The sequence below is a fragment of the Pelobates fuscus genome, chromosome 3, assembly GCF_036172605.1.
Source record: "Pelobates fuscus isolate aPelFus1 chromosome 3, aPelFus1.pri, whole genome shotgun sequence".
Lineage (NCBI taxonomy): Eukaryota > Metazoa > Chordata > Amphibia > Anura > Pelobatidae > Pelobates > Pelobates fuscus.
In genome coordinates, this window is record NC_086319.1 from 179800035 (window position 1) to 179864229 (window position 64195).

Below are 64195 nucleotides of genomic sequence, written 5' to 3' on the forward strand. Positions count from 1 at the left end.
GAGGCAGGCCGTAAATGACTCGCCAAAATGGATCCGGGTATGCCACGAGGAACAATGTCGCCTCATGGTGGCCAGGACACGCTTGTCCACTAAGGCCGTAATTACGCCCATTTTGGACACGCCCCCTGAGTCTGAGATCCCTATGCCGCCCCCTTACTCCTCCTCCACCGGAAGAGGAAGAGGAGGTGCTGCTGGAAACGCCCCTCCCCTTGCCCCGTTGTCCCCACCTACTTCCTCCTCTAGCTCAGAGCCCAGCCCCTTTGTTTCAAACCCTCCCCTTCCGATACCTGCTTCCGTTAACTCCACATACCCAGATTTGGCGCCATATCTAGCTTCCGGTCAGGCTCCCCCTAGCCCGGCCCGGAATATTCTACTCACCAACCTTCCCCATAGTAAAAAGAGAGAGGGCGTATACCGCGCCTATTAATTCAAATGTAAAATATACAAAAAATACATACATATGTTCTTGGATATTCCAATTAATCGTGACCTCAAAAAGAAATTAAGATAAAAAGATAATAGCGCAATACAGCAAATTTTATCTTAGAAATAGATAGTTAGTAACTATGTACAGTCCACTCACATGGAAATGAGCTATGACAGAGCTCTACTGTGAAGCGCTTGGACGGTACAATCCCCGTCTTATCCTTGTTCTGTATACTGCTGCCTGATCACTATAGTGAGCGCCTATTACCTTTCCTTTTTTAACTTCCCCATAGTAAAGCTTCCCCATCCCCTTACTACCTTACTATCTTACTACCCCTCGACCGGAACCCCTAACTGACGCATCCCTACGAAGCCCCATATTAACCCGACAACTGACCGGTACTCTCCAACCCCGACATTATCAAATGCCACTTCGATTGACTCCTGGCCCGACACACATTAACGATGACGGCCAGATACAATATGCTGATCCAGTCTACGTCTATGTCCCTTTCACGACCACCGATCTCTTTAATTGGAAGACCCATAACTCCTCTTACACCGAAAAGCCTCAAGCCATGACGGATCTGTTTACTTCAATAGTCCAGACACATAATCCCACTTGGGCTGATTGCCAGCAATTATTAATGACATTGTTTAATAACGAGGAAAGGACTAGGATAAATCAAGCGGCAATTAAATCGCTGGAAGAAGAGGCCCGTACACAAAATCAGGCCAACCCAGCAGCATGGGCCACAGCACATTATCCAAATGCCGATCCAAATTGGAATGTCAATGGCGCAGACTTGGTTCATCTAAAAGCTTATAGGGACGCTATTATTGCTGGCATGAAAGCTGGAGGAAAGAAGGCGATTAATATGTCTAAGACGGCTGAGGTATTGCAGAAATGTGATGAATCGCCCAGTGTCTTTTATGACCGATTATTGGAGGCATACCGCTTGTATACCCCCTTTAATCCGGAGGCCCCTGAGAATTCCCGGATGGTTAACTCTGCCTTTGTCAGCCAAGCCTACGGGGATATAAAGCGCAAGCTACAAAAGTTAGAAGGGTTCGTAGGGATGTCCATAACCCAACTAATGGAGGTAGCGAATAAGGTGTATATTAACAGGGAAACAGAGACGAAGAAAGAGGAAGAGCGCAAGATGCGTAGAAAGGCAGATATGCTAGCGGTAGCGATCGCAGGCGTAGATAGAAGGGAAAAAGAGGTGTATAGGGGAGCAGATAAAGGCGATAGTAAGTGGAATAGGGAACCCCTGAGTAGGAATCAGTGCGCGTACTGTAGGGAAGAAGGGCATTGGAGAAGTGAGTGTCCACAAAGGGAACAGTATGAGAGAGACAGACCTAGGGCAGGATATGGTAATTATAGAGGCAGAGCGAGAGGTAGAGGAGGTCCTGGAGGGAGTAATGGTAGCAATAGAGGAAGTGTTAGAGAAGACAGGTATTATCCAGAAGCGCAGAGATCCCGCGATAGAGAAGATCGGGACTTTGTAGGATTGGCTGACACGGTCATGGAGGACTATTGATACCGACCGGGCTCTATCCCCCTTGGCCGAGCGGAGCCTATGGTCGATGTATCAATAGGGGGAAAAAGGAGTGCGTTCATGATCGATACTGGTGCTGAACATTCGGTGGTGACTGACCTAGTTGCTCCTCCATCTGGAAGAACTATCACCGTAATAGGAGCAACTGGAAGGAGTGCTGCTAAACCGGTTCTTAAAAGTCGACTCTGTACATTGGGAGGCCACGTAGTAAAACATCAATTCCTTTATATGCCTGAATGTCCAGTCCAACTGCTAGGACGTGATTTGTTGTCAAAACTACAAGCACAGATAATGTTTCTACCAAATGGAACAACATCTTTAAAGTTCAAAGGACCTTCAGGTATAATGACAATATCTGTACCAAAGGAAGAAGAGTGGCGACTTTATACAGCGTTGACTAGCCAAAACCCTAAGAGTGATGAATCCTTGTTTAATATACCAGGAGTGTGGGCAGAGAACAACCCACCAGGACTTGCTCGCAATATCCCACCAATTCGAACTGAAACTTGTGGTCTATCCAGTGAGCTTAAGGCAATATCATATCCCACAAAAGGCCAAGAAGAATATACAATCATACTTGGATAAGTTCATAAGGTATGGTATCCTAAAATTATGTACTTCCCCCTGGAACACCCCATTGCTGCCTGTTCAAAAGCCCGGTACAGATGAGTATCGCCCTGTGCAGGACTTGAGAGCAGTCAATGATGCGGTCGTAAGTATACACCCAGTTCTGCCCAATCCATATAACCTGCTTGCTTTAATTCCGGGCGGGGCTACCTATTTCACTGTCTTAGATCTCAAAGATGCCTTCTTTTGCCTTCGAATTGCTGCGGAAAGCCAGTGTATCTTCGCATTCCAATGGGAAAATGCTGTAATCAGGGCCGTCTTTAATATGGATTGGACCCTGGGCAAACATTTGCTTGGGCCCCCTGAACCCTGTCGTCCCCTCCCTGGCATGCAATCATGCCCCCCACCCCAACGCAGAGGCGGACGTAAAGTAGAGAGGGCTCTGGTGCATGAATTATTTTGGGCAAGAGGGGGCAAAAGGTAGATCCCCATCTGTCATGCAACTCCAACAATGCTTTGACAGCTGGGGCGCTACCATTTTCCCATGCATGCAGGGTTGTATTTAGCACTGAGCAGTATTTGTGTGTTTGAGTGTAAGCATGTTTTTGTATGGAGTATGTTTGTGTGAATGTAGGGGTGTGTTTGTATGTGGAGATGGCATTTAAATGCAAGTATGCATTTATGTGTAGTGTTGGTTTATGAATACACTGGTGTGTTTATATATAATTTTGTTGTTTAAAAAAGGAGGTGTGTTTATATGTAGTGTTGAAATTTGAATGCAGGTGTGTATTTGCGTGTAGTGTTGAATGCTGAGATGTATGCACAAATACACATGCACTGTCACAAACACACACACACTGTGATACACATACACACACAGAAACACTTGCAGATACACAGATATACACAATCATACAGATGCAGCTATACAGACACATTTACACACACTGACACACACACATACAGACACACAACCTGGCACACATGCACACAGATGCACACACTGACACATACGCAGATACACTGACAACATACAGATACACAGACACACACAATGACAACATACAGACACACAGATACATAACATGACAAATGCAGATACAAACACTGACACACCTGCAGATACACACATTGGCTACATACAGATACATGCACAGGTATACACACTGGCACACACACAGATACATGCATACTGACAACATACAGATACACACACACACAGACACTGTGACAGACATACTGACACTGTGACAGACATACATACAGACACACACAGACATTCTGACATACACACAGACATACATACTGACACACACAGAGACATACAAACTGACACACAGACATATACTGACTGACACATACATACTGACACACTCACAGACATACTGACACACACACAGACATATACTGACTGACACATACATAGTGACACACACACAGACATACATACATACTGACACACACACAGACATACATACATACTGACACACACACATACATACTGACACACACAAAGACATACTGACACACACACATACATACTGACACACACAAAGACATACTGACACACACAAAGACATACTGACACACACAAAGACATACATACTGACACACTCAATTATGTAACTGAGATATAGAATTTTTACGCGGTCTGGGTATTTCAGCCTAAACTTTGCAATTTATTCTCAGTTTACCCCGTTTCCTGGCTTGGTAATTCCGTGTTTCTCATCTGATTGTCAGAAAAACAAACCATTTATAACACAGCAAAGAATGCATTAACATGGAAAGCCTCCAACTCCCCTTATATTTTACTTTATGTGAAACTGTGGCAGTGTGGGGTGACAGTGGCGGTGTGGGGTGACAGTGACATTGTGGGGTGACAGTGGCGGTGAGTTGTGACAGTGGCAGTGTGGGGTAGCGGTGTTGCATTCAACACACACAGACATACTGACACACACACATACATACATACTGACACACAGACAGACATACTGAAAGACACACATAAATACTGATACACACAGACAGACATACTGACACACACAGACAGACATACTGACACACACAGACATACATACTGACACACACAGACATACATACTGACACACACAGACATACATACTGACACACACAGACATACATACTGACACACACACACACAGACATACTGACACACAGACACACACAGACAGACACTCTTCAGTTTCCTACCTTTGAAAGAGGCTTCCTTCCCTGGGGTCCAGTGTGCTGGCTGGGGTAGTTGGGAGTTGGGGGTCTGCTCCCCCTCCTCACTGGATGCTGGCTCAGCAGCCTCCTGCGCGGCCCCGATGTCTGTGAGGTGGGAGGAAGTGATTTGCGGACGTCACTTCCTCCCATGCAGCCGTTAAGCAAGGGCCCGGTCGCGCTGTTAAAGGGCCACAGCGCCAACCGGACCCCTGCTGGAACATGCTCACTGGGTGGCCCTAAGGGTATGGGCCACCCGGTGGGCCCCCTTAGTGTGCGGGCCCCGGTGCAGCCGCAATACTAGCACCGCGGGCCCATTAGGTAGGGATATATTTAAAAAAAACAACAAATTTTATTGCAGGCAGCGGGGCCCACGGGGCAGCTGCTTTGGACCCCCCATGAGTAACTGGGCCCAGGGCAGCTGCCCCGTTTGCCCCTCCTTAAAGACGGCCCTGGCTGTAATGGGCGCGAAACGCCAGATGACTTGGACAAGACTGCCCCAAGGGTTTAAAAATTCACCTACCCTATTTGGATCAGCTCTAAGTCAAGACTTACTGGATTTCAAGTCCATCCCAGGAGAGTGTGTACTATTGCAATATGTAGATGATTTGTTGATAGCAGCAGTTACTAGAGAAATATGTCAGCAAGCAACACATGATCTACTACACATTCTCTGGAAGGCAGGATACAAGGTGTCCAGGAAGAAAGCTCAGTTGTGTCAGCCAACTGTCAAGTATCTGGGATTCCATATCTCTGAAGGTCAAAGAATAATGGGGCCAGAGAGAAAAGAAGCTGTATGCCAAATACCAATACCCAAGAATAGAAGACAAGTGCGGGAATTCTTGGGGGCAGCAGGCTTCTGTAGGATATGGATTCCCAGTTATGCGATATTGGCGAAACCTCTTTATGCAGCTATAAAAGGTACAGAACACGATCCCTTCCTGTGGACACCTGAACAGCAAAAGGCATTTGAAGATGTGAAGAAGGCTTTGATGAGTGCCCCAGCATTAGGTCTACCTGATCATACACGTCCATTCTACTTATATGTACACGAGCAAAGAAGAATGGCTGTGGGAGTATTGACACAGTACTTGGGATCATGGCAAAGACCTGTTGCATATATGTCAAAACAACTGGATGCAGTGGCCAGTGGTCTTCCACCTTGTCTAAGAGCCGTAGCTGCCGCTGCCCTGCTGGTAGCTGAAGCCGATAAACTAACTCTGGGTCAAGAACTCTATGTGCGAGTCCCGCACGCAGTACAGACGTTGCTAGACTATAAAGGCAATCATTGGTTTAGTAACAGCCGCATGACTAAGTATCAAGCTATGTTGTGTGAAAACCCAAGAGTGCATTTAGAGACTGTTAACACCTTAAATCCAGCTACCCTTTTGCCACAACCTACTGAAAGTCAACATGATTGCCTGGAGGTGATGGATGAAGTATTTTCAAGTAGACCAGATCTTCGTGACTTTCCCATCCAGAACCCTGATGTCCAGTACTATACGGACGGCAGTAGTTATGTGAAAGAAGGGATTCGCTATGCAGGATATGCAGTAACAACCATAGACAAGGTGATAGAAGCACGGCCATTGTCAAAAGGAACATCGGCACAGAAGGCAGAACTAATTGCACTAACACGAGCGTTACAATTGGCTGAAGGTTTAAGAGTGAACATCTACACGGACTCCAAGTATGCATTTTTAACCACTCATGCCCACGGAGCTTTGTATAAAGAAAGAGGACTATTGAATTCAGATGGTAAAGAAATTAAGTACGCAGCTGAAATATTACAACTACTGGAAGCCGTGTGGGAACCAAAAGAAGTTGGTATTATACATTGTTGGGCGCATCTGAAAGGAGATGGTGATGTAACCAAAGGAAATCGGATGGCAGATAATGCAGCTAAGCGTGCCGCTGAATCAGGAAGGCAGGAATATGTGGAACATATAGCTGCACTTATACCAACTCCACTGTCTCAATGGACTCCAGTTTATACAGCTCAAGAAGAAGAGTGGTTAAAGACTGAAGCTGGGAAGTACCTGGAGAACAAATGATATCAGTTAGAAGATGGAAGAATAGTCATTCCAGCATCACTAGCTGTAGAAATTGTCCAGAACTATCACAACAGGACACATTCTGGAAGAGATAGTATGGAAGAATCTCTCAGAAAACATTTCTACATACCAAGATTGTCCAACTTGACTCAAGCCATTGTACGAAGATGTGTAATATGTGCTAAGAACAACGCAAGGCAAGGACCAGTGAAACCACCGGGAGTCCAGTATATGGGGGGACTCCCTATGTCCGATCTTCAAATAGACTATACAGTAATGCCTAAATCCGGTGGACATCGCTACCTACTAGTAGTTGTGTGTACCTATTCAGGCTGGGTAGAAGCATGTCCTACTCGTACAGAGAAAGCAGGAGAAGTTGTATGATTCCTGTTACGAGAAATAATACCCCGATATGGACTACCATGCTCTATAGGATCGGATAATGGTCCAGCCGTTGCTCATCAGTGCCTACACCAACTGACTCATATGCTTGGTATTAAGTGGAAGCTTCATACGGCATATAGACCTCAGAGCTCTGGTAAAGTAGAAAGAATGAATAGAACTATTAAGAACCAGTTGGCAAAGATGTGTCAAGAGACTCAGCTTAAGTGGAATGTTCTTTTGCCTATAGCTCTGTTACGTATTCGTAGTACACCTACCAGAAGGATGGGTCTCTCACCTTTTGAAATCATGTATGGGCGTCCACCTCCCGTACTTGGTAACTTAAGGGGGGATTTGAGTCAGTTGGGAGAAGGAATTACCCGGCAGCAGGTTGTGGAGTTGGGTAAAACTATGGAGGAGGTACAGAAATGGGTACAAGATAGATTACCTGTGAATATTTATCCCCCTGTTCATAGCTATCATCCAGGAGATCAAGTGTGGATTAAAGAGTGGAACAGTATACCGTTAGGGCCTAAGTGGAGGGGTCCTTATGTTGTTCTTTTGTCTACCCCTACAGCAATAAAGGTGGCTGAAGTGACTACGTGGATTCATCACTCCAGGGTTAAACCAGCAGCAGTAAATTCTTGGCAAGCTACACCAGATCCAGAGAATCCCTGCAAGATCCGGTTAAAGCGCACGACTCAGTCGGAGTGACGAGGAGATATTGGGATTACAATTGTATTTAAAGAGATCAGTAAGTGAGTGTTTTGACGGCCATAATAAAGCCTGACCACTTACCCACGTGTCATAGCCAGGGTGTCTCGAAGGGACCTCTGTGAAGGGTAGAGCAGAACTCCATTCCTTGCAGCCCTTACATCCTGGAAGCTGAGGTGCCATCGCACGGACGAAGACTGAGGATGAAGACGTCGAAAGAAGTGTTTTTGATAATGTGTATTTTTGTGTTTTTAAATATTCAGGAAGGTAGAGGTACCGACACACCTAGCTGTGAGGTTTGCATTAAGACTACTATAACAGGTAATCATATTTCCCAGACCCTAATTTGGCATTCACAATATGAGTGTAAAGGATATGTGTCTAGGTGTAGATACTTAGGTATAGAATATAGTGTATGCCATTTAGAAGTAGGAGACCCTAAGTGCTTCAATCCAGAGTATCAACCCCGTACGATTTGGTTGACCCTCCGGAATGGAGATCCACAGGGGACCCTAATAAATAAAACAGTATTAGAAACCGTACATTCTTCGGGTGTTCTGCTATTTGATGCATGTAAAGCGATATCAAGTGGTAGAAAGCCGTGGAATGTATGTGGGGATCTTAAATGGGAGAGAACGTATGGGTCTAACGATAAGTATATTTGTCCCAGTAGTAAAAATAAGTACGTAAGTCCAAAATGCCCAGATAGGGATTATAATTATTGCCCATATTGGTCTTGTGTGGGGTGGGCAACTTGGGGACAGACAGTAGATAAGGATATGATTGTTACTAAGTTGCCTACCAAACCGTATTGTAAGTCTATGGAGTGTAACCCAGTCCATATACTTATTAATAATCCTGAACAATTTTTAGATAGGGTTGGTAACTTATTTGGGTTCCAGATATATGGGACGGGCTTAGATCCTGGGACAATAATATTTATAGGGATAGAGACCGATACCGTAGCATCCCAAACTCATCAGGTTTTCCATTCTTTTTATGAAGAGATGAGTGTAGAAAATAAGATCCCCCATAATGCTAAAAACCTGTTTATAGATTTAGCTGAAAGTATTGCTGGTAGTCTTAATGTGACCAACTGCTATGTATGTGGAGGTACTAACATGGGAGACCAATGGCCCTGGGAAGCAAAGGAGGTAATGTCCGGTTCTGAGACAGTTGAACAAATAATATCTTCACAAGCCGATTATCAAATGAGTGTTAGAGGTAAATCTGAGTGGCGATTAAAGACCTCCATCATAGGTTATGTTTGCATAGCAAGAAAAGGAATAATGTTTAACACATCTGTAGGAGAAATAACTTGTCTAGGGCAAAAAGCTTATGATGATAATACAAAGAATACAACCTGGTGGTCGGCTTCAAATGTCTCAGAACCACCTAACCCGTTTGCAAATTATGCCAATTTAAAGGACGTGTGGTTTGATCTATCTATCACATCTAGTTGGAAAGCCCCAGCAAATTTGTACTGGATCTGTGGTAAGAAGGCCTATTCGGAGTTACCACAGGACTGGGAAGGGGCATGTGTGTTAGGTATGCTCAAACCATCCTTCTTCTTGTTGCCTATTGAAACAGGAGAGACTTTGGGAGTTAAAGTATATGATGTGAATCATAGGAAGAAAAGGGGACCCCTAGAGATAGGTACCTAGGAAGATAATGAATGGCCTCCCCAGCGTATTATAGATTATTATGGGCCAGCCACTTGGGCAGAAGATGGTACTTTTGGATATAGAACCCCAATATATATGCTCAACCGCATTATAAGGTTACAGGCAGTGGTTGAGATAATTACCAATGAGACATCACAAGCGCTCAATCTCCTAGCGAAGCATAATACTAGGATGAGGACAGCCGTTTACCAAAATAGATTAGCCTTGGATTATCTATTGGCAGTAGAGGGAGGTGTATGTGGGAAGTTTAACCTAAGCAATTGCTGTCTTCAAATAGATGATGAAGGGCAAGCAATAGCTGAGCTTACTAGCCATATGGTTAAACTAGCGCATGTGCCTACCCAGGTATGGAAAGGGTATAATCCAAGTAGTTGGTTTGGTAATTGGTATGAGCAGTTTGGAGGACTTAAGGCATTGGTAGGTGGAGTCATGCTAATCTTAATGCTGTGTCTTCTCCTACCATGTCTTGTTCCTTTGGTAGTTAGGTCTGTGCAGGGCATTATAGAAAATATAGCAGACAGAAAGGCTGCTGCACAGATAATGGCCATATAAAGATATGAGGCTCTAAATCACGGGGGAACTTGTGCAGGAAGAAGAATGTTGAGGGATTCACGTCATTAGTCGCAAAGTCTGGTCTGGTTCATGGCAACCTGAGGTATATGCAAACTAAGGTTAAGTGATGCCTCCGTAATTGTGAAAATATCAAAGGCATCAAAGGGGGGAATGTGGTGGAATCTCGGTAAAAATAAATTTAGTAGGCCGAGATTACCACGTGGCATGTGTACGTGCATATACTGGTGTATCGGTCGGTTGGTTGCACGTGGCAAAGATACGATCAGTAGTGTACGGAGCATGTGCGAGAATACCGGATGTAGTATTCCCCTCCTCCATTGTGCTGGGCAAGCCATGCGGTCAAACAGGAAGTTAGTTCTTGTTCGTTTGATTGGGTAAGAGAATGTGTGGGTGGAGCTACTTATGGGAGGAGTTACATGCTTATATAAGGAGCCTACACTATTGTCCGGGGCTCAGAACTTGTTGTATTTTGGTGACATTAGTCCCTCTGAGTCCCGATCGGTGAACCGAATAAAAAATCTCTTCCTTCCTGAAGAAACCTGTGTCCATCTCTCTGTGCTTGGCTGCCGTCAGTTTCTCCGGTATCAAAACCAGATATGAGTGGTGGCACTGGGCAAATAAGCACAGTATCCACTGAGCCTGACACAGAAGCTGGCAGGCAGGCATGCAATTACATTACACAGAAAAAAAAAAAAGCAGACTGATGTTCTAGCCCTAAAAAGGGCTTTTTGGGGTGCTGTTCTAACAGCAGAGATCAGATGAGTCCTTCAGGACTGTAGTGGACACTGAATACCCTAGCCTAGCTATCAATTTCCCTATCTAATGAGCAGCAGCTACACTTTCCCTCCTCTCACTAACAATGCAGCTTCAGAATGAATCTAAAATGGATGCTGGGAGGGAGGTGGGAGGGTCTGGAAGGGAGGGTCTGCTGCTAATTTGCTGGAATGTGTCTGCTGACCGTAATGCACAGGGTCAAAGTTTGCTCAATGATGACGAATAGGGGGCGGATCGAACCGCGCATGTGTTCGCCCGCGGTGGCGAACGCGAACACGCTATGTTCGCCAGGAACTATTCGCCAGCGAACAGTTCGGTACATCACTACAGAAGAGTAAACACTCGCAACATAAGTGTGAAAACCGCAAGGGAAGTAATTAATGAATGCTACCCTGGGTGGCCGCCATTTCGTATAGGCGAACGGGCCTTGTCTGGTTCCCACACAGGGACCCTGCGAACGGAGGCAGTTTGTGACATGGGTCATTGTGAGAGTCCCTGAGGTTGGTGTGGACACTTCTGGGGCACCTGCGAGTTTTGCGGGCTTTGTGGTGCCCGCTGGGATGAAGAGACCAGCTCTTTTCCCGTGGGCAGGCTCTCTGTGCCTGGGAGACAAAGCAACGGTCCTTTTTTCTTGCGCTTGGTCCCCCAGGTATAGAGGCTCATGGGTTGAAGATCCTCCTGAACCTGGATGTGGGAAACCCTGTGTTTGGAGACAAAGGTACAAAGCCATTTTCTGCATTAGGTTCCCAGAGAGGGGGGGACTCTGGGAGGGGGCATTGTATGCTGTGTGTTACCCTCCTTGCATGGGCTTATGCTTAAAAGCTGTGTGTGGCCAATAAAGTTTGTTGTACCTCCAGAACTGTGTGTTGGGTCTCTTTATATCCCAAATGGTTCCTGTTCAGCTGAAGGAAGAGAAAGTGGGGAGGTAACCAGTCGGGTTTTCAGGTGTTCCGCTACAATTCTAAACAAATTTATCGTAGTTTAAAGACACACTACTGTGACTATTCTCGCTGTGGAGCTCTGTTATAAACTCAGACACACCAACAAAACGGAGCTCCTAAAATAAAGTGACACTCAGATAGCAAACAGGAAGAGAGGAATGGACACTTTGGAGGTATGCACATGGGCCATAAATTCTCCATCACTGGTCTAAAATATTGTGGTAGCTGTGAATTATGAATTGTAGAAGGGAAGCAATGGCAAAATCTATACCATACATCTCAAAGTCTAACTTTACTCTAACCATAAACACTTGCCTACCCTCAAATCTCAACCCAGAATTTCTCACACTGTCTATCAAAGTGACCACACTGCCCCACCCTGACACTGCACCTGCTGTAACTCCTAACATCCCCAGCCACTCACAGAAATCAGAAAGAACTGCAAACCTCCAGCCAGAGTTTACTACCAGCTCTGACACCGAGCCCCATTCCTGCCACCCATTGGGCACCATCATTCTCACACTGGCTGGGTGTGATGGGATTGTCAGTCCAGGTAACTGATTACTAATGGCTGCCTATCTATCACCTAAGGACCATGACCCCACTCTATGCTGCCAGCTGTGCTGACTGTTGAGCAGGATGGGGGTGACGGTGCCCAGCCTGGCCCGTGGTGGCAGAGGTTACACCCAGCCCTGTGCCATCAGTCAGGCAGGGAGCACCACAAGCCACAGACCTAACGGTGCTTCCAGAACATCTGGGCACCTCCACGTCACAGGCGAAGCTGGGATCTCATTGGCTGTCCGCTCGCAGGCTCCCCATTGGCTGTGCTGGAGGATGCGTCAGGCGCCACGTCTGCAGCGGCCGGACAGTGCTAGAGAGCCTACAGCCAGGGAGCCAGCCAGCGAGGGAGCTCTGTGACCAGCCTAGTGCAGCGACTGGCAGCGTGAGGGAGCTCTGTGCGGATTGCAGTGCAGCGACTGGAGCCTGGGGATACCTGCAGCCGGTGGGTGTCAGCATGGAGGAATGGCGGCGGGGGAGGGTGTCTGGGTAACCTGGCTGTGTGTATGGGCACTGTGTGCTGGGGGTCATTACAGCCAGATAGGGGCTATAGTGTGTGTGTGTATATAGTGTATTCTAATCTAGAACATTTAGATATCATAGATTGCATCAACTGTGTATATATATTATTTTGTTTTATTATATTTAGTATATCTTGTAATTAAAGGTGTAAGAGGTGAAAAATGCACCTCTGGTAGTTGAACTGGCTATTGGCATAAATCAGGATATATAGTTAAGAAGTATCATCAGTTCCCTTTAACTCTCTGCATTAGTTGGTTAGTAAGGTTCTCTTTATTGATGGGGTGTTGTTTTTCAGAATGAGTAATACTTCAGTTTGTACAAGGTGGTTTTGTTGTGGGGAGCCAATTGAGTGTTTTTTTTTTTTTTTTTTTGGTTTTTTTTATCACTGGAGATGGATTTTAAAGCTCCTAGGAAAGTTAGGACATGGGCCCCTTTTTGGCTTCATTCCCAGCGTCATTTTACTTCTCTGTGGCATAAGTAAACTGTACACATGGGATATTGTGTGACTGCTATAGCAACTAACTAGTTAACCCTGGGGTTATGTACTCCCCATCTTCACCTGTGTGCGCTGTTTTCAGTATTAAAAACTCCATGCATTGTTAAAACATGCTCTCTTTTTCTATCTGTTTAATCGACTTGGACGAGGCTTGCAATCTACTTGATTGTGCAGGGATTTATATTTGGATTACGTTGCAACATTGTATTCATCCTTCTTCCCAGGGATGATGTTTTTAAGGTTGAAGTAAAGCGTGGCAGAATTTTGAGAAGAGGATCAGGTTAAGCCTTTGCCACGTCACTGGATTGAAGAAAGCCTCCCCTATGCTTGAGAACAACCAGGTCTCCTCCCTCCTTGTTACAGACCTTTTGTTCAGCCCATATTTTTATTCTCTCTCTCATCAGACACAAAAACCATATCTTATGAAAGTACACACTATTAAACTTCTTGGAAACGCGTATGCAGTCATCCGTTGATTAAAGATTATAAATACATCTGCACAGCACTTTTTTGAGAGAGTTAAAATCTGTTGATTTAAAAAAAAAAAAAAAGATACTGCCAGATTACAAGCAAATATATATGTTCTGCAGAGGGGTTATGCAAATCTCCGTAAATTAGCAGTTTAAACAAATGCTCTCCTATGGATTGAGCAAAGGTTCCAAACTTTCGCTGTAATATATGCACAACTCGGTGGATGTACACCAACACTAGCTTATAAATAGCTCGCCCTTGATATCCTTATGTGTAGTCCTGCTATTATTTTTCTTGTTTGGTTTGTTTTTAATTTATATGATGTTTAACATCTGCTGGCCTTTTTTTTTTTTTTATCAGAAAGCTGATATTGTCTGAACTGAAAAATACAGGTGGCAATTTCGATTGCTCTTTGTACCTGTTTTGCACATTTTACCATATCTAAATCTGGTTTCCTCTTGTGACTTTTTAGATGGATATTTTTTTTTTTTACCCTTGGATGAGCAAGAGTTCAAACATGACAATATCTTTCAGTACATCTTTCATACTTGCAAACGTTGCCAGGGGGAGGGAAAAGTGCTGATAACTGACTCCATTAACCATCTACATACCAATATTTACTATGTTGAAAGTATTTGCTGGGGACAGCAGCCATCTTGGTTATCTTGAAGCTTCTGTGACATACAACTTCTGTGAGAGAACATTATATATATATATATATATATATATATATATATATATATATATATATAAAATCTCTATATCCTGGCTCTATTTAGTTTAAGGCACATATACATTTGGATGTCAGTTTTTGTGTGATCTGTTTATTTTTTTCCATTTCACATGAGACTGGTAGTTTTATGCATTTAGCCATATTCCCTTTAATTATATTTTTATCATAAATGCTTTCTTATTACCGTTGCAAAATGGACAATGCAGTATTTATGCTTAGCTGTGTAAATTCACATTACGGTTTTAAACTAAACCGTGAGGAACTGCAAATTTTAGGCTGTCTTGGCTACTTGGGCTTAACATTTGCAGTTTCTATCTTTTGGTGAATAACCCTCCTCAATAATAATCTTGTTTTACTTTTACATTTATATACTGACCTTTAAAATGAGCTGTGCGGAAGACACTGTGAGAGAGTTTTCTTTAATAATGTTTATTTAAAGATTACTTGTCATGTGAGTTATATTGGCTAAAATGTAGTAGGCAAAATCCATTTACACATTATAGGTAATTGTATGAAATAATTTTATTTGCCATGAAGTCCCAATTTTTGTTTTAAATATGTGGTGGTGACTTCATTTATAGCTTACCTACTGTTGTAGGTAAGCTTCTCCTACCATTACCTTGCTATGAAGGACACCAGTGACAATCCTCAGATAATGCAGGGTGTATCGGCCCATGAAAGCAATTCTGTATTGTATTCTTAAAACATTCCACCCCTCCACTGTCCTAGTTTTGGCAGGTATGTGTATGTGTGCCAACATATACCCAGCACCCCAGTGATGTCTGCAAGGAAAGTGCTAATTTGCTCAAGATTTATATACTGATCTTGTCCCCATCGTGTGTTTTACGTGGCTCTATAAATAATTTGTACAATGGAAAATGTGAACATTTTAAATACTATTTGCAGCTGTTATTTACTTGGCGAAGTCTTCTTTAAATGGTCTATGACGGTGTTGCTTTTTTTACAGGCCATACAGCAGTTGATGATAGGATCTGTTCTTTGTCTCCTGAGGGATTATACCTTCTGTATTGCTGTGTAATTACATGTTTTGCTGCTTGCAGTTGTCAGCTTTCATGTTTTCCCCTTCTTTAATTTACCCAGCATTCATAATTTTAATATTATATTGAAAATATATATTTTTTTTTTTTAGGAATAATGAATCAGACCGAAAAAACTGAAGAAGAGGTCCCATCTTATCTGCGAGATGAGGCACCAGAAGGTAATAATTTTTAGCATTCACACTTTTTTTTTTCCTACAAAGTTTTATTTGACTTTTATAAAATAAAATATGAATCCTAACAGACTATTTATTGTTTTATTATGTATTCATTTGATTGTTAGAGTTGAGGGCTTTAAAGGTTAGATGTGCTTGCCTTCCAGCACTTTGTCCTGTTGGCCTTCCACCTTAGCGGAGATTATCAAGATTGATGGTGTCAGCCAATCCAATGTATTCACATCTGAAAACATTGGGAGGCTAGTGCAAATGCACATCAAAACACTGTGTTGCGCCTAACCGATGATCTCTATGAAGCCATCTGATTGAAATAGCAACGTTTTACTCTATTTCAGCACTGGAGGCATTTAAACCAGTTGCCATTTCTGCAATGTTTTCACATCAGGGTTAAAACAACAGGGACATAGCACCCAGATAACTTAATTGACATTTTTGCTGTGTGTGTTTAAAGGGACACTATAGTCACCTAAATTACTTTAGCTAAATAAAGCAGTTTTAGTGTATATAGATCAGGCATAGGCAACCTTCGGCACCATTCCCCTTCAATTTCACTGCTCAATTCACTGCCATTTATGAGTTAAATCACTTGGTTTCTGCTTATGCAGCCATAGCCACACCTCCCCTGGTTATGATTGACAGAGCCTGCATGAAAAAAACAACTGGTTTCACTTTCAAACAGATGTAATTTACCTTAAATAATTGGATCTCAATCTCTAAATTGAACTTTTAATCACATACAGGAGGCTCTTGCAGGGTCTAGCAAGCTATTAACATAGCAGGGGATAAGAAAATCTTAATTAAACAGAACGTGCAATAAAGAAAGCCTAAATAGGGCTCTCTTTACAGGAAGTGTTTATAGAAGGCTGTGCAAGTCATATGCAGGGAGGTGCAAAGTCAGCTTTATTTTACAATACAATGCAATATATACCAAAAAAAAAAGCCAAACAACCAAGTGATAAGGCTAAAGAATAAACCAAACATTATACGCAATTCAGAGAAATAGTCTACCAGATTGAGACGTGAGTCATAAAACCAACCCCCAACTTTTGGCACACTCGGGTGTCTTTGGGCACTTGTCAGTGCATTGCTGATAGGTCTGTGTTTTTGTAGTGTGAGTGCTTGTGCAGAGCAGATTATTTTACTGTGTGTTTTTGCTAGTGATATAGTGTGTGTGTTGTGGATGTAGTATGAGATAAGTAAGGGGTCAGACACTTGTGCCATGCACAGCACTCAAGACTGCCATAGTCAAAATTTGTGATTGAAAACCTATTCCATCTTAATGTCTGTGAATAGTTAATACAATGTTAAACAAAAATCTGCACACCAGTCAAGCCATAAGACTTTTCCCACAGTAATCACAAATTTACAGTGATGTTACTACCGCAAAGGATTCTGGGTGGACATATGCAAATTAGTTCAACAAAGAATAGCATTTTTGCCTCATTCGATTTTAAACATGGATTCCTTTGAGTCTGTGTTTGCTGTATACAACAGCTTTGAAACACCACTTCGGAAAAGATGCAAAGCCAGTGAACCACTCATGGACAGCTGTTTCATTGTTAATGCAAATCATCAGCATGAGGTTGGTTGCTGGCTGGCTAGTGAGGCTTGGCTGTACTTGCGAAGCAAAAAACAAAAAAGGTATGGTGGGGAAAAACACCTTCCAACTGAAGTCTGTGGATAGTTAACACAATGTAAAAAAAAAAAAAAAAAAATATCTTTTTTTTTTTTTTTTTTATAAACCTTTGCTGTGTTTACAGTTTGTTGTATTTATTTTTAAACAAAAGGTTAAACGGTAAAGACATTTTTCCTGGCATATAGTGGCAACCAGCTGGTTTGTATCCTCTTGATGGACAAGCCGACTGTCAATAAATAAATTAAAATAGCCCTTCCTCCTTCCCCATTAAAACCCTGGATTTACCCCAGGACCGTCCGTATTCTTTCTTGTCCCATTCGGGATGGACACGCTGACTGTTATTGGAAGTCTGGTGAGGCGCACAGGCTGCTGTCTGGGGGGGATCGGGCCGATAGCTCCCTGGAAGGTGAGCGGAGTGCCACGCTCTGCGTCCTAGTTACAGAGCAAGCAGGAGAATCTGCCTTCTTATGCCGCGTGGAGACTGGCAATGGGTAAGAGGCGGTCCCGGGTGGTCTGCCAACGGAATTGCAAGTTCGGAGCTGGTGCACGGCGGTGGAAAGCACGCCCGGGTGGCCTTGCGTTCTACCAGAGTTCCAAATGCGCTACATGCGCAATTCAGAACTTGAAATTTTTGCGCCAAATTCAAAAAATGGTGACTATTAAAGCTGTGCAAACCTTCAGGGCAAACCCATGCTTGTTGTCTGGAGAAGGAATTACTGTGTCACCAGCCCACCCACACGGTTCAGAGGTCTTTAAGGTATGATGTTTTATCTTTTCCTTAAAGCCATCTGTCAGTTTTCTGCGCTACTCCACTCTCTGATGGATGCTGGATGCAAAAAGAAAATGTGCAATAGCTGCACTTCTGAAGATTTGGAGAAATCTAAGCCACAAGATATGCAGAAATTCCTTAACTGGTCCAGGGTAAACTTCCTTTTTTTTTGACCACTAACAAAAGACTACAAGTTTCAAGACAGAAACTCTAGCAAACTAGACAAAAATAAGCGGTTCTGACACCAAAGTAGGTGGACGGATACAACTTTTTTACAAGGCATGGGAAGAATCAACCTCAAACCCATGGATTCTGGGGGTCATAAGAAAGGGCTACAAAATCAAATTCTCATAAACTCTGAAACCTTGTTTTCTTCTGTCCTCTTACCCATCTCAAAAGAAAAAGGAAGCCATTTGGTCAGAAGCTATGGCACTGTTAAAAAAGGGTGGGACAGAGAGTGGCAAGACGTCAGGAAGAAAAAGGGGTATATTCCAGATTCTTCCTGGTACCAAAGGCAGATCAGTCTGTCAGGACCTAAAGAATATCAACAAGTATATTCCATACCAGAAAATCCAGATGGACACAATTCACTCTGTCACTTATTGAACAAACAGAATTTTATTGCAACTTTAGACCTAAAGGATGCCTATCTTCACGTTCCCATTGCGATTACAATAAGGACGTGTCTAAGGTTTGCAGTTCACTCCGGTTCCAGAATCCATCACTTCCAATTCAAGGTCCCTCCCTTAGGGCTCGCATCAGCCCCAATAATGTTTACCAAAATCTTACGCCGTTAACTGCAAGATTTAGGGAAATGGGTGTTTCTTTACTCCCATATCTGGACGACTGGAATCCGGAAGAAAGAAAACACTTTTTTTTTTTTTTTTTTTTTTCCCCCTAATTTACAAAGAACACAAAGCAGTTTGGTATGCCCTAGTAAACTTTAAACAATGGATTCTGAACAAGGCCGTAAAGATACAGTTGGACAATAGCACGACGGTAGCATATATCAACTATCAGAGGCTTGCACGTTCCTTGTGGGGAGATTATGATGTAGTCACAAAGGCACCTATTCAGCGGGTTCACATAAAAGGTGAACAAAATGTGGTAGCAGACTACCTCAGCGGGAACAAATGGTCACAAACAAAGTCTTCTCAGAAATAGTGAAAAGATTCGGCCTGCCGGTAATAGATCTAATGACATGGAGATGGAACAAAAAAGTGCAGGAGTTTGCTTCACTATTCAGACAGGACAACCCTCAGGTTCTGGACAGCATGTTGATCCCCTGGCGTTTCAGTCTGGCATGCCTTTTTCCTACTATTCCAATGATCCTGAAAACTTTGCAGAAGATCAATGCAGAACAACCTTGAGTGATTGCTGTCCTCCCATATTAGCCAAACCGGAGCTATTTCTCGGCATTGCGACTTATGGCACTGGACTACTGGGAGCTTCCATTCTCCGATCAACTCCTGGAAAAAATCTATTTGCTTGTTCAGATTGATGGCCTGGCTGTTGCCCTGGTTCTTTAGGATTACCATTGCATTACAGATAACCGGTTTCACACTATTCTAAACTCCACCAGAGCTTCCACGTCTACTATCTATTTGAGGATTTGGAACAAATTTCTCCATTGGTGTGTTCAGCATAATTGCTTTCATTGCTGTCCCTCTGTCAAGACAATTCTTCAGTTTCTGCAAAAAGGCTTTGAAAACGGTCTGTGTCTCTACTTTAAAGGTTTAAAGCCATTTTTTTTTCTGCAAAAGTTTGCGACATTGAGGAGATCCAAGCCCTTTACACTTCATCGGAATTCACGATTTTCCATCAGGACAAGGTTGTGCTGCATACTAAGCCTTCTTTTTTACAGAAAATTATTTCAAGAAAATCTCTTAATGAATCTCTGGTGCTTCCATTATTCTGTAGTTCGGATCAAGAACGGAAGTGGCATAACCTAGATGTTCGCAGAGCTCTTCTGATTTACTTATCCCGTTCAGCAGAATTTAGATCCTCAGATCAACTGTTTATTAATTTTCAGGGGAAAAAAGAAGGGTAAGGGAGCATCTAAACCCACTCTGGCGAGGTGGTTAATGGACACCATCAAGTTGTCTTCTGAATTGCACGATGTTCAATTACCTTCCTTCATTAGGACACACTCAACCAGAGTCATGTCCACTTCATGGGGTGGAAAATCCAACGCCTCTCCTGAAGACATCTTGTTGCAGTTGCCGGCTCGCCGCGTGGCAAAGCTGTGCACGACCGGCACAGTCTAGCCGACGGCACAAGCTTACCTGCTCATCGACGATCCGACAGCTGCTTCTCCACATCCTCCGACCGTAGCGCCCGGATCCAAAATGGCGCTGACCGCGTGGTCGCACTTAACTCCGCCCCGAAGTTTATACTGGCGTGCGCGTGACGTCACAACGTCAACGCGCACGCATGTTTTGGGGTCAGAGGTTTCCCTCTGACCAATCAGACCTTTGAGAGGGATATTTAAATCCCTAGCTCACTCCAGTACCTTGCCCTGTCGTGGTTTCCTGTTCCTTGTTTCCTGAGAGTGCTTTATATTTGTGAATCTGATTTCCTGGTATCCTGATCTTGGCTTTTCCCTGGTTATTCTGAATTCTGGTTTCCCTGACTTGGCTTGTGTAAACGGTATTGTGTATTTTCTGGCTTCCTTGACCTCGGCTTTCCCTTTGACCATTCTCTGTCTCTAGCGTATTAGTCCGGCCATTCTAAGGTCCGGTTTACGCTCTGTCCTTTTATTTTCCTTTTCTTGTCTATGTATATGTTTACATAGTTTCTGCGTGCTGGACCACACTAGCAGTCGTGACACATCTGCAAAGCAACAACATGGTCCTCTTTTCATACATTCATCAATCACTGTTGGCTAGACATCTTCTTGTCCCACCATTTTAATGTTCCAGGGATCTTCTTAAATCCCACTGGTACTGCCACTGTATACCAGGAAAAAACGATTTTTCCCCCCCCCCCCTTAATATAGTGGCAGTATGATTCCCTCCCCCTTTTGATAATACATTTTATATTGAGCATGATGTGGCCTATTAGTCTTTTTTTTTTTTTTCCCTCATTTACTGACTATCCTGAGGCAAGTCTGGGGTTTTAAAGGTGGACTATTTAATTTTTTATTTAATTTTTATTTATGGACAGTTGGCTTGTCCATCAAGAGGATACAAACCCACTGGTACTGCCACCATATTAAGTGTAAAACAAATTTCCACAGCATTCTTTTCTCATATTGTCAAGGTTGCCAGTACTACAGGAGGGCACTGTACAATATAATAGTCCACATGCACACAAATGTAACGCTACAAAGCAACTGCAGCACTCCTCAATAACACAAAGCAAAAAAAGGCAACATATACACCCCAATTTATGGTTGCCTACCCCTGAGATAGGGAATGCAGTGTGTGTGTGTGTGTGTGTGTGTGTGTGTGTGTTGCAGTATGCGATGGCTCCACTCCTCCGGCTGCCAACTCCTACATCAGGGGCTCTGTGTGCTTGATGCCTGTTTAGCCCTTCGGGTGGCCAGCTACAGCATGCAGATAATGAGATACAGAGGGGGATTCTGCCACACTGATCTAGGAGACAGCTCAGCCAGCTCACAGCGCTGCCACAAAGTAATGTAAGTAAACAAAGTTTCTACATGGACGGCAAGCAATATTGGCGTGCCGGAACTTCAGTGAAAAACTAAGTGTATATAGCCCTGATTCCCAGGGCTAATAATTCTAACTTCTGCTTTGGAGACCCAGGGCTTTTCAGGTACCCACTTGGGGCTCTAGGCTAGGTCAGTCCCCCTCACACCCTCTGATGCCCTTGAACCTGACTAATTATGTTTTTACAGTTTAGATGGATTTGTTGGACCTATGTCTAATCTTGAAACCTCTGAACAGTTGGAACACTAATTCTCACTAACACTCAAACCCCAGAATAAAATTAGAGGGATTCATTTACAGTGCAGAGCTCTCTCTGATTATTGTGTTATGGATCCTTAAAGAAAACCATAGTGTTCAGAATATAAACGTGTATTATAATAGTTCTATAGTGCTGGAGTAAACGGTTAGGTATCTGGGCCTCCCTCTCTGTGGATTTAAAATGTATTTTACATACCTTTTCTCCCTAAGTGCCCTGCATTCATTGCTGAGGTCATCAATTTTTATGATCTCAGCCAATCCAGTGCTTTCCCAGAAAGCATTGTGAGGCTATTGCATATGCCGCGGTAAAATGCAGCACTGCACCAATCAGGATCACCTCCTAGAGATGCATTGAATCAATACATCTCTATGGAGAATGGTCAGTATCTCCATGAAAAGGCAGATTTTACATTAAAATATCTGCAGGGACAAGCTATAGACACCAGAACCACTGCATTAAGCTAAAGTGTCCCTTTAAGTCAGGAATGCCCAACCTGCAGGAACCGTTGTCATGGGGGCCCAGTTGCTGTCTGAACTGATTGGTGGCGAGGAAGGTCAGGGAGCAGATTACTTACTGTGATCTTTCTGCACAGCTACCTCGCTCGGCCTGCAGTGAGCTGGCAGCTGAGCTATGTAATCCTGCCATCAGCATCATTACTGGGCACGCGAGGGACCTGTGCAGGAAGAGCAGTGATCCCATCACAGCAGTAACCAGTGGCCACCAAGGAGACGATCCACTCCAGTCCTCCCAGAGCAAGCTAGGGAGGCTGGGTGGACCTCCTATTTACTGAATGTGATTTTTGTGTTTGTGATTGTGTATGTGTGTGATTATTTGTATGTCTGTGTGTGTGTGTGTGTGTGTGTGTGTGTGTTTTTATATGATTGTGTGTATGGGTCTGTGTTTGTGATTTTGTGTGTGTGTTTACTAGATAGCTCCCCACACAAGGGAGTTATCTACTAAATAAATTAAATATCCAAATTAAGAAAGGGGCTTTTAAAGTTTTATTAAATGTTTTATAAATTTTATGTGTGGTTCAAGACAAATTACTCTTCGCTCAATGTGGCTTGAGGAAGCGAAAAGGTTGGACAACCCATGTTTTAAGGGTAACAATATGCAAAAAGTGTTTTTTTATTTTATTATTTATTTGTTTATGCATTCTTTGTTTTGTTTTTTGCACTTTTTAGACATACAAAACATATATATATTACATTAATTACTATATTTTAGATCCTAAGATCAGCTCCTTCTTGTATTTATGAAGCTGAACTTCATCTTTCCAGCCTTGTGTTTTTTCTAAATAAATGTTATTCCATTTACATATATACATGGATACATACATACAATTTTCTTCGCACAGCCATGGTTGTATCTATATTTTAAGAGATGTTGTTCGGACCTCTCATTCTTAAGTAACTTATTCTGATATTTATTTAATAAGAAACGTTAACCATTTTTTTAAGCAAAAAGCTTTTTAAGTAGTTCCGTCCACTACATCTGATGAGTGAATCTGGAGTTTGAGGCCAAATTATATATGCCTAGGTGATAAGGAAACATGATCCATGGATGAGAATGAGGAGCTCCTAGTAGTAGAGTCAGCACCTGAACTGGGAGGGTTTACCTGAAATATTATACTAGACTGGGGAAAAAAAAAAAACTATTTCCAAGGTCTATTAAGCCAAACTTTCACAAGTATGCAAAGTGCCCTCTTAACCTATGCAAACCAAACGTTTGTGTGTATGTATTTATTTTCAAGTTTTTAGTAAAATTGTGTTTATTCATGATTCTACACATGTTTAATGCAATGCTATATTTCTGTTCCAGTAATTAGTTTGAAATCCTATTAAATATCATTGCAGTCTGTGAAATATGATGGGGCCTTTCAGCAATTAAAACTATGCTGACCGATTTACTTCTTTTTATTGAAGGTCTGACATTTTTGTTTTACAATTCAGTGAAGTGTGCACCCCAAACTTTTGTTCTTGATGTGGCAGATGCAGGTATAGATTGAAGGTTTTTATCTTTTAATTTTTTCCCTACTGTACATGAGAAATTACATATGAAAAGACGCTTGAGGCAAACTATCAACTGAAATATTGTCAGAGAAAAGGAGTTTGGAACAGAATAGCAGGTGCACACTTGAGACAGTCTTTGATGTTCTTAGCATTAGTGTTTTGCTTGCATTCCAAAAGTTTAGAAAACCGAATAATTTGTAGCCTGTTCAGTGACATTGCTAAGTTAATTAAGATGCATTACAATTCCATTTTCCTATGGTCCTTTATCCCAGTAACTGCTGTGTTGTTTATTGGTATCCTTAGTTACAGCGGTACTATTTTTTTTTTCTACCTCTGACAAACTCTCCATATATATATATATATATATATATATATATATATATATATATATATATATATATATATATATATATATATATATATATATAATTTTTTTTTTTTTTCTTCTTCAGACTGAACAATATTATCTTACTCTATGCTATGAGGACATTTTAGAGTCTTGATCACATTCACAGAGCAAACACTATACATATTTAGTAATAGAAGATAGGTCTGTTTTAAGCAACACTGAAGGACTAAGATTAATTTTTATATTGTGTTATGCAATAGACAATTCATTATGTACATGACAAAACAAAATACAGATTTTTGAGCTGCGAACTTGGGCGCAGTTTTCCAATTTAAAGACTTCTCATAAAGCAAGCCTGGAGTCCACAGACATGGGGAGAATGTAGACACGCTCTAGCAGAGCACACCTGTCACTTATATTCTCTTTGTGGAGCTAGCGGAAGATAATCTCCCTGACTGTCAGACAGCCGATGAGGCATTTTTGCAATGATTTATAAAAGTGCCAATTTTAATTGAAATCTGTACTGTAGTAAACTACTATTAACATGAACATATGCTAACACATAAAGCACATAAACCTTGAGTGGTTTATCTGTGTGGAAGTACATGTACTGCTAATTCCCAGTGCTTGTAGGGAGTTATAGCCAACAATTCTTTAGTCAGTCCTGACCCTTTTACTGTAACTAATGGAGTGTTGTGCAAATGCCCAGTAGGGGTTTGGCTTGTAGCTGCAATTATTTGTGCAGAGTACTGTAATTTAATTTTTTTATAAAGGAGACTGGAATTTAAGAACCCCGGCTTATACCATAACCTATGCCAGGAGCATACATGGTTATAGTGTTTTTGTAAGTTGAGTCCCATCATCTAATCACCTTACGTTGGTATGACATAGAGAATGTGTATTTTTTCACACACAAAAAGTTTGTTCGTTTATTTTTGTTCAAATTTAGGGCCTCTACATTTAGTTTAAAGGGACACTATAGGCACAAAAACATTATATATAAAGATTTCTCTTAAACGATTGTTTAACCATGTTTATCTTTTCTCTAGATAATGTCAAAGATCATCCTCAGCAGCAACCTGGTATGATTTCCCGTGTAACAGGTGGCATTTTCAGCATCACCAAAGGAGCTGTTGGAGCCACCATAGGAGGTGTCGCCTGGATCGGAGGAAAAAGTTATGAAGTGACCAAAACAGCGGTCACATCTGTACCTAGTATAGGTGTTGGAATTGTCAAAGGTGGAGTGTCTGCTGTCACTGGTAGTGTTGCTGCCATGGGATCTGTTGTCTCCAGTAAAGTGAGCGGAAAAAAGAAAGACAAGTCTGACTGATTCAAGAACTCTTATTTTCTTTCTAAGTGAGAGCTAACCCCAGCCGTGATATTTGACTTCTGGGACTAGTTGAGCAACAGCCACACTACATAAGACTTTTATATTAATAATGCTGTTGTGGCTGTTGGTGTAAGCACATGAAATCACAGAAGAAAAGCCATGATCTCAGACTATGAAGGTTCATTCATACTGCAGTTCATTTGTTACATTGTAATACTCCAAACCAAATCATGTGTATGAAGGTGGGGGAAAAAACAACCTAGTTTCAATATTCAGTTGCAAAATGCAATTTGTTAGATCTGCTATGTGCATTTGTGAGTGTGTGGGATTGTGTGGTTTTTGATTCATATTACTGTTCTGCACCATAATGTAGTCCCGGCTGGCTGCATCTAATTGCTCTTTTTTTTCTGTTTGACTGTAAGACATAGGTCAGATTAGCACATGCATAAATGAGTAGAAATGAATCCTAACTAGGAAAGGTTTTTTTTTTTTTTTTTTTATATTCCTCCGCTTCAGAACCAATGAAATTGTGGGTGAATCCAAAAAGTTGAAAAAAAAAATATTAAAAAAAGGCTGCATTTTAAGGGTCACTTGAGCTGTATTTTTATAGGTGTCCAACAATTTCAATTCTTGTAGCTACAAATTGAAATTTTTTTTTTTCAATTTATGTTTGTAATACAATAAAATTTGGTTAGTCCGTGCATTAGGAGCAATAGTTTTTTCTCTGCCTATATTTTCTTTTTAGTTGCTGCTTGACTAGTTTTGTGCACCTTTCTTGGAATTTTTTTTTTTTTTGCTTGTAATTTATTATTGTAAGACTTAAAATCACATTTTATTTTAATTGTGATCACGTTTTAGTCCTATTTTCTGCAGATGTTAGTGCCTTATAGCGTAAAAAAAAAAAATCTTAACCTCAGGAACACTACATGTTTTTTGTTTTTTTCCTACACAGACTGCCCCGTGACATTTGATCTTTCATAGTTTAAAAATCCATTTGAACACTCCTTATACAATTGTTATGTAAACCAGGACTTCTTTTACTAGTGTCATTGAATATGAAGGTCCAGTTCCAGTGGGGATATTTATAGAATATGGACTGTTCTGACCAGCGTTGATGAGATGTTTGTTTTTTTAAATATATATACTTTGAAAATTAGCTTGCTTGCGCTCTTTATATACAGCATATATTTACTGTATATTTTTATGCGTAATTTTACTGCAGAATGCTCAGTCGGCGTGCAATGTCATGTTCTGTTATCAGCCAATGTGTTTTTTTTTTTTTTTTGTGTTTGGTTTTTTTTGTTGTATTTTTAATATTCTTTTCAGAATTGTGTGAAGATCTTCGACCACTTGAACTGTGAATCGTGGTGAGAATTAAAAATAAAGGTTGTGCCTAAATAATGTATTTTGTTTTTCTGCAATTTTTTTTTTTTTTTTTTTTAATTCTGTAAATAGAAATCTATGTCCTTTTTAATGCTGCATAACATATATGAAAACAATGTGGAAAATGCTCATTGGAATTAAAGGAGACAATCAAAGCACCTTCATGTCTCTTGTCAGTCTATATTTACAGACAGTGATTTGTAAAAATCACTTTTAGCTAAATGCCTGCAAATTCTATGAGACTATATAAATCACATAACAAGGAGCAGACGTCTTTGGAATGTCATTGCTTTTTAACCCCTTAAGGACACATGACATGTCATGATTCCCTTTTATTCCAGAAGTTTGGTCCTTAAGGGGTTAAGGACCAAGCTTCTGGAATAAAAGGGAATCATGACATGTCACACACGTCATGTGTCCTTAAGGGGTTAAAGGAACCTGTGCAATGCTGCTGCTAGTAGCTTCATTCATGCAAAAGTACAAGTGAGGCTATTCGTCAAGCAAATACATACAATATGATGTGGTTGCTGTAAGCTTATGAAGTAGCTACATTGATTCAAAATGTTTTTTAACTTTGTGTATGGGTTTTAAAATTGTGGATTCAATTTGCATATTTAGCATAAATAAAAAGAAATATTCCCCAAGTAAGTGGATTAATCTCATAAGAGCAGGCATTAGGATGCTAGAGTAGGACCTGCCAAGAATGGGGTACATTAACGTGGTGGCAGACTGGGGCGACCTTATGCAATATATGATCATATACTGTAACTAAAACCATTTTGCCTAGATTAGGTTATTTTTAATAAACTTATATTCTGTGAGTCTTAAAATTGCTGTTTAGTGAATGAGTGCATTGAATCTTGTATGTAGTATAAATTGGCCCCAGCAGCACTTGTATGTACCTTTGTAAGTTTTTTTTGTGTGTGTGTGTAAAGTTTGAAAGGGGATAGGGAACTGTTCTTCTGGTATTTAAAATGTGTCTAAAGTGAGACACAGCTTTATAATTGAACATATTTGTTGAACATGGTCCACTGTATATAATCTAAAGCTTGTCCCTAAAAAGTAGTTGGTATGATGGGATAAAAAATGTATTATCTTAATTACTAATACAAATTCCCCACAGTAAAAAGAGCAATTGTGCTTGATGAGATATTAAATGCTTAATGTCATTTGCCAGCAATAAGTCTGCTCAAAGCAAAATTGAAAGCTTGATATATATATGATAGGCAGGGTATTATAAATTAGATATAAAGTAGCATTTAACTCTCATGAGGGAAGCCGTGAAGTCAAAGAGGCAATGTAGTTGTAACTACATATAAGAGATGAGAAAATATATACCTGAAACACCCAAAAAATCTCGGCATGTGTGCGTGTTTGCGCTTGTTAGATGAGGCAGCAGCGAGTGCATAGAGGGAGTGTGACCTTCTTAGGTTGGTTTTTAAGGTGGTGGCCATTCGGTGGCCAGTATTCGTGTTGTGCCCTGTTTGGATCTATGCACTACGAGTTGGTACTCCTGACCATGGGAGTAGCGGGGGGGGGGGGTAGAGGGGGGGGAGAAGGGGGATGTGGAGTGGTGGTGTCCTAGATAGCCCGTGAGTTTGTGTTTTTGTGGGGAGGGGGGTGATTGGTCCCTGTTGTGGGAAAGTTAATGTCCTACGTGTGTTCCTATCCCCGGGCTGTGTCGTGTTGCGCCGTGTTGCTGGCATTGGCTCTATCGGTTGTGGTGAGCAAAATTATACGGGGGAAAGAGAGAAAGGGAAAGCTCAAAAGGAGGTGTTAACGTTATGCAACTGAACACTTAGTCTCTTGAGGGGCTTGGGAGCGGTGGGCCTGACAGGTGGGTCCTAGGCATGGATTCCAGTGCCCTATGTTGGGTCGACTCTTGAGCTTGTTCCTGGGTCCATCGCTCGTGTGCTCTCGGTCCTCGGGACGAAGGTTGCTGTGTGGTCTGGGTTCCAGGTGGGAGTGGAGGTGCTTGGAGGTGTGTTGGCCGGCAGGCGCTCCAGGCCCAGTGCTGTCAGGAATGGTGTTGTGTCTTCCATTGAGGTAAGTGTGTGCAAGCTTCCTTTTCGGGTCACCATCAAGGATCCATTCATTCCCCACCTGTAGCTTATGTTCATTGCTCTTAGTTGGCTTGTTACCGGTTGAAATGTTTTGCGCCAGATGAGGGTTGCCTTCGTTAGATCTTGGTAAAACGTTAGCGTAGCCTCTTCAAAGTGTAGGGGTGTTTTGCCTTTAGTTGCTGACATGATTAGTATTTTGTCGTGTACTGATAGGCACCTGAGTCCAGGTCCAGGTAGGCGATAGGTCCCCTCAGCCGTCAATTTATTTGCTACTGCGTGAGGCAGGATGAAGGCCAGTAAGCTCCTGACATAGTGAGGTAGTTCGTCCGTGTGGCAGCAGCAGCCACTGTTAAAACAGTTTTTTCCTTTAACATGTATAAACCGCTTCAAGAACCAAGAGTACGCGGGTGTAATGTATTGCAGGTTAATAGCGTTCGTATGCTGGCAGCATAAAATCCCGTCGGCATTCAGGTAATCGTTCCACGAACAGTGATTTCTATCGCTGTTCGTGAAACGAACAAACTGCCGAGTGGAGACCACCCTCAGGAGGTCGTGTGGCTCTCGTTAAAGAGTGCACCATTGTTGCAAACGGTAAATTAAGAGGATTCAGGGTGGCCGTCGGCCATCGTGGATCCTTTGTTAGCCCAGCGGTATTTGGTCGTCGAGCGCCTGGAACCAAAATCGGCTGCTCGGCAGCACGAATACCGCTGGACTTCCAAGCCGTTCGGGAGCCCCGGTATTTCGGTATTAGGTTTCTATGGAATCCTTCGGTAGTTTGAGGGGAACCTAGAAAATAAATGTAATTCATGCGGCGTTCGGCTATTTAAGCTTGGATCGGAGCGGTACTTTCAGGGAATGTGCGCTCCGACCCCAGCTATCTACCGAACACCTGTTCATCTAAATCTGACGAACAATATTCCTCTTATGTATTTTAATGTAAAATAGGGTTTCTGCTGCACAAGGGGATAATCCACTTAACAGTATATGTTGGTGGGAGTGTCCCTCTCGTGCAGCAGTGTATTATGGGAGAAATGTCCCTCTTGTGCAGTTTCCCACGTAGTCCCCTGTTTCCTCACCCCTGAATTGTCTGTCGGGAAACCCCTTGCATGAGAAATCCCATAAATACTGTGAGTGTGTGAATAAAACCTCAGTTGACCTCCAAGCTATGTGTCGTCTAGTTCTTGGAGGGAAGGGATTGTAACTACGCTACCTGTCTTGTACCTGTCTCAGATTACCTTTCCTGTCTACCAGCGGAGATACCTTGGATAATACCTCTACTCCGCTACAATTGGTGGCAAGCGACGGGATCGTAACTACACAGCAAGAAGAGATCGGCAGGAATTGGAACGAATTAAAGGAAAGAAATACTAATCCGTGAGTTAAACCATTCGGATGAAACCGGAGTTCGAGAATACAGAGAAACACATGAACAGTCGGTGAATGGAAACAGATTATTCCCTTTTGAAACGGGACACATTAAAGGAATTACTGGAAGCGAGAGGGAGAATAGCAAGCAAAAAAGCGAAGGCTGTTCTAATCGCAGAACTCATGGAAGGAGACAGAGCCGCAGCTGCGGCAGCACCTCCAAGGGAGGAGGAGGAGACCGAATTTGCTAAGGAATATAGGAGCAGGATGGCTTTGTTTTCACCAGCCCTAGCTGAACAGATGGCTGACAGGGTTTACACAGATGTGCAGGACTACATCATGCTTCGAAGGTCACAGATGAACCAGCAAGCGGGGGAGGGAGGCACAACGCCTGTCCCTACCCTGCCAGGAAAAGCAAAGATTCCATACCAAGCATTTAAAGCCTTTATGGATACAGAGGGCGACATTGATGGCTATTTGCAGGACTTTGAACGGTTATGCAAGCTGCATGCGATCAGCCCTCAAGATCAAGTGCCTTTGTTAGCTGGTAACCTATCAGGCCGTGCAGCAGAAGCGTACCGAGCCGTGCCTGAAGAGGACAGCAGGGACTATCAGAAGGTAAAACTAGCCCTCCTAGCACGATATGCCATTACACCTGAGGCATACCGACTGCAGTTCCGGGCATTGAAAAAAACAAGTGAAGGACTCCCATGCTGAGTTCGCACACCGCCTACAGCGTGCAGCCACCGGGTGGGTTGAGGCAGCAAAAGCCGTCACTCCACAGGAGATAATGCAGTTATTGCTACTGGAACAGTTCTACACGAGCTTATTACCAGAACTACAGAACTGGGTAAGGGATCGTAAACCCTGTACCTTGCAAGAAGCCGCTAAACTAGCTGATGAGCACCAGGATATCAGGCGGGAACAGCACTCCTCACCTAAAGTGTACTCCCCACCAAACCTTCCCCGACCTACCCTGGTAGACTCTCCCCGACCGGGAGGGACCTACCATCCACAGCCTCCCAGATACAACAACCGGGCACATATCCGATGCCATGCCTGTAACCAGCTGGGACATTTACAAAGAGATTGTCCCCGAAACAGGACCCGACCACTGCTTGACCCTCAACACGGAGCCTTGTCTCGTTCTTGGGGGGATTCACTGTATGCTGTTGGAGACTGATTGCTAGGAGTGTAAGCTGATGTATGCTTTTCCTGTTTGTCTGCTAGCAGCTATTCGTGAGGTTCCAGTTTGGAGTGCTATTTTGTATCCAGTTCGGGAGTTTGGTGTTCTGCAGTAGCTGTGCCTGTGTCTCAGAAAGGGGATTATCACCTAAACGGATTTTAACCCCTTGTCTGCTGAAACAGTCCGCGGTTACTGCCGCGGGGATGCCCCTTATTTTTAGATTAGAGCGGTGGTGTCGGTCCTCCTTGGCAGTCATCTGTGCAGACATGGCTCTTTGGTAGGACCAGACCTGCTGCATTGAATTCTGGAGTTCTGAGATGTGTGTTTGCATGTCTGCTAATGCTTTTTCTGAGGCCTGTATGTGGTCTGTGATGGCTTTCATGTCAATTTTTATAGGAGCGAGTTCCGTGGCCAGGATTTTATGGAAATCTGTCAGCAGGACCTTCAGGTCGTGCCGTGGAGTCGGTGGGGGTTTCAGGTGGCTGTGGTTGTGTGGCCAGTGAGTGGTCGGGCTCCGTTTGTTCTCCCGGGTAGTTATGGTAGGTGAGTCGCGGGGTTTCCGTGGGAGCGGGTTTGGGCTGTGTTGGCCGTTGGAGCATTGTCCCTATGCCCCTGTCTGTCGCCGTAGTTTTCTGTGAGCGGCGGCCCATTGCTGGCATTTGGGCGAGGGGTCCGGGAGAAGTCGCCTCTTGTTGTGTGAGGAGCGGCTCCAGGCTCGGGAGCGTCAGCGTGGGGTAGGCCCCGATTTTCCTCCTCCGTTTCGGCTGGGTCGGTGTGAGGGAAAAAAGACATCTGTCGCCTCAGGAGGCGTTGGTGTGTTCAGCTGTCAGCTTTTAACGGCTTGATGGGCTTTCTGTTGCGGGATATCTGAGGATTATTAATTTTGCTCGGAGGAGCTTGCATGCATGGCGTCTTTTCAGGTGGGTGGTCAAGCTCCGCCCCCGATATGTTGATTTTTGTTGATACTGTTGCTCATCCGATTGCTCATGCCAATGCTCAAGGTAGAAATTTCAGGACCGTCCCCCTACGCAAACACTGCAAACCCAGCCAACACACTAACAATGCTGACTAAAGCACTCCCCTGGACCCAAGGATATGGCCCTTAAAATAATATCACTAAACGTAAAGGGGCTCAACACCCTTAACAAGAGATGGCTAATGGGGCGAGACATGAAATCTAAGGGGGGGGGGGGGGGCGCGGACATTGCCCTATTGCAAGAGACACTCCTCCCACAGACAGCTCTCATCAAACTAGGAGACAGGACATATATAGTAGTACACGAAGTGCGGAACACCAGAAAAAAAAAAAAACGGGTTGCAATTCTAATACACAAAAGGTGCCCGCTCATGATCACACACAGCCAAATTGACCCAGAGGGCTGCTACATAGCGATCACTGGCACGCTACATGTGTATGCCTCAAATAAACCAGATGCCACTTTCTGGACAACGCTAGAGACGCTCACTTCCCACACCAGAGCGAGTGTATGTAACGGATCCCCTATACTCTGGCTGAGTATGTCCGTGTAAAATCTCCAGACATCCAAGCATAGAAGAAGTTGTAGTGATTACTCCCATTCCCCCAAACATGAGCCAAGACTTCATGAAGGGGTTAAGCATTCTGTTTAATGGAAGCCACAGCTGGCCTTTTATGCAAGTCCCCAAGCAAGGTGTACGCCCTCATGGACCTTGTTGGGGACAGGGACACAAAGCTTACAAACCAATCAGAATAGTAATTAAATGTACTCCCATAACAAACATACAATCCCTCTCCTCTGCCTGTGAGATAATTGAGTCAGATACTGTATAAACTCAATTACCTCCATGCAGAAAAAAACATATTTTACCAAACCCCAAAAGTACCCCAAAACACAACATATCCCCATAAATCTTACATCCCTGATCTGGGTGAACAACATATCCAAAAATCACCCAGATCAGTTCAGGAATTTCCTGGAAGTCTTATTTTTGACCGACCGTGCACATGGTCCCATGCCCAAAACAGTTCCAGAGAATTAGTCTGGAGTACAAAAGTACAAACTTCACATGAGCAGAGCCTTTTAAAGTGCATTGGGCAATGTATATTGCAGGGCCCATAGTCCTGAGGCAAGAGGCTGGCCAGCAGGCCCCCCGAAGAACCAGTGACGAGGTTACTTTTGTCACATATCTTCCCTCCCAAGGGGAGACTAACTCAGGTACATGGCCTCCTGTCGGTCGTTACCTGAGTTAGTCAAGCAACCCACCCACAACCAAGTACTTGACCTGTAGCTCTTGGGTGTCCAGCTTTGTCCTGTCTGTCCCATGCTGCAGAGTGAGCGTCCACCACCCCGTTCTACCTTGTGCTCCCCGGCATAAAGTTGTAAGTACTTGGTGGGCAGAGGCCAACAGCCCTCTGCCCTGGTGCCAGTGCTTCTGCTGGTGGGACTGGTACATAGTCCTGCCCTGTAACAAGGGCCACTGGCCTCTGCCCTGATGCCAGCTCTTCTGCTAGACTGGCCTGCGGGTATTCAGGCCCTAGGGAAAGGGCCGGGCAGAGGCCAACTGCTCTCTGCCCAGATACCAGCTCTTTTACAGGGAAGATAATAGGGGGCTTGTCTCCGGACAACAGGCCCAGCAACTGTTGGGTGAGACTGCCCGTCTCCACTCCCTGTACCTTTTCCTGTGGTTGGGGGGGGACTGACTGTACCCTTCCAAGGTGTCTCTAGCTGCCGCTGGGTAGAGAGACCGGTTGTCTCCTCTCCCAGTAAAGTAAGCTGCCGCTGGGGAGTTGGCCCGACTGTCTCAACTCCCGGTAATGCTGCCTGGTGCTGGGTAGTAAGACCGACTATCTCCACTCCCAGGGCTGCTTGCTGGTGCTGGGATGAGGGACTGACAACCTCCTCTCCCTGTGACACTGCCTGGTGCTGGGTAGTGAGACCGATTATCTCCATCCCAGGGATGATTGCTACTGTGGGGTGAGTAATTAAATGTACGACACTCCCATAACAAACATACAATTCCTCCCCTCTGCCTGTGAGATGCCCGAGACTTTACATTTTACTCACGGCTCTTACTCAAGAATCGACAATCTCTTTCTTAACGACACAGGAATACACAAGGCACTACACACAGGTATAAATACGATTACATGGTCAGACCATGCTGACATCTCCCTCACACTAGACAGACTGAAATACAACTCAAACTGGACCTGGAAGCTAAACACCAACCTCCTCAAAGACGACGACGAGACGACAACACTCACTAGACAGACCATAAACTACTATTTCACGCTGAACGGTACCCCCGACATAAACACCACAGCACAATGGGCTGCCCACAAGATGGTCCTTAAAGGCCACTTCATTAAGATAGTCACCCATAAAAAAACGAGAAAAGACCAAACTCCTTCTGGAGTACCAAGCGTCATTATGTAAAGCAGAACATCAGCACAAACACAATCCAACACCTCATAAACTAGCAGAACTCACAGCCCTCAGACATAATATCAAAGATTTAGCACCAGAAGAGGTGGCCTGCTCCCTGGTGTGGACAAGGGAACAGAATGAACATGTTATTGGCTAGAACACTCCGACCTAGGCTTGGTACCAAACCCATCACTAAAATACGCACGTCCACCAATGACCTAGCTAAAACACCACAGGCGATAAATGCTGAATTCACCAAATACTTTACAGCACTCTACAAACACTCACCAAAACACGACCACCACAACGTAGAATACATGCAACATATCAACTCCTTCCTGGCTGGCCTTAAATTACCCACGGTGAGCGGGGAGGAGGCAGGGGACCTGGGGGCACCCATTATAAAAAAGGAAGTAGAGATGGCCCTCAAGCAATAAGGCACCAGGCCCTGACGGTTACGAGGATACTATAAAAAGTTCAGGCCAGAGCTAACCCCACACATGCAAAAGCTATGCAACCACTTCATGGAGGGCACTCCGGATAGAGACATGGCCACGGCAAACATAGTCCTACTGCCGAAATCTGACAGAGACCACACACTGCCTTCAAACTATAGACCCACCTCTATGATCAATTCAGATGTAAAATTTTTGGCCAAAATACTGGCCGCCAGACTCAATGCCATACTACCACTCCTTGTACACCCTGACCAAGTGGGCTTCATCCCAGGCAGACAACTCTACGAGAACACCAGACAAGGGGCGGAAATGCTATGGCACCTGAAGGAATCGGGGGTACCTTCTCTGCTACTGTCATTGCAGGCCGAGAACACTTTCGACCGTGTCAAATGGCAATTCCTATTTGAGCTGATCACTAGGATGAATTTCCCACGCCCATTCGTGACTGCCATCACAGCATTTCTCGCAGATGTGAGGGCACAAACACTCATGTTGGGAGCTCCACAGATCCCGTTTGCCCTGACTAACGGAACTAGACGGGGTGCCCATTCTCCCCGCGCCTCTTTGCGCTCACACTCAAGACACTTCTAGCAGCAATCAGGAATGACCCACTCATAGCAGGAGTGGTGATAGCAGGGCACCAATTCAAGGTCTTGGCGTACGACGATGTGCTTGTCACAATCACTGACCCCACACAAACCATGGCCAGACTTACAACACTGCTGACCCGGTATGGCGAAGTAGCAGGATATAAAGTCAACCTAACCAAATCAGTGGCTATACCCTTCCACACGACACAACAACCATCCAACAGCAATACAAACTAAAGATCGAAAAAGAGGCATTTACATATCTATGGGTTAGCCTCATGGCTAACCCAGCTACATTTTTCCACAGCAACTATACACCTCTCTTCCGAACTCTGACAGGAGATCTGGAGAGATGGACAGATAAACCCATTTCATGGATAGGGTGCCTACATTCCATAAAAAAATATATATTACCTAGGTTACTGTTCTTGTTCCAGGCACTACCTATAAAAGTCACTAAAGGGGACCTTGCTAACGTACAGAGGGCGATTGACGCATTTATATGGCAGAAGAAACGGCCTAGACTAGCTAGAAGCCTTCTGTATTGACCTAAAGACATAGGGGGCTTAGGACTACCACACCTATACCACTTTATATTTGGGCCCCAAAGAGCCATATTGAGGACCACCAGCCCAGCCATAACCAATTCCATACAGATAAGGGACCAAACAGTGCAAAAATATGCCCTAGGAAGCGTCCCTTCCCCGCTGACACCAGTCTTGAGAAACAGAGCATTCCCGCTGGATGAGGGCGGGGGATAGAGGCGACTGGCCTACAACAATACGTCCACCTATACATAAACAACACTGTAGTCACGTACAAGCATCTCAGATCCTTGGCCCCGCTCCAGTCCAGGGACTTTTTTCGATACCTACAGCTTAGGGACTTTGCACACAAAGCAGACGTTCAGACAACAGCAGGGAAACCAATGACGTTTTTTGAGAAACTTTGCTTCAACGAGACCACACAACTGCACTTAATCATGACATTATACCAACACATCGGTTCAGAATCCCAGGAATGGGGACACCTCCGCTACACAGCACAATGGGAAGAGGACCTGGGAGAGGAGTTGGAGGGAATTGATTGGCAGGACATCTGGAAGGCCTGTTCTAAAATATCCATGTGTGTGACATTACAAGGGCTATGCTACAAAACACTGTTTATATTTAATTTTCTTTTATTGATTTTATATCTCAAGGAATTAAGCATAAGCATGTTGGTTACAGAAGAGAAGAAGTGGTGGTTAGAACAAGCATACAGTATATACATTATTTAAGAGGTTACACACTTCCATTTTACAATACATTGATGTACCATAACATTAGATAACATAAGGCGTTGTACTCTCTGTATATGGGTGCGACAAGTGAAATATATCTCTGGATTGCCCTGTCTGATAAATTTTCGTCTACCGCTTGATAAGCTCCAATATGTCGGCTTTGACCCACTCTTTGGTACTTCAAGTGATAGCATACTTCTTCTCTCAAGTCGTCTTATTTTGCTAGACATGAGCTTAAACACATATATAAACTGGGGGAGGGGGGGAAAGGTAACTCAGGGTGGTTGGGGTAGGGGTGGGGGGGATTTTCCTCGTCTTTATGTGCCGTGGTTGTGAAATAATGTGTGCCTGGGTAGATTTGCATGGTTAGAGATACATGCTGTCTGAGGCGTGTTTTCTAATAGAGAGATTTTAGTTGCACGAGGAGGTGTGTGTGTTCTGGGAGACTTTTTCCACCCCTCTGTTTGGTTGACTTGATTCCCACATTCTCCAAGCTTCTCTCCAGAAAAGTCTAGGGGGCCTAGTCAGTCTGGCCATGGTTTCGTATGACTTGGTGGACTGTAGTGTCTGTATACATAGGTTAATATTTGGGGATTTTTCGGAGAGCCAGGTTTTGCTAATTATGGAGAGAGCTGCAATTATGATGTGATAAGAGAGGTATTTTGTGGTTTTCGTTATATTGGGGAAAAGTTGCAGTAAGTAAGTCTTCGGATTCAGTGGTAATCTTATCCCCGCTGAGTCTTGTATTAATTGCCTCACTTCACCCCAGAACTGTGTTATCTTGTGACACGTCCACCATATGTGGTACATAGTTCCCGGTGCAGCTTTACATCTCCAACATAAATTTGATCTATATGATAAATTTGATAAATTTGATCCATATGTTGTAGCCGTGTAGGCACCATGTACCACCGATAGAGAACTTTTCTGGTTAGTTCTATATGTGCAGCGCACAGGGTAAGTGTTTTGTTTGCCAGGAAAATTTTTGACCATTGTGTGTGGTCTAATGTCTCTTGGAAGTCCTATTCCCATGCCCTGACAAAGGAGGGTTTCCCTGTGTGGGGTTGTTGTGTTAGGAGGGAGTATAATGAGGAGAGCAATTTTTTTGGATTTTGCTTTTGAGTGCAAAGTTCTATGATTGGCGTTATATGGGAGCTCGTTGTTCTATCTATTTCAGCCGCCATGGTGGGTATTTGCTCCCTGAGCCAAGATCTTATTTGGAGATAAGAGAGGAAAGCTGAGTTGGACAGACCAAATGTTGTTTGGAGGTACTGGAATGGGTATATAATTTGGCCATTTAATAATTGTCGGATATGGGATATCTCGCATGCGGTCCAATGGGCCGCGGAGAAGGTGGGAAGTAGAGGGGCAAGTGCAGTCAGGGGGGTCATTGGTGTTATGGAGATTTTTTCTTTGGTTTGCTTTTGGAATGTATCCCACATAGAGAGAGTTAGGGATGTAGTAGGTAGTATATGGTCATATGTGGGTCTGAGATGGTGCGGGAGCCATGTAAGTTCTGCGAGTGTATGACCGTCTGTGAATGGAGCTTCGATATTGAGCCATGTTGGCTGGGTGTCCAGGTGATGTGCTGAGATTAATGGGCTCAGTTGCGACGCCATGTAGTACTTAGTTATGTTGGGTACTCCTAGCCCTCCCTCCCTAAACGGTCTGTGTAAAATTTCAGCCGCCACCCTAGGTCGTCTATAGTTCCAGATATAGTCGCTGAATGTTTTTTGTATAGCTTTCAAATAAAGAGGTGGAAGTGCGATGGGTAGGGTACGGAATAGATACTGTAATTTGGGAAGAAGAATCATTTTTATTGCTGCTATGCGGCCTAGCCATGATACATACTTCCCCTTCCAGGTAGATAATCTTTGTGCTATTTCTTTGGCTATCACTACATAATTGGCTCGGAAGAGGAGTTTAGGATCGGTTGGGAAGTCTATGCCCAGAAAAGTGAGGCTATTGTTGTCCCATTGGTAGGCATATGTGTTTTTTAAAGTGCATAGTGTTTTATCTGGTAAATATAGGTGCATTACTTTTGTTTTGGTTATGTTCAATTTATAATATGAGCAGGCGCTATATGCTGTTAGTGAAAAAAGTGATAAGTGCTCTCTATCCAATAAAGCAGCTATTCACCAACAAGGAGTTCCTTTTACCTTGTGAACAATAGAACAAAAATAGAATTCACTTTTGAGAAAGCTGTAAGCGAAACATGTCAAGTGGAGATTAAGGATTGCCTACAAAGGACTGGTTTTATTTATACTTCTTTTTACTATATAGTTCACTTTTAAATAGTTTTATTTATTCTGTTTATTAATAAAGATTCTGTTTTAATACCCAGTCATTCTTGAGCTCCTTATACTCTCACCATCACTCTGCTGTTCCTGATCTACATATATCCCTAGGTGGGGATTGTTCCACCTAAAGCTCCATACACTAGAGCAGGTCATTGCTCTAGCAAATGTAAGTAGGCCAAATATTATTTACTTATCCTACTTTTACATACATACTGTACCATTGGTATACATCCTTATTTTTTTCATATGATGAATCGCACTACCTTGGGAATCTGATACCAGCAAAAAGAAATCCTTAGACGGGGATTGTTCCGTCCAGGCTCCTAAAATAGAGCTTTATAAGCTCTGGAAAACGTGAGTGCCCCTTTGGAATATATCTTTATAACCATATTATTCATAACATACTGCACTATCATTGTACTTTTATTTCCCTTTTTTTAAGAGTAAGACACACAATTGCGAAATCTGCTGCTACCTGTGTATGTATGATTTTATTATAATAATTCTTAGCGCTGTCCACCTAATTTACTTGCTATATGCTGTTAGGTGGGTTGTGACATGTAGCAGTGACTCATGTGGATTCTTGAATGTTAGCATGATGCCGTCCGCAAACATTGTGATCTTGTGTTCGGTTTTCCCAACTTTAATTCCCTGTATATGTGGGTCGTTCCGTATTAGTTGTGCTAAAGGCTCCAGGGCCAAAACATAAAGGAGAGGGGATAGGGGGCAGCCTTGTCTAGTTCCATTCGTTATTGGAAATTGCATAGACTGAAACCCGCTGTTTGCTACTTTGGCGCACGGAGCAGAGTATAGTGCTGATATTAGAGATATGAACCTCGGAGGGAAGTGAAATTTCTCAAGGACAGCAGCAAGAAAACCCCAGTGCAATCTGTCAAAGGCTTTTTCAGCATCCAGTGACAGAAATGCACTGGGCTTCCTCCCCCTTCTCGCGACGTGCAAGAGATTGAGTAATTTTCTCGTGCCGTCCGCTCCCTGCCTGCCCCTGACAAACCCCACTTGATCTTCATGTATTAGAGCAGGGAGCATTTGTGATACTCGGTTTGCATATATCTTTGCCAGAATTTTCGTATCCGTGTTTAGCAAGGATATGGGTCTCATGTTCTGTGGTATAGTTGGGGGCTTGCCAGGTTTTGGTATTGTTGCAATATGGGCCAGGAGCATATCTGGTGGCATAGTACTTGTGTCTATGATTTGATTTAATGTCTTGAGTAGGTACGGGCCTAAGATGTCGGAGTATGTTTTATAGTAGGTATTTGTAAACCCGTCAGGGCCTGGTGATTATCCCGACGGGAGGGCCATGATGGCTTCTGTAAGTTCTGTGAGTGTAATTTCGGCCTGCAGGGCGTTTCGCTGATTTATGTCCAGCGTGGGAAGAGTGGATTGTTTCAAAAATGATTGCATTTCTTGAACTGTCGGCTGATGCGTATTGGAGTCATTTTTGAGGTTGTACAGCGACGTATAATACATCGCCATAGTGTTATTAATATCTTGCGGGTCAAAGACTTTTGTGCCATCTGGTAGATTGAGATATGGGATTTTAGATTGGCTTTGTTTGTGTCGCAAGAGAGAAGCTAAGGCTTTGCTTGCTTTGTTACCCTGACAATATGTGTGGGTACGTAGTCTCTGTAGTGTGGATGTTGTTTTGGTCAGTAAATATTCATTACGTTTCTTGGTAGTATGCGTTATGGAGTTTAGTCGTGTCTCCGTTGGGTTAAGCAATTGTTCATTTGTTTGGTCTCGTAGTGTTTTCAGGAGTGCATTATATTCGTGACGTGCTGACCGTTTGATGTAGGCTGCTTTACTTATAGCCAGGCCTCTGAGGACCGCTTTATGTGCTTGCCATACTGTCACAGGAGAAATGTCTGAAGTGTCATTCGTATTGAAGTATGCAATGAGTTCTGACTGTAGCGTCGTTTTAAAGTCTTGGTTGTTTAGTAAGTAGTCAGGGAGGCGCCATGGGGTTTTTCCTCTGTGTAGGAAGGTGTCTATCAATGTTATGTCTATTGGGGCGTGGTCCGTCCAGATTATATCTCCTATGGAGCATTGTTTGATGAAGGGTAGTAGTGTTCGGGCCACTAGTGCATGGTCTATTCTCGAATATGTCTTGTGCATGGGGGAAAAGTAGGTGTATTCGCGGTCATTGGGGTGCATAGTTCTCCAAGCGTCATATATATCATATTCCATGAGTAGTTTTGTGAGCGCTTTGCATGCGGATGTGAGAGATGTGTGCCTACGTGTTTGTGGAGATACCGTCGTGTCTAGTTGTGGATGTAGTATATGGTTCAGGTCTCCACACTTAATCAAGTAGGGCAATTGTGGTGACGGTATCTTGGAGAGCACATGGTGGAGGAAGTTACGTTGATTCGAGTTCGTGCCATAAATTGTAACAAGTGTGTATGTTTTATTGTTGATGGTGCAGTGTAGAATGATGTATCGTCCCCGCTTGTCTGTTTTGATTTGTAAGAGTTCGAATGTAAGAGAATGATGTATAAGTATGGATACATAAAAAACAAAAGTAAAGTATAAACACTAAAGGTGAAAACCGTATAACTGGAAGTGATCCCAGGTGTACTTCACAGCCACCTAAGAGAATATACACATATATATAAAGAAGTGGAAACCACCCAGAATACGTTAAGATCTATATATAAAAATAGAATGACCTGTATTGAGGTAAATCCTCCAAATATGTGCTCTGTATAAACAAATCAAATAGCTAACATAGCGTAAAATAGTTTAAATTAGGAATATAAGTAAATGTGGTGTAAATGCACTCACAAACAGATGGGATGATCAAGCCTTTCACCCACTCAGGGGTACTGTGATGAATATAAGATGCAGGATGTAGTCTTCCAACCAGATATAAAAAATAAAGGAATCAAATATAGTGAAAGTACGTAGTAAAAATATATAACACGTTTTATTGGTCGCACTTACACTTGGGATGTATAAAACAGCATATCTCCAAATAATTATGGACCTCTCGATGATGTAAATCCAGAGTTTTCACAATGGGAGTCCAAAAGCAGTAATTAAAATGTAACAAAACATAAATTAAACAATAATAAATAAAAAAGTTCACAGGAAAATCAATCCAACGCGTTTCGTCCGTTAGAATGCTGGACTTCTTCAGGGTTTTCTAGAGGTTCTTCCTTGTGAACCTTTTATAGCAGGTAAAATCTCCGGTTTGTCTGGACAGCTGAAGATTTTGGCATGCGTTTCACTAGTGGAACGCACAAAGCGCGCCGAATATCCGGAACGCTTGATTAGTATTTCCGGGTATGAAGACGCATACACAACAAGTACCGCAACCTACGAGGGACATAAAACATAAGGCGAAAATCGCCTGAGAGTCTGCTACAGAGAATATAATGTAATATTAGTGTGCTCCTATCAGAACCCTCAATGCAAGGATAAGGGACATGAGAAAGAAAAAGAAAATAAATATATATAATATAAAAAATGGATATATATAATAAAAAGGGGGAATATGGGATTTAACTAAAAAAAAGCTAACAAATTAGCTTTACTAAAAATGTATATGTATATATTATACAATGCAGCAACTAATCCATTAGCATATAGTGTTCTGATGTATCACACCAAGCACATACATATATTTATATCCAAATACAACCATATATTAGAAAAAACATCTATACCATGTATAAAATATAACTTGACCCAACAATATGAAAGTAAAATCCATTATAGCCCAATATAATGGATTTTACTTTCATATTATAATGGGCTATAATGGATTTTACTTTCATATTGTTGGGTCAAGTTATATTTTATACATGGTATAGATGTTTTTTCTAATATATGGTTGTATTTGGATATAAATATATGTATGTGCTTGGTGTGATACATCAGAACACTATATGCTAATGGATTAGTTGCTGCATTGTATAATATGTACATATACATTTTTAGTAAAGCTAATTTGTTAGCTTTTTTTTTAGTTAAATCCCATATTCCCCGCTTTTTATTATATATATCCATTTTTTATATTATATATATTTATTTTCTTTTTCTTTCTCATGTCCCTTATCATGCATTGAGGGTTATGATAGGAGCACACTAATATTACATTATATTCTCTGTAGCAGACTCTCAGGCGATTTTCGCCTTATGTTTTATGTCCCTCGTAGGTTGCGGTACTTGTTGTGTACGCATGCGCGAGTCGCGCGCATGCGTCTTCATACCCGGAAATACTAATCAAGCGTTCCGGATATTCGGCGCGCTTTGTGCGTTCCACTAGTGAAACGCACGCCAAAATCTTCAGCTGTCCGGACGAACCGGAGATTTTACCAGCTATAAAAGACTCACAAGGAAGAACCTCTAGAAATCCCTGAAGAAGTCCAGCATTCTAACGGACGAAACGCGTTGGATTGATTTTCCTGTGAACTTTTTTATTTATTATTGTTTAATTTATGTTTTGTTACATTTTAATTACTGCTTTTGGACTCCCATTGTGAAAACTCTGGATTTACATCATCGAGAGGTCCATAATTATTTGGAGATATGCTGTTTTATGCATCCCAAGTGTAAGTGCGACCAATAAAACGTGTTATATATTTTACTACGTACTTTCACTATATTTGATTCCTTTATTTTTTATATCTGGTTGGAAGACTACATCCTGCATCTTATATTCATCACAGTACCCCTGAGTGGGTGAAAGGCTTGATCATCCCATCTGTTTGTGAGTGCATTTACACCACATTTACTTATATTCCTAATTTAAACTATTTTACGCTATGTTAGCTATTTGATTTGTTTATACAGAGCGCATATTTGGAGGATTTACCTCAATACAGGTCATTCTATTTTTATATATAGATCTTAACGTATTCTGGGTGGTTTCCACTTCTTTATATATAAGTATGGATACCCCTCTGGTTTTGGATGAATGAGATGAGTGGAATTGAGTTGGGTAGTCCCTAAGTGTAAATTCTGGCGTGCGGTCCCGCACAAAATGCGTCTCTTGAATGCATAGAATATCTATCTTGTCCCTTTTTGCTGAGTCCAGTAAGACTCGCCTCTTGTGCGGCGTATTTAATCCGCGAACATTAATGGATCGTAGTTTTATGAATTTTTTAAATAAAGTATCATGCTTTTGGGGATCTTGGCGTTAGCAGCAGGTGCATGCAAACGGCTTTTAATGATGAGTGGTATTTTGGTAAGGGGGTTTAGAACTTTGTGAGGGGAATTTAGGTTGGGGTAGGGAGTAAACATAGGGATTCGATATATACAAGATTCCCCAAAAGGGGATGTGGTGCATGGATGGTGCACCATGGGGTTAGGAACGGTCAGTTCCAGTGCATGTGGCTATTGGGCTATGGTTTCCGTTAATACGGCTTTGAACAGAAAGGTTTTCACATAACACATAACAACATATAACAAGTAATGTCCATAGTGGAATATCTCGTGAACATATGTCTTGTGCTTGCAATCGGTCGACTAGAGAGTTATACCGCTATACCAGATTTCTGTGCTTACTCTAAAGAACCTCCTCCTCCCCCCCATAACTGGCTAGTATGTGGTCGCGTCGGCACTACCCCAGTCCGCTCTCGGCGGAAGAGGGTAGTCCAAGGCTCCATTTCCTAGTCCCCCCTCCCTATCCCTTACCCAAAACAAGTACATTTATTAACATATGCACATTTCTGTTTCCAAATTGAGCACCTCTGCTTCGGAACGGGACAGCAGAGTACAGGCAATACAGCAGACTGCTGCTTTTGCGTGTTCAATACCCTTCAATATACAATATTCAATTAAACACTGTGTTTGTAGAGCAGTGAGGTTGGTGGGCATTTGAAGGCTCTCAGCTTAGAGATGTGTGTCTAGCCTGAGCACGGACACGTCGACCCCACCCCAGTCCGCCTCAAGCGGAAGAGGGTAGGCCAAGGCCCCCGCGCTCCAATCTCCTTTTCTCCCCTTCTCCGTCTCAGAATATCTTGAGCCTACATCAGATGCAGTGTATACATCATTAAAATTCTGCTCTCTATCCCCACATCAGGGCAGGGAAGCCCATACAATCTATTATATATTTGCACTCGCTAGAGCAATACATATTTAGTATATAATGTGACATGCTATATTGTAGAGCAGCGAGTAGGGTGGGTGTTGATGGTACACAACCCAGAATTTCGTTCGGTCTAAGTGCGGTCGCATCGGCGCTACTCCAGTCCGCGGGGAGCGGAAGAAAGTAGGCCAAGGCTCCCGCTCCTCGATTCCCTCCCTTTCTCTCGCCGTCCAAAACCACTTGATCTCATAATAGGAGCGGCTTATTTGTCTTCAAACATTACATCTCTGTCTCTCAAAGGGACAGAAGAGCCCAGATAACATATAACATATGAGCCTATGCTCTCACTTGATCGATACACAATCAGTATACATTAAGACGTTCTATATGGTATAACAGTCAGAAAGGTGGGGGGTCCGAAGACTCACAACCTAGAGGTATCAGCCAAGTTAGGAGGCTTATAGTGGGGTTTACGACAGCAGGGTTGTTTACTTGAGATAGTGACAGTCCGCTCCAGCAGAGCATGTTGACTTAAACTGTACACGCTAGTAAGCCCTTTCTCGTCCCCCATCGGTCGTGTCACCAGGCCCCGGGGCGCGTCCTCCCGCCCGGCCCCCTCCTGTGAGGAAGGCGGACAGGCCGAGACGCCCAGGACCCGACTCACCATCTCCAATGTGCAGCAAGCCTGCCGGCAATACATTAGGGGAGAGTGTCTCTAGTGAAGGAGTCTATGAGGGTTTGGAGGTTTAGGTGTTCTTGTCGGTGCTTTGAGCCATCAGGCTCAGAGTGGTTGCACGTTTTCTCCCAGGGTCAGCGTCCGATTTAACGTTTGGAGGGTGATTTCATCCACTCCAGACGAAGCCTTCGTACTTGTGCGTTGTCAGCTTCAGTGCTGTCTGTCATGTTGATGCCCCAAGCTGTTAGTTTCTTGTGCCCGTCTTCTGGTGTCAAGATCGCTTTAAAGGTACCATCTTTATACACCAGTAATTTAGTGGGGAATCCCCATCTATATCTTATGCCATTCTTGCGGAGAGCTTCGGTAACTGGAGCGAACTAGGTTCGAGGAGATAGCATACATATAACACAATTACGCAAAGACAAGACAAACGCAGCTGGAGTTACTGTTTACGTTTATGATTTTTTTTGTGTATATATAAAACTAAACACATTGACGTCTTGTGCCACTGTTAAGCCAACATGCCAGACATGTACATATGACCTAACCAACACTTCCTTTCTGTAATAACAAGTTATGCTTATGTACACTATAGATGGGCCTTTGCACAGGCCTACTGTTACCTCTTACCACTGAAAAATGTTGACTCACTGTACCATGGCTACACCATTGTGCTCGACATGATGAACAATTAACCTAACCATACCTTTCCTTCTGTAAAAACATGTCATGTTTATATGCACTATAAAGGGGTCTCTGCTCAGCCCACTGTAACTTTTTATGCCGTACATTACGGCAAAAATAAAGATAAAATTAATAAAAATAAAACTCATGTGCAGTTTGCGCATCCTCTACCCAGCCCACTAACTTGTTCCCCAATGAGGCCAGACTCCCTACTACCAGTCTGCTATCCGTTGCCTCCTTACTGTAGTTATGCCGGAAGAGAATGAGCCAAGGTCCAAGTAGAGGACACAAAGGGGCCTATCTAGGTTGGCCTATTGTTCCTGTAGGCAGAGCCCAAATCTGTAATCATTTTGGAGCTGGTAGTTGCGGCTTTAGTGTCTGCAAATTGTTGCATGCGTGCTCTCTTTGTTTTAGAGCCCATTGGAGAAATATGTGCCCAGACTGGTTACATCCCAAACAATGAATAACTTTGGTAAATAAACAAGCTTGCACAGATCCTAGATGATCAACCAGCGCCTCAGTTAATGGTATTTCTGGTAACCGGTTTTTCACAACGTTTTCACACTGGGCTATTTTTGTTACCCACAGGCTTACTTGAATGTTCAAACCTACAGTCTGCTGCCAAGCACCTTGAACTGGTCGACACATTGATTGCTAAAGAAGTCAATAATTGGTTCATGATAGGCCCCTTTGTCTCCTCTTCTTACTCTTGCTGGTATACCAACCCGATTGGTGTAGTTACTGGCAAATCAAATAAGAAAACCATGATCATTTATGTGTCAGCACATCCTTCTTCCTGAGTACCACTACGTAGATTAAATTCCTTAATCCAATCACAAGAATTTTCTTTGCAATACTCTACAGTAGACCATGCCATTCCAGCAATTCTAAACACAGGGTCATTAATTTGGCTTGGAAAGACTGACATTAATAAAATTTTTAAGTTACTCCCGATACATCCCTCTTACTTTGGCATCTGCACAGTGCGTAAAGTGGAATAACAAATATTATTTTACTGCTAGACTTACATTTGGAACTAAAAGCAGTCCCAAACTTTTCGATGTGTTTTCGAAACCCTCTGTTACTATAGAACACATGTCGCTTAATAAGAGGATGACCAAAACCAGGATAGTGCCATTACTATTACTCCCTCCACTTCTCACGTCATCGCCCCTGCACATTTGGTTCCCACTTCCATTAAGAAAGAACGTCTAGATGGCAAGGATGTCAGCCAGTGGCGTACACACACTCCATGGGGCCCCGGTGCAAAACCGATCCGTGGGCCCCCCCTACTGTGAACCTCTCCTCCCCGACTGTGGGCCCCTCCCCCCCGACACATGCATACAGACACAAACACATACACACACCCCGACAGACACATACATACATACACACATGCAGACACATACATACAGAGACACACACAGACACATACAGAGACACAGACACACACATATACACATACAGAGACACAGACACACATACATACACAGACATACATACATATACACACATACAGAGACACACACACACACACAGACACAGACACACAATCATACACACATACAGAGACACAGACACAAACATACATACACAGACATACATACAGATACACACACACACATACAGATACAAAGACACAGACATACATACACACAGAGACACAGACACACATACATACACACACACACACAGAGACACAGACATACATATGGATACACACACACAGCCATACATACACACATATACATACACACATACACAGACATACATACACACATACAGAGACACAGACATACACACATACAGAGACACAGACATACACACATACACAGACATACATACACACATACAGAGACACAGACACACATACATACACACATACAGAGACACAAAATGTTTCCTACCATGTGTGGGTCCAGTGGTGGCTCAGCCTGATGGGAGTCAGAGTTCCCACTCTGACTCCCTCCCCCTTTCTGTTTCCTCCCGCGCGGGCTCTCAGTATGCTGGGAGGAGTGACGTGCGGTCACTTCCTCCCAGCATGTGATGATCTCATCACAGGGGGCCCGGTTGAGCACTTAAAGCGCTCAGCGCAGACCGGGCCCCCTTAAAATCCATGTCCATCGGGTGGCCCTGACAGCATGGGCCACCCGATGGACCCCTTGAGATGCGGCCCCGGCGGTTTGCCGCACGGGCTGGGGCCGCAAAGTGTGGCAGCTGCTACCCGGTCGCGGGAGGCCGCAGGGCGGCCGGGCCCCCTGGAATGCCGGGCCCGGTCGCAGCTGCGACCCCTGCGACCACGGTACGTACGCCACTGATGTCAGCCTAGTCTCTCTCCTTATTGCTTCGCAGGGCTTTTTAGAAAAAAGAGCTTTTAATTGAATGAGATATTTCTGTGATCCTCAAAACAAGAGACCCACGTCTTAATAAAAAAACTCTTCATCCCCGAATTCTACCTCGGCTTTGGGTTATACAGAGATGTCATCTGCTCTGTATACCCTCAGAGGCGGGAGGAATTCGATCTCTATTTACACAAGACCCCCATCTTGTGCGGTTTGTTCCTCTACCTTACCCTCCTCCAACTTGTGTCCCTGCGAAGCAGAACCCTCCACATCTCACCTCTCCACTACCCCCTCTGTCAGTCATGATAGGGGTCAAAGAGATAATCTAGGCAGACTGGTCCTATTTCTGGGCAAGGTACAAGTGTGCAACAACTTTAATGCAGGTATCTGCAATTACAGCACTTGCACATTTGCTCCATCTGCTTCAGGGCACATACAAAATCCATGTGCCCCTCTAGGCTTTTCCCCAAGAAATGACTGACGGAGACCAACATCAACACTTTTGCCTACCACTTATGCACCCACCCCTCTCACCACCTGGTGCAATATTTGATTTCTGGATTTTCCAATGGGTTTCACACAGAGTTAGTAGCACTCCCTACTGGCACACTCGAATGCCCTAATTTACACTCTGATGCAAACGACCCACCTGCTGTTGACGAATTGCTATGGATAGAGACCACGTTAGGTTTTATGATTGGTCCTTTTCCACACCCTTGTTTTTGGCGGACAAACCCTGTGGAGTGGAGTGGAGTGGTTACCAACAGCACCTCCAATAAAAAACGATTGATTATCGATTTGTCCATGCCGCATTCTTCTCACAACCCTAGTTTAAATTCACTGATACCTGCCGAAGAATTTTCTCTCCATTACGCCACTGTGGATCATGCCATACAAGCCATTCTACTGGCCGGCGATCAAGCCAGGTTCCGTAAAACAGATATTACAAATGCTTTCAAATTACTACCTATTCATCCCTCACTCTGGTATATCCATGGCGTCAAGTAGAGGGATAAGTATTACATCACCACCAGACTCATCTTGGCTCCAGGAGCAGCCCAAAACTGTTCAACATCTTTGCAGAGACACTGTGCTGGCTGCTCCTGAATGTGGTCAAATGTCCCACTGTCATACACTATTTGAACAATTTATTTTTGGTCCAGGCATATTCCCGCACACCACATAGCATCATTAGCACCACAGCATTGTTTCAACACTTGGTGTCCCATTGTCCCGACAAAACGTTAGGCCCCACAACACTGTTGGTGTTCCTGGGTATCTCACTAGACTCTGTGTCAATGTAGGCTTGCCTCCCTGATGTGAAATTAGTAGACATCAGACAAGAACTTGACCAATTCCTCCGAAAAAGGTTCTGGTACACGGAAGGATCTTCAGTCTTTACTTGGATACCTTAATTTTGAGATGTGTATCATTCCACAGGGGAGATCTTTTATCTACAGGTTGCTCTGCCTCCTGCCTGGCGTGCCTGATGATGGCACCATAGTCCTCAATCCCCCAGCCGTGGCCCATTTGATCATGTGGAAGCACTTCTTTGCCGAGAGGAATGGCATCTCCATGTTCATCCCCCCACTGACCGATCACTCCCCTTTAATTTGGACTGAAGCGGCAGCCCACACTGGGTTTGCCGCAATTTTTAGTAACCACTGGTTTAGGGATGTTTGCCCTGAAGAGACACTTACCTTTCCGGCCTTAACCCCTTAACGACGAGTGACGGACGAGGTCCGTCACTCAGGGGATTGCCTTAACGACGAGTGACGGACCTCGTCCGTCACCCGTTAAAATTAACCCCAGATCGCCGCAATCGCGGCGATCGTGGGGTTAATGGTGCTCCGGTCTGCCTCTGCATTAGAGGCAGACCGGGAGCACCGGATCCGGCTGCCCAAGTACATGTGCCCGCTCTGACAGCATGCCAGAGCGGGCACATGTGCTCTCTATACTCACCTCCGCCTCCCTGCACTTCCGGGTTCAGTGTGAAGTGCAGGGAGACGGATCAGTGTTGATCCTGCCCCCTGGTGTTAAAAAAATAAAGTTTAATTAAAATCCCACCCCCCTTTACCCCCCTTTACCCATTTTAATATAAAATTAACCCCTTCCCTGCCAATTGATCACTGACTACAGTGATCAATTGGCAGGGATTACATTTTACTATGATCTGTTTGTTTTTTTTACCCCTGAGGGTTAATTATTATTTTTTTTAACCCTTAGGGGTTAAATTTATTTTATTAATTAATTTAAATATTTTAAAGTTATAAATTTAGCTAGCTGGGGAGGGTGGAAGTTAGTGGGGAATTGGGGGATTTAGTATTAGGCTAACTAGGGGTTAACGTTAAAAAAAAATTAAAAATAGGCTTTAAAAAGTTAAAAAATTAAGTTAAAAAAAGTTTTAATAACGTTTAAGTAAAAAATGTAAAAAAATAAACCCTTTACCCAGTCCAAATAAAAATTAACCCCTTCCCTGCCAGTCGATCACTGCCTACAGTGATCAAAATACAGATCACAGTATTATACTGTGATCTAATTTTTTTTTAACCCCTGACGATTAACTTTGATTTATTTTTTAACCCTCAGGGGTTAAATTTATTTAATTAATTAATTTAAATATTGTATAATTAAATATTTTGCTAGCTGGGGTGGGTGGGAGTTATGGGGAATTTACTGTTAGTGCTGCTTACTGCTAGTTAGGGTTAACGTAAAAAAAAAGCTTAGAAAAATGTTAAATCTGTAAAAAAAAGTTTTACGAAAGTTTAGGAAACTTTAAAAAAATTAATAAGCAAAACAAAAGTTTAAAAAATAGTTTTAAAAAGTAAAAAAAGTTTTAAAAAGTAAAAAAATACATTTAATAACGCTCATTACCACTACACCTGGTACAAGCTAGCGGAAAAATGATCCCACGCTAAGGTTCAAAATATGCCTTTTAAAATACCCTGGGATGTCTTCTTTAAGAAATGGTATGGCTTTATGGGGTATTTGGTTTATATAGCCTGGTAAAATACTCTAAAATGGGACATGGGCACAGCGTAAAAATTTAAAGTTTGAAAAAAAATGGAATGGCTGTGTCCCAAATGTGCCCCTCCGATGTCCACATATACCTGGCAAAGGTACATACGGGGGTATTTTTGTACTCAGCAGACATAGCTGAGCAACATATGAAGTATTATACAGTGGTAGTACACATAAGGTTTGCAAAATATACTGTGCAAACTCACTTTGTGTGTCAAAAAGGCAGAAAAAACGCTTATTACCACTACACCTGGTACAAGCTAGCGGAAAAATGATCCCACGCTAAGGTTCAAAATATGCCTTTTGAAATACCCTGGGATGTCTTCTTTAAGAAATGGTATGGCTTTATGGGGTATTTGGATTATATAGCCTGGTAAAATACTCTAAAATGGGACATGGGCACAGCGTAAAAATTGAAAGTTGGAAAAAAAAATGGAATGGCTGTGTCCCAAATGTGCCCCTCCGATGTCCACATATACCTGGCAAAGGTACATACGGGGGTATTTTTGTACTCAGCAGACATAGCTGAGCAACATATGAAGTATTATACAGTGGTAGTACACATATGGTTTGCAAAATATACTGTGCAAACTCACTTTGTGTGTCAAAAAGGCAGAAAAAAACGCTTATTACCACTACACCTGGTACACGCTAGCGGAAAAATGATCCCACGCTAAGGTTCAAAATATGCCTTTTGAAATACCCTGAGGTGTCTACTTTAAGAAATGGTAGGCCTTTGTGGGGTAGTTTACATTTAAAACCTGTGAAGATGCTTGGAAATTGCACTTAGGCCCGGCATCAAAATTCAAAGTTCGGTAAAAACTGATATGGCTTGGTCTCCTATATGGCACTGTAGCTTCACGAAATAGTGCCATAGACATACAATGGGGGTGTCCTTTTACTCAGAAGACTTAGCTGAGCATAATTTGGGGGGTTTGAACTTAGTGGCACATATGAAATATACAAAATGCCCAGCAAAAATGCAATCCGTATGTAAAAAATGCACAAAATTATTTTTTACCACATACTTTGGCATGTAATGGTAAAAAAATGGGGGCATGTTAAGGCACAATATGCACCTTATGAGATTCCCTGGGGTGTCTACTTTTACAAATGGTAGGCCTTTGTGGGGTTTTTTTGAACAGTCAAACTGTTATAATACCCCAAATGGAAGCATAGGCTCATTAAATCCGTCTCTCAAAATTCTACTGTGAATACTGAAAAGGACAGGTCTCCTATATGGCACTGTAGCTTCACGAAATAGTGCCAAAGACATACAATGGGGGTACCGTTGTACTCAGCAGAAGTAACTGAACACATAATAAAACTTTGTACAGGAATAGCACACACCAACTTTACAAAATACACATGAGAAGTTCTTTGTTATAAGTTTGTGTGCGAAAACCCCCCCAAAACATAATTTTACTCCAATATTTAGCAGAGGTTGGCGGTAAAATGGCTACGTAGAAAGTGTCAAAACAACCTTAGGTAAATAGCCTGTGGTGTCTACTTTATATAAATATATACTTTTGTGTGGCAATTTTGTTTTCTTTTGTGGCTATAAAGCTTACAAGACAAACATACCAAATTCTAAAATCGCTCCATATTAAAAAAGTTTATTTTACTCCTTGTGCTTTGTGACCTGTAACTACCAAAAAAAAACCTGAAAATCCCAGACACATTATATATTCTGTAAATCAGAACAACTAAATGAATTTATTTTTAATTACTTTCCTTAACCTGCACTAATTAGGCACACATTATTATTGCAAAAACTGTAAAAAAAAATCAACATTTTTCATTTTTTTTGCATTTTTCTGTATTTTTTTTTATAATAAATAAGCATGTATATATATATATATATATATATATATATATATATATATATATATGTTACATCAAATGAAAGCCCTTTCTGTCCTTTAAAAAACGGTATATAATATGCGTCGGTGCAATAAATTAGTCAAATGCAAATTGCAGTTGAACGCAAACAGCAAAAAATGCAAAAAATGCTGTTGTCACAAAGTGAAAGACAAGCTTCCGAAGCTCTGTCCTTAAGGGGTTAAGGGAAACTTCAGCCTGTTTTGAGATTTATCCCATTGTAGCAGCAGCACATACATGGGGGCATCTCTGGGCCGGTAAGGCAGTCAAGTGTTTCTCAGATAATTTGGCAGCGAGATCGTCAATAAAGGGCGATCTTCCGGGGGTGGAGCCTGACCAGCAAGCGAGAAAGACGTGCCAAGCTTGAGCTCCCGCCGAACGGTTACTTAAAAGCTTAAAATCGTCGGTGCAATACTGGAAGACCCGAAAATAGAGGCTAAACAGCTTGGGGGAACCCAGCATGCACCTGCAGATACCTGACAAGCCACCCGGAATGCCCAGAAACCGAGAAGGCGGACTGAGGCCTACGAGAGAGGTCGAGTTGGGAAGGCGGCCGCTTCCCGCTCACCACTCCGAGCTGCAGACAAGCACCAATCACCCCCCTTTCCCCATGGACCGGTGGGGGATATCCCGGTCCCCGCCACACAGAGCCGGCCCGGCTTCCTACCTAGTCAAAGCCGACAGACCGGAGTTGAAGTCCTCTAAAATGGCGGACACAAGCGACTACCACACTCGAGATACGCAGCAGCAGTCTGCAATACCCAGCCACATCCACAAACCGAGAGACTCCCTCGAAGAAATATTTCACAGGTTCTGGGCTCGGCTACTGGCCCGCACATGACCAGCCACAGCTATACCTCTTTCTGACTCACCTACAGCGCAAGCCTGCAGGACCAAGAGGCTTGGGAAACCTCTGATGGGTGCAAAAACATGCCATACTCCTGCAACCCTCATGAAAAGCCCGCCTGGACAGAGGGCACTGAGGGGATTGACCAACAGGTACCGGCCACACAAGCGAAGGGCCGCAAGAACCACACGCAAACACACACCAGACCCACACAAGGCCCAACGCACTTGTTCGTTGGAAAGGACCCTGGACCTGGAAGGACCCCAGGCTCGTGGCCCGAATGTACCAGCCCTCACATTGCTCCAGGGCCGAGGAGGCACCATGCCTACAAGGGGCTGCATGGCCGACCTGCTGAACCTCTTCGACCGCACTTTTATCCAGCTGCGCACAGGGATTGGATGATCCACATTCCGTGACTTGACCGACTGGGAGATGCTGCTGCAGGCTGGTGTTTAAACTATACATAGTGGGACTGGAACGCGTATACTATACCCGAATTCATATCACCTAATAATCATATCGAATTTAATCATAATATATCGTCCAGTAATCGGCCTTCCAAGAAATATTTGATCATTCATACAAACATTCGTACATTCAGATTGAGAAATAGAGAAATCTATACAACATTGTGAAACATAGGTATTATAAAAACATACGTATAGTCCTAAGATGATATAGACAGTAAGCGTTCGGAGAATTAAACGTCTAATGTCTATTCAGACACTTTGAAGCCTAGTTCGTTTTATTGACGATAATAATCAACTAGAAGTTCATATTTATTATTCTTTCTTATATCTATATTCATCCATATATTGAGGTAAATTTATCTTACCAAATTTTATATATACCTTTCTTATACATTAGGCTTGAGGTGTTATTTATAAGATTATTTTCCATCGTAAGTTGGAATTTAATTTGTTTAATAAGATGCCTTTTCTGAAAAGGTATAGATGATTTCCAATTTCGGGCTATTATAATTTTAGCAGCCACAAAGCAGTGTGATGCGATGCATCTAAACTCTAGTGATTGACGGTTCCAGTTGTGGTGTAATAAGGCTAAAGCCGGGTTTGGATCTAATTTATTATCCGACAAATTATACAAAATATCAAAGGTCCAGAACCACAATATTTTCACGCTCGGGCACTTCCACCATATATGTATATATGACCCTACAAATGAGCCACATCTCCAGCATGTATTCTGCTGGTGTGTAAACATCTTGGCTAATCTGGAGGGGGTGTAATACCATTTATATATCAATTTAAAATGACATTCTACCAAATTTAGACCATGCACGCATTTTGTCAGATGAGAAATTGAAAAACACCATTCCCTTTCTGTTATTACTATGTCTAGTTCTTTTTCCCAAAACTCTATTGTTTTGTTAGGCGTATTAAGTAGTTCTTTTAACATAGAGTTCGCTAATGATGTTACTTTTTTCATAGGTCTATAACAAAAATTTTTCTCTAAATATTTAGAAATTGGAGATAGATCATAGATAATAGAAGAATGTAGATAGTGTTTAATTCGTAAATACGTGAAGATTTCCCTAGAAGGCAATTTGTAGGTATCCACAATCTGTTGAAAAGGCATCATTCTATTATCAATTATAATATCAGATATATTATCTATGCCATGGTTAGTCCAAGTAATTAGTGATATATCAGATACATTCTGTTCAATCACAGCCAAAGGACAGATCTTGGGATCTTATTTACATAGCCCAATATTTTTTTTAATTTGCTGCCAAGTTGATAGTAATTGACTGAGTACATTTGACTCAATCTGGGTACAAAATTTAGATTTAGCATGATATTCTTTCCACATCAAGACTTGCAGTTTATTAGGCATAGCAGCCTGAGATTCTATTATAAACCAAGGTTCATCAATAAAATGTGGGTCTTGAAGGAAAGAGATGTGTCTTACAATATTGGCGTAATAAATATTAGTTATATTGGGGTAGTTTAAGCCCCCGTTCGTCATTCTTTTTGTCAGTATTGTAGTACTGATTCTTGGTTTTTTATTTTTCCATATGAACTTAGAAAAGGAGGACTGAATCATATCTAACCAAATCTTTGATGCTTTTAAAGGTACCATAGAGAAAAAATAAGACCATTGAGGTAGTATACATGAGTTTATGATATTGATCCGACCTATCCATGTGGTCTCAAGAATTTTCCATTTTTGTAATTTGTAATGCGTATCTTTAATCAATCTAAGAAAATTCATCTCCATTATATCATCTATATAAGCTGGTATAGCAATCCCTAAATATTCAATTTCCTTATTAGTCTAGATAAAGTTATATGAATCCGATAATATCTTAACCAAGTTCTCTGATAGATTAGTGTACATGGCAACAGATTTCGAGATATTTAACTTGAAATTAGAAATTAAACTATAAGAGTCAATTTCCTGCAAAAGGGAAGGCAGAGATATCTCTGGAGAAGTAAGTGAAATCAAAGCGTCATCCGCATAGAGAGATATTTTTGTTTGCATATGTCTAATGGGAAATCCTTTGATATTAGAGTTATTCCTTATATTAATGGCCAGGGGTTCCAAGGTAAGAATATATAAAAGGGGAGATAATGGACACCCCTTTCTAGTTCCATTTCCTAGAGGAAACCATCCTGCTAAAATATTGGGTCCTACTGTCCTAGCTGAGGGATTGGAATATAATGCCATAATTGCATTACAAATTCTACCTTGAAAACCAAAGGCCTTCAACACCTCGTTGAGAAATCCCCACCCGACCTTGTCAAACGCTTTCTCAGCATCTAAAGACAGGGTCAGGAGGGGAGTATAATTTCTTCGGGCCATATCCAATATATCTATAATTCTTCTAGTGTTATTGGAAGACGTTCGGCCAGGCACAAACCCAATTTGATCTTGATGGATCAGTTTGTCTATAACAACTTTTATTCTGGAAGCAATAATTGCAGAATACATTTTCATGTCCACATTGATTGAAGCTATGGGTTTATAATTTTTTTGGTCCTTAGAATCTTTATTGGGCTTTAAAATAGGAATTATATAAGACTGAAGTAATTCTTTGGGGATTGAGTTGTTTTCAGTAATCTCATTAAACATGTCCTTTAAAGGATTGACCAATACCGAGATCATATGTTTATAAAATGCATTTGTAAAACCATCCGGGCCGGGGTTTTTATTCCAAGGTAGACTTTCAATATGATGTTGAACTTCTTCAAATGTAAATGGGGCGTTTAAATGCGTTAATTCTTGCATAGAAATTTTTGGAATTGGGGTGTTATCAAGATATTTTTGAACCTCAGTGAGGGAGGGACAATCCCTTAGATTATATAGTTGTTCATAGTATTTATTGAATTTTTCGCCTATTTGTGATGGCGTTGAATATGTATTATCTCCATCAATTAATTTTTCCACTCTGTTTTTCGCCTGATGCATTTGTAATCTTTTAGTAAGATTTTTAGAGGCTCTATTTCCCGTATGGTAATGATTTAATTTTAGTTTATTAATGTTTATTTTAATTCTCTGTTCTTCTTTGGAATTTATTAAATTTTGTATTTGTTTTAATAGAGCTCTTAAGTCGGGGGTGGTTTGTTTTTTATTTATATTGGAGAGTCTATAAAATTCTATATATAAATCAGCCAGGGATTCTCCATTATTTTTCTTGAAGATATGTCCCATTTTAATCAGATAGCCTCTTGTCACAGTCTTTTGTGCACACCAATTAGTCGCACAAGAAGTATCCTGAGAGAGGTTCTCTTCAAAGAAGTAAGTTATTAAAGATGACAAATCTGTTCTGTTTTTTTCATTCTCAATTAATATGTTATTAAGTCGCCAGGTAGAAATTCCTGCATAAGTTGTACCCCCTATTTCCAATATTAAAAAACTATGATCGGCCCATACGTTTTCTTTAATTTTAACTGTATGAACAGTTTTCAAGGAATTTGCATTAGTTAAGCATAGGTCAATTCTTGAATAAGAATCATGAGTATTGGAATAGTGAGTATAATCTCTCTTCAGGGGATTAAAAGTACGCCATACATCAAAAAGATTGTATAGTCTGCATATGTTTTTAAATCTTTTCGCTTGCCTACACAATCTTTTGTCTGTACCGCGAGAACTCTTTAACCTACCTATGCTCTAAGTAACGTACTCCTACACTACACACTAGCCACCATCTACTAAACTGCATAACATGCTCGCAATCTATGGTTACACTAGCTTAAAGGAATAAGCAGCGCTACACTTTGTTTGCTCACCTCACACTGATGACACAAACGCTTAGATTTGTTCGCTACAAGCCACAAGCAAACCGCATGACTTAACCATGATTACACCTGTTACAATCACCACAAAAATGTGCACATAACCCTGAACACCCCAATGTTGAAAAATAAATAAATAATGAAATAAATAAAGGGCGATCTTCCTCTTTGACCATAATGATATTGGTACAAAGTTGGCATGGCTTGCTGCCAAACTACAATTTTCTTGTTGTGCGTACACATTCCAGGCATTCATAATTCTGCAGCTGACTCTTTGTCCCGGTCTAACTTTCAGGCATTTCACAAGGTACATCCCTTTGCCAACGAACTCCCATACAGAACGCCGACATTTCCAGAGCTAATCATGGACTGATGGGATTATTGACCCATGCACGGTCACTCTTATGCAACACTCTGTCAGCCAACACTAAGGCGGCATATGATAGCGCTTTGATTGTTTTCCACAAATTTGGTGGGGAATTTCACATTCTGAATAATCTCTCTATCGAGACCATGGTGGTTTTTGTCCTCTTTTTGTCACTTACACCTAAAATTAGCACATAACACCATCAAATTAAATCTTACAGGTATACAACACCACGTCCTCACCACCTTTCCTAAGCACTACCCTTTTCTTTCCTCATATCCCATCAAAACTAGTCTTAAAGGTCTTAAAGGTATCAACAAAATAGACCGACCTCCTACTACCTTTAGATTACTCATAATAAATGGATCCAAATTCAGGGGCATATCAGACCTGTTGGACACTAACCCCTTTAACCCCTGAAGGACCAAACTTCTGGAATAAAAGGGAATCATGACATGCCACACATGTCATGTGTCCTTAAGGGGTTAATGTGCAGGCTAACTCTATCATTAAAGTAGCTATTTACATCGCCTTCTACGGCTTCCTCAGACCCTGAGAGTTCACTGTGGTACGTCAATCCGATATCAGCACAAGTTTAAATCTATCGGACGTAGTCAAACACAGCAACCATTACATTATGTCATTACATTCTCCTAAGACCAACCACTCTAACCATCCTACTACTATCCCTCTCTTTCCAACTGATAACCTCTGGTGCCCCGTTAAAATACTCTATTCATTTCTATCCACACACATCAGTCACCCAGATAATTCTCCCTTACTACTTCTTTACGGACACCCACTTACCACTTACAAATTCATATTTTACGTTAGAACACTGCTGCTAAGATGGGGACATAACCCCTCTTCATTTTCTGTTCACTATTTCAGAATCGGGGCAGCCTCTGCAGCCTCCAGTAGGGACACACCAGTTCATATCTTTAAAAGACTGGGCAGATGGAAATCCTCTGTCTACAGCACATATATCCCGCAGCCTGATAAAGAACTCAGGAAAGCATTTCAATGTTTAGCATTATGATTATGCAATAAAGTGTGTTTTTCTGCAATATCTCTTTGCCCTATTTATTACAGGCCTACCTGTTTGTTGGTTTTGGCACACCACTACCAACTTTACTCCTTTTCTCTATTTTTATATACTATTTAAGTTCTGACCACAAGTAAAAGGCCATAGGCCCTATCTACCCCCCTACTTACCTATGCTGTTTCCTGTTCGAGTGACCCCACCCACTACTCCCTCTAATATCTTACTATTTTATTATTACATTACCTCTGGTGGGCCCTCTTTATTACAGGCCTACCCGTATTTTGGTTTCGGCCCACCACTACCATCTTTACCCCTTATAAAGGGAGATAGGAAAATTAAGAGCCACAATTTATTTAAATATTATTACAAATTTGGTCACAAAAAGAGTCAATATGTGGAATATATTTGGACTCATGTCATCTTTCAACACTCAGAAAAGGAAAAACCTGTGGAGGAAACTACTGGGGAACCATGGCCCGAAGGACTTCCCTTCCCTATGGGCATTATGAAACAATTACAGGTAGGGTTATTTTCTACTGTGAGGATTGCAGGAAATTCAAAGTGAATGTCAAATTTAAGGCCAAAGTTGTTGAACTGGAAGCATAGATAACTTGGAGAATTTTTCCAGTTTGACTACCTTGGCCTCAAATCTGCATTTCACTTTTAATTCCCCACAATTCTCATTTTAGTGAATACCTCTGAGAGAGATCAATAGAAGCAAGGCTTGTTGGTCTTTATGATCCATATACATTGATAGATGTCCAGAAATTAGACTGAAAAATGGACAGATAGATGGATAGAGAGGGATATGAATGGATGATAGATGGATAGATAGATGGATAGATAGATAGATAGATAGATAGAGTTACAAACGCTGGTATAGTAGATACCCTGTTAGTCTATTTCCTCCCGAACTGCTGAGCCTAAGTGATTATAACTTGCAGTTCGTATGTCGAACAGTTCCAGATGAATGCAGCATCCAAGTAGTGTTCTCCCCAGCAAGTACACAGTTACCCAAATATCAGCCTAGACTAGATTAGGGGTACAACAGGAATGAAGTTTAATTGTGCCACACTGGCTTTTATGCAAGTCCCCATGGAAGGGGCTCTTCCACATGGACCTTTGTGGGGGACAGGAACACAAAGTTTACAACCAATAACAATACAGTTACAAAGTGTGACACTCCCAATACAAACATATAATTCCCTCCTCTGCCTGTGAGATAATTGAGTCAGATACTGTAATAACTCAATTATCTCCAGGCAGAAAAAACACATTTTCCATAAAACTTGAAAAGTACCCCAAAACACAAAGTTCCCATAAATGTTATATCCCCTGATAGCCCTGATCTGGGTGACCAACATATCCAAAAATCACCCAGATCAGTTCAGTTTTTTTTTTAATTTTATGGAAGTCTAATATTGACCGACCGCACATGAGGCTCCTGCCCAGAAACAGTTCCATGAGTTTAGGTTGTACGGTCAGTCTATTTTGGAAAGTCTCAAAAACAAACAAATGCATGAATGGTACCCCCTGGCTCATAGCAGCGATTGTTCCCCTAGTTTGTGGGAACCAAACTACCGAACAGCGCTCTCCTGGCTGTTCGGGAAAAGGAAGCAGGCATTAGTATAAGTTGACCAGTGTCCAGGAAGTCGAGTGTCCGATTTTAGTTCCAGACACTCAACGAGCAAGTCCTGCTGCCTCCTTTCGTGCGAACAAGATGGTCGCCATTTTCTCCTGCATGTGGTGTTCGACTATACGAACGGCGGACACACAGTGAGAACACTTAATTGACTGTTCTCTTTGAAGATAATGAGCCAGGAGGGTGGTCGGTGTTCGGTAGTTACAGCTACCGAACCAATAAAACATAAAAGTCCCGAATAACATGGTGGGTTCATCACAGATAGATAGATAGAATTCTAAAACAGATAAAAAAAAAATTGATGGAACGTACCTGGATTAATATTTCTTTTCCCTTTTCCTCATCCTCATTTAAGTTTTTCCAAAGCAGCACATGCAAAACTTAAAATTATGGTTCTCTCAACTGAAGAAGCTCCAAACAATGCTTAAGGGTATACAATTACAAGTGTGCAAAATAAAATGCTCCCTGCTAGGTCCAAAACAACTTCAATCTCAGGGCTTCAGACACTTCCAGTTGAGAAAATTATCTCTCTATACCATTGACATGGTATGAGACCAATGGATAAAGGTGAATCTCTGTCAGAGCCTCAGATACAACTGGGAGGAAAAAGAATGTTCAAACAGTTATATCAGCAGCTATGTTTATGACATCACATCATGATGTCACCTATTATGGTTATTGGTTTCACTGTTTTTGATGTGGTGGGGAATGATTATCCTGTTAAAAGGGAGAATTATATAAATGTAAAAGTAGGGAGAAGGGAGCTGACAGGAGCTGCAGGAGAGGTAAGTGCTCTCCGCCTGCCCCCCTCCCCCCCACTGAACTGCCAATGCCACTGGACCACCAGGGAAGGAGAGCCCCCCTCCCTGCCATGTATCAAGCAGGGAGGGGGGAACAAAAAATAAATATATATTAATATAATAAAATAAAATAATATTTATAAAATAAAAATAATAAAAAATATTAAAATAATAATAATTTAAAAATAAATAATAATAATAATTAATAATATAATAAATATTAATAATAATTAATTAATAAAAACAATCAAAATGCCCACCCCCCAACACATACACAAACACACACTGCATCACACTTCATTCACATACACACACTGCACTCACACACTGCATTCATACACACACACTGCATTCATACACACACACTGCATTCATTATATACACACACTGTAAATAAATATTCAATTAACTGCTTTTATTTAGAAATTTACAAGTACAAGCTGCTGCATTTCCCACCCTAGTCTTATACTCGAGTCAATAAGTTTTCCCAGTTTTTTGGGGTAAAATTAGGGGCCTCGGCTTATATTTGGGTCGGCTTATACTCGAGTATATACGGTATGTGTTTTATGGCTTAATTGTTTTGATAATTTGTACTTAAAGATATGGAGGTA

At 42.3% G+C, this 64195-nt stretch overlaps 1 protein-coding gene across 2 annotated transcripts; it reads left to right on the top strand.

Annotated features, from left to right (window-relative positions):
* The first annotated feature begins 12735 nt into the window (after nucleotides 1-12735).
* TMEM263 (transmembrane protein 263) lies at nucleotides 12736-27358 on the top strand. 2 transcript variants are annotated; one of them, XM_063445362.1, is made up of 3 exons: nucleotides 12736-12903; nucleotides 15831-15899; nucleotides 25660-27358. In XM_063445362.1, exons 2-3 carry the CDS (start codon nucleotides 15836-15838, stop codon nucleotides 25938-25940), a joined length of 345 nt encoding a protein of 114 aa, XP_063301432.1. In that variant the 5' UTR covers nucleotides 12736-12903; nucleotides 15831-15835; the 3' UTR covers nucleotides 25941-27358. The 2 variants fall into 2 exon arrangements, with proteins under 2 accessions (XP_063301432.1, XP_063301433.1); XM_063445363.1 differs by having other exon boundaries at nucleotides 12736-12885; nucleotides 15830-15899.
* The last annotated feature ends 36837 nt before the right edge of the window (nucleotides 27359-64195 follow it).

Coding starts and splice junctions, on each gene's coding strand:
- TMEM263 (XM_063445362.1), top strand. CDS start 15,836: ATGAATCAGACCGAAAAAACTGAAGAAGAGGTCCCATCTTATCTGCGA. Junction 15,900..25,659: donor GCGAGATGAGGCACCAGAAG/GTAATAATTTTT, acceptor TCTTTTCTCTAG/ATAATGTCAAAGATCATCCT.